General features: G+C 39.9%; 1 protein-coding gene across 6 annotated transcripts; it reads right to left on the reverse strand.

The window, feature by feature from the left end:
- Nucleotides 1-9,989: 9,989 nt before the first annotated feature.
- LOC130550008 (ephrin type-B receptor 3-like) lies at nucleotides 9,990-57,565 on the reverse strand. Of its 6 annotated transcripts, none has more exons than XM_057327339.1 (16): nucleotides 56,981-57,565; nucleotides 32,314-32,378; nucleotides 28,276-28,948; nucleotides 24,857-25,012; nucleotides 24,315-24,650; nucleotides 21,622-21,746; nucleotides 21,089-21,251; nucleotides 20,658-20,766; nucleotides 19,813-19,865; nucleotides 19,493-19,702; nucleotides 18,337-18,584; nucleotides 17,738-17,953; nucleotides 17,496-17,645; nucleotides 17,075-17,268; nucleotides 14,370-14,525; nucleotides 9,990-13,114 (listed from the first exon to the last, which is right to left on the reverse strand). In XM_057327339.1, exons 1-16 carry the CDS (start codon nucleotides 57,042-57,044, stop codon nucleotides 13,006-13,008), a joined length of 3,027 nt encoding a protein of 1,008 aa, XP_057183322.1. In that variant the 5' UTR covers nucleotides 57,045-57,565; the 3' UTR covers nucleotides 9,990-13,005. The 6 variants fall into 6 exon arrangements, with proteins under 6 accessions (XP_057183322.1, XP_057183325.1, XP_057183324.1 ...); XM_057327342.1 differs by having other exon boundaries at nucleotides 19,580-19,702; nucleotides 56,981-57,564; XM_057327341.1 differs by having other exon boundaries at nucleotides 19,580-19,714; nucleotides 56,981-57,564.
- Nucleotides 57,566-72,089: the final 14,524 nt, after the last annotated feature.

Below are 72,089 nucleotides of genomic sequence, written 5' to 3' on the forward strand. Positions count from 1 at the left end.
GACACTACCCTGTTTGAAAAACACAAACATAAATTATTTTACAAAAATGAATTGCAAATCTCTGATGTGAGCATTATAGGCCTGGAGAGATGGAAAGGAGAAGATATAAGGCCACTTAACGTAGCTGTAACAGCCACACATTTATAATAAAGTAAAACTGAACTATATGCATTTGATGTATACTTTTTTTAAATTATATTCTGCAATGATCAATACATTTATTTAATACAATAAAAATGTTTGATGTTTACCTTATAGCCTAATAAATAGGGTCATCCCTCCCTACCCCTTTGCTGCACCGTGATCAGATCTGAACGTTTCGTTCATTTTCACATTTCATTCTAATCATGAGTGACAGTTGTAATACATTTAGTTTAGTTGGTAGGGGAAATGAGGCAGTGTGTTTGAGGACAAATACGCTATTCACACGTGCTTAGGCTTGGATATAAAATGCTTTTTATCTTTAAGTGAATATTTCATCTGTTTAGTATATTTACCACCGATTACCCAAAGAGCGCCGATGATTACGTGAAGAGACCACTGTAACATTCTTGGCTTCTCTATGTTGTTTTACTCAACTCAACTCAACTTTATTTATATAGCGCTTTTACAATTTTCATTGTTACAAAGCAGCTGCACATGAGACACATTGACTACAAGCAAAACAATCAAAGTTGTACCTGCAAAAACAAGAAAAGGTTGAAACACAGAAGACAGACACACCCACACACAAAACACTCCACACACACAACACGCACACGCACCAACACACACAGACACAGAGACACACACACACACACACACACGTACGTACACAGACAAGTACGCACACACACACACGCTCAGTGAGAGCACACATTTAGGATAAAGGAGAGAGAAGCACAGGTCAAATATAACAGATAATAAATTCCTATATGCAATATTAATTAAGTAAAACTTTAAGATTCTAAAGCAGCCCCCCCGGTCAGGCAGATAGTGCAAAAACAGTATGCAAACGGTGGCGAGGAACCCAAAACTCTAATCGAGAAAAAAAACCTCAGGAGAACCCAGGCCCAACCAGGGGATTCCAGTTCCCCTCTGGCAAAAGCTGCTGCCTCTGCACAAGCTCCAGAGAACTTGCACAACAAGGCTAAATAAAATAAATAAACTTAATAATAAAATAAATTATAGTTTAAGATTATCATTAATAATCTAATAGCATTTGAAATTTTGTGGTGAAGACATGTCAAGAGACCGCGTCCTTCTTTATCCAGCTCTATCATCTCAGCTCTTGTCAGGTCCCCACTTCCCATTCTCCGCTCTACCATCAGGTCAGGCCATGAACTGCATCCTGCTCGCTGTGGTAACCTTGGAACAATGAGACAAGACTGGCTGAGAGTAGAGTACTGTTCTGTACTCTTTGATGCAACAAGTACATCAGTTGTGTTTTTGGTTCCGGTTGATCTAACTAATGCAGCCTAAACCCTCTGAAGATTTATATTATGGAAGAGTAGTGTATGCAAGATTAAAAAGATGCGTCTTTAGTCTAGATTTAAACTGACAGAGTGTGTCTGCCTCCCGGACAGTGCAGGGAAGACTATTCCAAAGTTTAGGCGCTAGATAGGAAAAGGATCTACCACCTGCACTTGATTTTGAAATTCTAGGTATTACCAACTGACAGGACGCCTGAGAGCGTAATGCACGTGAAGGACTGTAATACAAAAGGAGTTCATTCAAGTACTGAGGAGCTAAACCATGTAAGGCTTTATAGGTAATAAGCAAGATTTTAAAGTTAACGCGATGCTTTATAGGTAACCAGTGCAAGGTTGACAGAACCGGGCTAATATGTTCATACTTTTTTGTACGTGTAAGAACTCGAGCTGCCGCGTTTTGGACCAATTGGAGTTTTTGTAATAAGCCTGCAGGGCAACCACCTAACAGTGCATTACAGTAATCTAGTCTTGATGTCATGAATGCATGAATTAACTTCTCTGCATCTGAGATTGACAGCATATGACGTAGTTTAGATATATTCTTAAGATGGAAAAACGCAATTTTACAGGTGTTGGCGACGTGGCTCTCAAATGACAGATTACTATCGAATAGAACGCCAAGATTCTTTGCTGACGACGAGGGTTTTATGGAACATCCGTCAATAGTTAAACAGTATTCTTGGTTGTTACTTATAGCAGTTTTCGGTCCAATAAGTAACACTTCCGTTTTGTCCGAGTTCAGTAATAAAAAGTTGTTACTCATCCAGTTTTTTATATCGACTATGCATTCCATTATTCGATGGAACTGCTGTGTTTCATGAGGCTTCGAGGAAATATAAAGTTGAGTATCATCAGCATAACAGTGAAAGCTAACTCCGTGTCGCTTTATTATATCTCCTAGAGGTAGCATGTATAATGCGAAGAGCAGAGGCCCTAAGACTGAGCCCTGTGGTACACCGTACTGGACTTGCGATTTGCGTGACACCTCATTGTTTATTGCTACAAATTGAAAACGGTCGGATAAATAAGATTTAAACCATTTCAAAGCTATTCCCTTAATGCCGACATAATTTTCGAGTCTATGTAGGAGTGTGCTGTGGTCAATGGTATCGAATGCAGCACTAAGGTCTAGCAGCACCAATAACGAGATACAACCTCGGTCAGACGCCAATAGCAGATCATTTGTAACTCTGATCAAAGCAGTCTCTGTACTGTGACATGCTCTAAATCCAGACTGGAATTCTTCATTGATGTCATTCCTTTGGAGGAAGGAGCATAATTGAGTTGAAACTACTTTTTCCAGAACTTTAGATATGAAAGGTAGATTCGATATAGGCCTGTAGTTCCTTAGTTCTCTAGGGTCGAGTTGGGGTTTTTTGACAAGGGGCCTTATAACAGCCACCTTATATGCTTTAGGCACATGTCCTAATGTCAGAGATGAGTTAATAATACCAAGAAGAGGATCTATAATTTCTGGGAGCATCTCTTTCAGTAGATTTGTAGGTATAGGGTCTAGTATGCATGTTGTTGATTTAGATGATCTAATAATTTTAGACAGCTCATCTTGATCTACGGTATAAAATAATTGCATTTTCTCCTTAAGGGCGCTGTAGTTAGTTTGTTCAGCGGGTTTCACTTCTGATTGCATTGTTATAATTTTTTCTCTAATATCTTGGATTTTATATGTGAAGTAGTTCATAAATTCATCACTGCTATGCTGATATACAGGATCAGAAGTCACTGACGATTTATTTTTTGTTAATTTAGCCACCGTGTTAAATAAAAACCTAGGGTTGTGCTGGTTTTCTTCTATTAGTGATGAAAAGTAGGCGGATCTAGAAGTTATTAGGGCTTTCCTGTATTTTCGAATACTATCCTTCCATGCTGTACGAAATACCTCTAATTTAGTTTTCTTAAAGTTGCGCTCCATTTTTCGGGCCGCTTTCTTTAGAGCCTGAGTGTGTTCATTATACCACGGTGTGGGGCTGCCATTTTTAATCTTCTTTAAACGTAGTGGAGCAACTTTGTCTAGCGTTACCGAGAAGGTGGAATTAAAATTTTCAGTGGTAATGTCAAGATCTTCAACGTTATTTCTCATGATTTGAGACAATTCGGGCAGATTATCGAGAAACGCATCTTTGGTAGTTGAAGTTATTGTTCTACCATATTTGTAACAATGAGTTTTATTTGCAGCCGTAGGCCAGTGAAGCAAACATAATACCAGATAATGATCCGAAATGTCTTCACTCTGCTGAAGGATTTTAACGTCGTCCACATTTATACCGTAAGACAGTATTAAATCTAAAGTATGATTACGAAGGTGAGTGGGTCCTGACACATGTTGACTAATGCCCATGGAGTTAAGAGTGTCTTTGAAAGCCATTCCTAAGGCATCTGTAACGTTATCTACGTGGATGTTAAAGTCACCAACGACAAGGAGTCTATCTGCGGCCAGTACTAGTTCTGATAAGAACCCACCAAATTCTTTAATAAAATCTGTGTGGTGCCCTGGAGGCCTATATACAATAGCTAGAATCAATTTAAAAAGTGTTTTATCTTTAGTATTAGGTGTTGAAACATGAAGAACCATGACTTCAAAAGAATTATATTTAGAGTTCGACTTCTGGGAAATGCTAAGAGAGTTATTGTAAAGTGCTGCGACACCTCCCCCTCTGCCTTTTAGACGAGGCTCGTGTTTATAATAATAATCTTGGGGGACAGATTCATTTAAAGCAATATAATCATCTGGTTTTAGCCATGTTTCTGTCAAACAGAGCATGTCTATTTTATGATCTGTTATCATATCGTTAACAAAAAGTGCTTTATTAGAGAGAGATCTAATATTTAGCAATCCGAGTCGTAACAGTTGATTATCTGTATTTTGTTCATGTTTAGTTTGTTTAACGTTTATTAAATTACTTTCAAGAGGTTTACGCATTATTTTATGTTTGCTAATCCGGGGGACAGACACAGTCTCTATTTTGTGATGTTTGGGAGAACGGATTACTACATGTTGTACATTTTGTGTATTCTGCGACGTGAGACGGCAAGCAGACAGTTGGTTAAGCCATACTGTCTGCTCCCTGACCTGGGCCCCAGCGAGTCAAGTTTTAGCATTAGCATTAAGACTTTTTGCCATATTTCTAGACAGGATGGAAGTCCCAGCCCAGGAGGGATGGAGACCATCTCGTTTCAACAGGTCAGGTCTGCCCTCAAAACTCTTCCAGTTATTTATAAAAACTATATCATTCTGCAGGCACCACTCAGACAACCAGCCATTTAGTGATGATAATCTGCTATAAATCTCATCACCACGATAAGCATTGAGGGGGCCAGAGAATATTACAGTGTCTGACATCATGCTTGCGAGCTCACACACCTCTTTAATGTTATCTTTTGTGATCTCCGATTGACGGAGTCGAACATCATTTGTGCCGACGTGAATGACAATCTTACTGAATTTACGATTAGCCTTAGCCAGCACATTTAAATTTGACTTGATGTCAGGCGCTCTGGCTCCCGGTAAACATTGGACTATGGTGGCTGGTGCCTCTATGTTAACGTTCCGAACAATAGAATCACCGATAACTAGGGCACTTTCAGCAGGTTTCTCAGTCGGTGCGTCACTGAGCGGGGCAAACCTGTTCGAGACTGTAATCGGAACGGTCGAGTGATGTTTTGTCCTGCGACTACGCCGTCTCACAGTCACGAAGTTTCCCAGCTGCGGGGGATTTTCAACCGGAACCGAGCTGTGTGCGCTAATGTTGCTCGCATCCAAAGTGTTTTCTATCGTCGTTAAACTCTTACTATCCTCAGATAAAGATTGGATGCGAGACTCTAATTCTAAGATCTTCTCTGTCAGCCTAACTATTTCCCTGCATTTATCGCATATAAAGCCCTCGCAGCTGACAGAGAAGGCTAAGCTAAACATATGACATGAGGTGCAAGTAACAATAATAGGAATAGAAGCCATAACTCACCGGATTTGAAGTGCAATTCCAACTTACCAAGGTTGCTCGATGGATCGTAGTATACTCGCTTAAAAAGAGAAACAGTTAGCACACAAGACAAACCAGAGGCAAGATGATATTCCACAGTGTGAACAGAAAGCAAGCTAACACGCTATTGCTATGCTAACGGCGTTAAGTTAACTATCACATTTGGTTTAGACTCTTCCAAGTAAATAACAGGAACAGGGTTATTGAGATATCAGGATAAGTTAGCAACGACAATAATAATTAACGATAATAAAATACACTAATATTAGAACGAAGTGGGAAGCGCACTGATACAAACAAGCTGCCGGCAGCTATGCAGGAAACAGGAAACAGGAAGCAGGCTCACAGGCCTGGCAGGCTCACAGGCTCACAGGCTTTACGTGCTTAGATATGTTGTGTGACCTCATGCGGCACCGCGCAGACCAATCGGCGCGTGACATCATAGTACCGCGAGAGTGATTCGACAGTAGACGTCTCTGTATGCTTTCAAATAGCTCTCGCAGTGCTGTGATATTATGCTCTGCCGCATGTAGTACAAAAAGCCTACCTTCGAGCAGACAGTGTTAATGGATTGAACAAAACAGCGACCATAGATGTAAAGAAACAAAGTTGCTTGTCAGGTTCAGAACAAGCAACCATAGCCTATTTTTTAAAATAAGCCCCAAAACCCACGACAAGTGATTTTTTAACGCGACTTGACAGAAAAAGAATCCCAAGGTCGCGTATTATAAGCGGACTTGGCAACTATGTTTCTATGGTAGTTTGAGAATGTACGGGCGTGGACACACCTCCGTGAAGTTGGGGGTGTGGTTATCAAGTGCCCATCATCATCATACGCTCAGAAGCGGCCATTCTTAAGAACGCGTTTTTTGCAAGGTAAAGATAGTGGCGTTGTGCTTCATCCTTTAAGTGTTTTGACCGAAAAATGTCACATCTCTTTTATAAAGACCTCAGAGAACTGTATCAACTTGGGCAAAGTAGGCAAAAAAACCTCCCCTTTAAGTAACCTTTCTTCACGGTTTCTTTTGCTTTCTTTTGTAGAAATAATCTACAGTCAAGCACTCTATTGTTTGTGAATGTGTACCGAAAGTTAAGGGCAGTCCACGAACGCGCGCATGCGCAGTAATGTTTGATTATGTTGTCGCTTTAAAACCATCTATAGGTGGGTGTTTTCTAGCTCTATAGCCAAAGAGCCCATCTAAGTTATCAGTAAACCCCACAATTTGAGATATCATTCATGTCAATAGCACAGACAATATATAATGCATATTAAAAACATAATTTTCTTTTTTTAATAGATTAATTTTTGTTATAGTTTGTATTTATTATTTTTGTATCTGTTATATTGTTTTATTTGTAATAAATTGATCTATTTTACTATTTATGGACACACTGTATATTGTTTGTTATTTTTATAGCTTGAAGCTAACGAAACCACAACAAATTATTTGTGTTTTGTTTTGAAACTATAAAGTAGAACTCTATGGCCCGGTTTCACAGACACGGTTTAGCTTAAGCCAGGACTATGCTTTAGTTGAATTAAGATATTTATGTCGCTTTTATAAAAATGCCTTAGAAGAATACATTACTGCTGGGCATCTCATGACAAAACAATGGCACTGATATATTTTAAGATATTTCAGGGCAAGTTATATTCAGTTAAGACAGGTCACGCATTCATTTTAGTCTGGGACTAGTCTTAAGGCTTAAGGCTGTGAAACCGGGCTATAAATTGTTCTCAAGGTCGGTGGAAACCATTTTTAAAATAAACAATTATTTACCTCTGCACTGAAGGTCTTTATCAGCCATAATTTCATACAGTATGTACTCACATACTTACGATTACCACAGACATTACAGCCTTTACAAATACCCTGCTTGACAAGTTTCAAACTTTAAGATAGATCATAATTAATATTTTGTTTGAGTTATGACAAAGGCAGTGTGTGGCAGACTAATCCGGCCTGAGACACGCAGCTGTGCCCAAAAACCTCAACAAAGGCCTCCTTGTTGCACCACTGTCAATGCAGGCTGCCATTTTGGATGGATAAGTCAAGGCAAACAGCCTTTCTTTTGGGTATTGGGGGTTGGAATGGGATAATACTTTTTGACGTTGTGGAGAAAGTACGGCAGGGCCTAGCACAAAGTCTGAATGGAAAAAAAGCCTACTATCTAGAAATCCATGCTTAGCTAAACCCTTTCGCCGTTTTTGTACTTTGTCAAAATTTATATATTTTTTATATTTTATAATGTCATAAAACAAGTGAACCTTCCGTAGTTTACCTGTGTAATACATTGCAATTACATAAAGTCAACAGAAGGCATGCAATGCTTTATGAATGTAAATATATAGAGCCAAATAAATGACTCAAATTAATAAGATTAATTTTAATAGTCCCCCAGTAAGACCGGTGTGGTTACAACAGGCCATAGTCAGCAATCTTGACACACTAATGTTATGTAGTGCATATAAAGCTTTTGATTTGTGACTAAGTTATTGAACAGATATCCACTCGAATAAAAACAGAATTTACAATGATAAAGATATCTTTTTTTTTTTTTACGGAGTCGTACACATTTTTCTCCCCGGTCTCACCATTGGCCTCAGCTGTGAACATAGACCGCTATCCATTCGTACACTACACACATGCACTCACAAACACTGGTGATCTTATGGGAACCTTCTTCCAATTAAACACTGCGGCGCTGGGCCTGTAATTAGCATTCACAGTCAGTTGCTGACTGCATGTTGCTTAGCCGCCGCAACAGGCCTGATGCTAAACGGCACACTATTTGTCCAACAATTATGTCAGGTCCCCGTGTCGCGGCACAGACATGACCAATTAGCCGAACCTCTGCACCAGGCGGAAAAGAAAAAGGGATTAGACCGAAGGAGATGGGTGAGGTTGAAAACAGGGTGAGGGGGGAAAGGAGTGGGTGGAGAACAAGGCGAGTTTGATGGAAATAAGAGGAAAGTACATATATAAAGGCTTTGCTGAGGTAGGTGGCTGCTCTGTCTCTCTTGTTTCTTAAGCTGTAAAGATCATTTCTTCAAGCAAAACAGTGCATTTATTTTTCTTTTCCTTATTTCCAAACTGTTTTTCTTGTCCTAGTGCTGAAATGTATTTTCTGTAAAGCTGCTTTGCAACTATGAAAAATGTGCTATAGAAAAAATGAATTAAATTAAAATGGTTTTGCTTTTTTCAATATTATTAGATGTGTGTTATAATCATTAACCGTAAGCATGAGCAACAGTAATACTTATGTGAGTAAACATCTCTAATAAGATAGATAAATATATTGTCAGTTTAAAAAGTATCTGTAAACACAGAAAACCTGTGCACCAGTTTCATCATTTTATGGCATCTCTCGTCTGCTGTTGTCAAAACATTTTGCCATATTGAGCGTGTGGTTATCCTGCTTGGAAACACCTTGGTTTACTTTTCCAATCTGACAACAGTTCTTGTGTGAGTGCCAGTCGCTTTAATGTCATGGTTTTCACCGCAGCCACTGACAGTGGCTGGTTGCCATTGCAAATTGAAGAGATAGCACACAATACAAGCACTGTGTCATCACATTCTTGCCTCATGAAATCTGTCAGGGCTTGCTTAACTGAATCTATTATCAAATAGGGCCCGAGGAACGGTTGCAGACTTGGGTTTGGTTTGGTAAGATTGACTTTTGTATGCCTCTCTCTCTCTTCCTCTCTACATTCAGTGCAGGCAACAATCCAGTAATCCCGCATTAAAGGACCTCTGAATGTATCTACTAGTACTGCTATCCACTGCACACAGAGCTTGAATTCATTTGACACATTCAGTGCCCCTTTAACATTTTATGGGATGGTACTTAAACCATAGGCTACTTAAAAATGTTAAATAATGCATAAAAAACAAAAGCAAAAAAGTATATATTTTTTCAAATTCAAAGGCATTTGACAACATTAGACATTTTTTAGGTTTCATGTGGTAAAACAATAAATGTACTGTTCACAATTTAAACAAACTAGTTTGGACACTTTGTGGATGTCAAATGTGATGAATTTGACCTATGTTTACTGTATGTTTCTCACTATGTTTGTTCATGTTACCTGAACCCAAGGGGAACCGAGTTCACTTATTAAATCACTTTCATCTGATGAATGTTTGCAAATTTTGAAAACAGGAAAACGAGACAAAAATACTTTTTTGTGTTAATAAGTCAGTGTTCGCAGTCTGAGGAGCACAAGAACTCTATATTCTCACAAAAGTCATATCTGCAAGGCAGGTGTTTGACCTGAAAAGATCTAAGCTTCCTCTCCAATACATAGCACAAAGTTTTATATACAAAGGACGGTCTTAAAAATCCTCAGGGATTTCAATTGGGTAGTAATCTGTGGCCTCAACATGTATGGAAAATGTAGCACTTAGCCAGAGAATGGCAGAACGACAACAACAGAAAAAAGACTGAAGCTGGGTATTAGACATGTCAAAACCCACTAAGGACACAAGAATTGACACAGCAAACACATGTATTTTCTTAAATAATTTAATTGCAAAAGGGTTTTTTAAAAATATTTCTACAAGAATGCATTATTTAATTGTTGTTTGTTTGTCTTTACCATTAAATACATCTCAATGCTTTTTGAAAAAAAAAAAAATCATGAAATGTGTTGCTTCTCTTAATACAAGTACAGCACTCAGAAGACACTTTGCTGATTTTGCGATGTAATGAGAAGTTTTATCTGCTTGAAAAAAACAACGTTTTTGCTTGATTTTATTATTAAATAGTAGCTCAGAAAAAGAAAAAAAAACATCTTAGATATTGTAGAGGGACATGAGAGGAGCGGAAGATAGAGATGATGTTAGGAGACCATTGGCACAAATATATTGAACCAAAATCATGCAAGTTCTGTTCCAAAATTACTTCAGTAAAAAAAAAAGACAGTAGCACCTTACCCAAACACTACCACACACAAACATTCACACATACATATCCGGTTATGAGAGAATACACTGTGAGATGTATTGAATGTGACAAAAGCAGCGGAGTTTACGGCACTGTAAGTTTGTAGCAGTGCAGACAGTAAATTTAAGGAAAGGGGTTACACGAGTATAAAGTCAAACATCCTTAAGATCCTAAACATCCTTATGGATGTTTTCTTTTATAAAATTTTGACCGAAGAAATCACTTTATAAGCTTATATTACAAGGATCTCTTGGAAAAAAAGAGGCACACAGGATCTCTTCGATGATTAAAATGACTAAAAAAAAACTAAAAAACAGGTTAGGCTACTGTGCAGACTATCTTTAGTATGATTCGGCCAACCACATGTTCTTACACAGTTTTTGTTAATTATATTCTTTCCTAACTTTGACACTTTAGTACTTAACTAATGAAACTTCTTGTTTTGCATTTCACATAACTAATCTCAGCAGACCAGAACATAAAACCATTAAAAAAAGTAATCCATCTCTGATAGGTTGGAAACACACTGGCCTCTATGATGAAACAAGACCTGACTATTTTTGATCGGTTTTAATCTACTAGACGCTGTCATTCTAGCATTTATAAATATAATGTATTATACAGTATACAGTATGTGCAAAACGAATAAACTGCATTAACTAGGGTAAGGAAACTGTGTGGAAACTGACAATAACTGCAAGAAATTGACTGTGTCAAGAAGTATAATGTATCCTGCTTGTCAGACAAACTCCAGCGAATCACCATTGTAGCGAAATATCTCATTGGAAAACGCCCTCGGATGTCCTGGACTTCCAAAAACATGAACAAAATGTTTGGTGAGTGGACTTTACAATAGGATATCTCTGAGAATCGGTACAATCTTGCTTTATGATGATGACAGAAAGGCTTACATTTAATATAGCAGAGATTTACTAGGGATCTGCCCCACATTGATTATATGTTCAACACCTATTCATTTCTCTCACAACAATTTCAATGAACTTCCTCTGCAATCGTTATTCCACCGCAGAAACACTGTTTCATGACACCATGCCAAATGTTTTAACAATGTGTCTATTGTTCTTTTATGTCTGTTTTATTTTCAGTTTGTTACAAAGTGTTGCATGAATGCCAACATACTGAATGCAGCGTCAACTTAATTCTAATCTTTTTAATTAAATTGTTTGTTTAAAAGGTGATTTAAATTAAAATCTTTTGACCTTGGGAAATTAAAATAAAATTCAATTTCTATTTTTTATATACTGAATATAAATATATACTATAGCTTTGTCACAATTCATGTTATGCCTTACTTTTCATGTCATATACAGAAATTGTGTGCATAATTCTTACACATACACACACAAACGTACACACATCCACATTCGAACACACAGATGCCAGTGATTTACAGTTTAAACACTGCAAAAATGTATTTTCCCAATCATCTTGTTTTCAAGTACAAAATCTAAACATCCTTAAAAGAGTAAATGTACTTACTCTACAGTGAAACCACTAACTTCTGTCTTCGATTTAAGGTTAAAAAACATGCCAGTGGGGTACGAATGTTTTCATGTATTGTATTTTTGTTTTCAAATATTGTAATGATGTTTTTTAATTTTGCTTTACATAAATCTTGCTATAAGGATGCTTAGATATTTGACTAGAAAAACACTGTAAAATACTAAAGAAGATACAGATTTTTAGCAGTGTAGTTATCAAAGACCCCCGTCCTAACTGCTAAGGAATCCTGATATAATAATTGATGACCTGCTAATGTCAACTCAACATGTAACATAAGCTAAACTGAGTAAAGGAAGAGAAATAAAATGGAAATCATCTAGTGATAAACGCAGCTGAGCATCCTGAGTTCACCAGGTGTATTCCAGGAAGTCCTTTTGTCAGTTTAAACCTAGTGGACAAATGCAACGTCCTCGTATTCCGGTCCTGTGGCATTTGAGATCGTCCTTCCCCTGCCTGTGGCTCTCCCTCTTATCGGTTTGAGGCATGTGCCTTTAAATAAAACATCTTCAATATGAAGATGGTGAATATGCACAAAATCACACACACAATAAAACATCTCCTAGCATTGGAGGGATTTCTGCGCAAACGTGTCCAGTGAACCTATATTCACACTATTCAGTTTATTGTCTTGTGTTTTCAAGTTATGCGTACTAATAGAGGAGTATCTCATCCATCTTCAGCGTTCATTCAGGAGAGTCTGCCCTCAGAGTCCTTTTTAGGGAGAAATGCATTATGGGAGGCTTTGGAGATAGAGTGTGTCCCAGCCAGCCTCACTGAAGAAAAGATCAAACGCACGCACGCATGCAAACGCCACCCCACACCGGAGCCTCGTGAGGCATGCATGGGATGTAGACTTTTCTCTCTGTTCTTAAAAACAAGTACAAAATAATCTTATCTACTCCTGTCGGGTGAAAAAAATGCAGTCGTAACAGGAAAACAGGATAATGGAAAAGAAAGTGTTGTCCGAGGCACTGCAAGCCAGTTTCATCCAATTAGCAGAGATGATCAGGCATCAGGGTTCGTCCGCTAGCTCTCTTTAGAACAGTTCTGCAGCCTGCCGTAACTCAGACCTGGACGGGCAACGTTTGGTTCATTTGAAGTCTCATGTCTTGAATGCTCCCGAGAATCTTCTTTTGGTGGCCGGCTAATGTCACACCTATCCGTAGTAGATCTCTGTAGAAAACAACAACAAAAAAATGATATTACAAAAATACATTCAAAAACAGAGTGGAGCTATGCAATAAACTCCCGTGGGAATGTAGACAGGTGAGCAAATTGTTGCTAGGTTGTTCAAATAGAGCTGCCCCACCCTTTGGTTAAACCCGAGACAAGTTTGTGGTAGAAAGCTAATTCTCAGACAGGAGGTCAAAAGTTGGTCAATTATTTGCTAGTTTTTGCACCTTAGGCAACCAGATGTCAAATTTCACACAGTACGGTTAGAAAGAGCTACTAGTTGAACCACAGAAACGTAATATTTCACCGCACAACAGACAAAAAATTACCACAGGCTTTATGATAAAGAGAAGAAAATCGTGTGTCCTTCATGGCTGAGGAAATCCAATCCATACACAGAGTTTTAGTTTACACCACAACATGCGAGGCTAGAAATCTTGCTATATCTTCTGATAAGCTGAGAAGACCGACTGCTTTTGGAGACCCCCCTATCAGTACGAGCACATGGCAAAAGCTTAGTAATGTCACACGACATAAATGTGTTTTCTCTCTTTTCCCTCTGTTGGCCCCATCAAGCCAACAACGGTGGATAAAATGATAATAAATGGAGCCCATTAGGAGAATTACTAGTCATTAAGAACAGAAGAAAACCACTGACTGGTCTTCCTGTCAAGTTGCCATATTGAAACAAATTACCCCTGCTTCTATCCTTTATTACACTTTAATGGGTATGATGAATTTATAATTTTTTCCCTTATTAGTTTATTTGATCCTAACTGCTCTCTTCACATCTACCTAGACATTTAACAGACTGCCAAATCCTAGATTTCCCTTTTGGACGATGACCTTTGTAAGGTTCTTTGTTCATAACATTTTCTGTGGATAAAATGTTACAGTGAATTAAAAGCGTGAGATGAAGAGAACGACCACGTGCTTAAACCCATCTAATAACTGATGGCATGTAATATTCTGTCCCAGACATGCATGTTGCCTTTCAGCTCCACTCATGGAATGCCACTGTCCTGAGATCTCAAAAACACTATTAAAAAACTTGCACAGGTGTATTAAGGAAGTTTTGGAACTACATTCAACAGGACAGTGGTCTTCCATGACCAAACTGAATGGCCCTGCCCTTGGGACTTATTAAGACTTAATGGGGGATGTACAGTATAGGTGACTTATCTGCAAAGACCCAATAATGAGCTTAAACACATAAAACAAAGAGAACAATTTAGACTAAGGACCGGCCACTCACTCGGAGGTCATCTGGGCTACCAGGTCGAAGGATGCGAAGCCTGCATTGAGGAAGTTGTCACTGTAGCGGCTCATCTTGATGGCGTCCAGCCAGTCACCCACAGTGGTGAACGTAGTGTAGTCAGGCATACAGCGATCTAGAAGTGGCTGGGAGGCCCTACAGAAAAAGAGAGGAGTGGAGATAAAAAGAGAGAGAGAGGGTTAGGTCACGCCAGGCCTCCACCACCGAAACCTCACCCCCAAACCCCCGACCACAACCTCTCGTGTACTGAAGGGCCTGAACGTGCCACTGTGGCTTACTGGCTGGAGACATGCAGAGGCCCATCTGAGAGAACTTCAAAGAAGCTGTGGGTGCTCCTCAGAGTGAGGCTCAGTGGGTGTGGATTAGTTTGACGCAGCAAACACATGGCTTGATATGTATCATGTTTGCTTAAACACAACATCATATATCCAAGTAGAATAAAAAGGTGGATCAACATCACTATTAAACAATAATAGATTTTTCCCCTGACCTGAAACCGAAAAGGAATAATTGGGTGAAAATGAATGTTATTTCAATATCAACAATGATGTTGATTCTGAAACATGTTCTAGTTGCACAACTACATTCAATGTAATGCACAAAAGCATCAATCTTCAAACAATTTGTAGATGGGTTAGACTAAAACCAACAGAGCCCAGATCTGAACTGTCCAAATTTGGGTCTTAATAACCAACGATAAAGTTTGTGCAGTGGGTACACTGAAGCAAAGTTTTGAGCGCAAAGACCCAGCTGCCTGCAAGCGCTCTGCTCTGCTGAACCTCGCTGTCTTTTGAAGGCATTAGATTAATTAACAATTAAAAGCAGAAGAAAGAAGTTAATAAGGACAGAACAGAGCCTCTATTGAGGAGAAGGTCTGTAGATGGATGGGAAGAGTGATTTTTAATAAGCTGCCTTTAGGGCTGAAGGGTTTGTGGTCATTAACCTGGAAGGCAACTTTCCTTAATAGAGCATTGTTAGAGCTGGCCAGGCTCTCATGTCTTAAATTGTAGTGCATCACGGGAAAACCGTACAGGGACACCAAATGACGAGGGTCTATATGCATAACTAAATTACCCTTAATACAAGATTTACAGAAACTGTTATTGTTTCTCTAATGTAAAATGTAGCAAAACCATCCCAGTTTAGTAGGAATGCATCACACAGCAGCAACTGTCAATCTTCTTTCATTGTGCCCGGCAGGGGGGTCACCTCTCCACTGGCCCTTTTAAAATCTTGTTACTTGCTAATTAAAACAATTCCTGCATTTGCATTACATTAACTAATTACTCTTCCTATATCCTCTGATCTTTGATGTAGTGGCTCCCTTAAGTTCCCAACTGTCAATGGCCCTTCCCCAAGATATGCAACCCTAGCTAATGCCCTGAGGTGGGTCAATTTCCCATTAAAACCACATATAACTTTTAACTGTTTCTTACACTTTTAACAATTACTGCCTGTAACACTGAAACAATCATTTCTGTGCAAAAAAAAGATCAATGACCAAATCCGGTTGTTAGTAGTAACAATCCATTTGTTACGTGGACAGTGGCTTATGTGGTCTTTTTAACAGAACAGACTATAGTAAGTGTAGACCAAAGCAAGCATCTCAGGCAAACAGATCGATAGCCTTGTGATTGTGCAATTATCCCAAATGTTTTATTGACTCAAGGTCATCTTAATTTCCATAACTCAATTTTTCTGATCGTATAATATTGTTTGTCAATTGAAAATTATCTAAAATCGATTGGCTCTTAATTCAAATGCCTCTGTGACTTTGGGCTAATTTATTGACTTTGAAACAGTGGAAACCAGACTCTGTGAGTCAACAGAGTATTTATAAAGCTTACTTTTTTTAGTTGAGAAGCTAATGTTAAAAGGCCAACAATTACATTTAGGCCAAATTTCTCCAAAGTGACTTGCAATGCAATCAAAGCTGCAATCCGTAAATTTTATGTGCTTAAAATGGACAAAAGTCAGTTATTAAGCAGGTACATTAACAATCTGTATATATAAGAGTAAAAGCTGTTTTACACCACACATAAAGATAAATACATAAAGTAACCTTTAATTTTACGTTTTCAAACACAGATTTTGATATAGAGGCAATAGTTATGGATTGCATCTTTTTGGTACATTTTATTAGTTCGTGTGTTCCCTAAATACCGAACCAACGACTTTGGCTATGCTGATCTGGAAAAGCAGATTTATTTGAAAATATACCTTAAATCAAGTGTATAGCGTTAGTTCGCATCAGTTCGAGTCAAGCTCGCATAAGCTGATCCTCATCATCCTATAGAAGTATGACGTAATCACAGCTTCCGTTTAAATTTCATTCAGCTAACAGCAACTTATCACTATGCTCAGGAGCAAATTACCCTCCTCCATCCCCAGCTCCACTTCACATTTTCAATTCTGACTCAACTGTTATTCCTTTTCACAGTCTCAATTACTTTACATTATGTGTTACACTTAAATGTCATTAAGAACTAATGACATCTGCTTGTTCTTTTCTGTTTACCCTAAGGGGGGTTATCGCTGTGCTCTCTGCTCTTATTCATGCTGGCTGCATGGATGGGCAGCGAGTTTTTTGCCCAGAACAGAACCATACCGCCAATCTAAAATGTATGCTAATTGTCAATCATTTTTGGCAGTAGTGAACCTGACAGAAATATGCGTGCCATTACCCAGAATGTGTGCTGGTGACCACCTTAAGGCTGGCGGCATTGCGAATAAGTTTGTCCAGGGTGTTGACAATCTGGGAGAACTTGGGTCTCAAGTTTCTTTCTTTAACCCAGCAGTCTAACATGAGTTGGTGCAAGGCAGTGGGGCAGTCCATGGGTGGAGGCAGCCGGTAGTCCTGCTCAACTGCATTTATCACCTATGGAAGGAAAAATGAATTAGTACTCAATAGGGTTTTACAGTGCAAACTGTCTAACAGCTACAGCACAGCACACTCATCACACTACTACAAACACAAAAAAGAAAAGTAAATCCCGATAAACCAGTTGCATAATTGAATAGGGAATTGTTGGGCACCAAGTCGACCATTGTGACCCATCCCTAATGGTTAGGTCACAATAAATAGTAGAGGCAATACAAACTCACATCTTGGTTGCTCATGTCCCAGTATGGACGCTCGCCGTATGACATCACCTCCCACATGACGATGCCATAACTCCACACGTCACTGGCTGAGGTGAACTTCCTGTAAGCAATGGCCTCAGGAGCTGTCCAGCGAATAGGGATCTTTCCTCCCTACAGATGTAAAGTATACAGATTTTTAACCTCAGTTATAGGCCAGTCATTTTAAACTGCTATACATATTAAGACATGAAATGATTGCTAACCAGTGAGCTGGTGTATGTGGGATCAGTGGGATCGTCCTCCAAAAAGCGAGAAAGGCCAAAATCGGACACCTTGCATACCAGGTTACTGTTGACTAGGATGTTACGGGCAGCCAGGTCACGGTGCACGTAGTTCATGTCGGACAGATATTTCATGCCAGCTGCAATGCCTCTCAACATGCCAACTAGCTGGATGACAGTGAACTGGCCGTCATTTAGCTGTTGGAAGAGCGGAGGAATCACCATCTCATTCATAACAAGTCATCCCTCAATACTGTCAGTGTGTTTTTAACGTTCCAGGATGTGACTCATGTATCAGCTGATTCATGTCTGAATGTCACAGCTAGCAGCACTATCTGTTATAGCCACTTAGATGATTTAGGAAGTTTGTTTCAAGTGGATATATAAGAACATCACTTTTTATTAGAAAGCTTATCCTTGTGTTGTATTATTGTGAGGATGAGAAATTAGATTATGCAGTTACATTTTATGAAGTACATCATTCCCTTTAAAAAATTACTTGCAATTCCACAATGTTCTGCTACAGAAACCCAAGCATGAAATATTACTGTAACATTATTATGACTGCTGGAATCTCTCACCCGGAGAAAAGAATCCAGCGCTCCATTCTCCATGAACTCGGTGACAATCATGACAGGCCGGCTTTTGGTAACCACCCCTTCTAAGCGGATAATATTGGGATGGTCAAATTGGCCCATGATGCTAGCCTCACTCAGAAAGTCTCTCCTCTGGCGCTCAGTGTACCCTGCCTTCAGAGTCTTGATGGCAACGATGATCTCACGACGTCCAGGGAGCTTGAGACGTCCGCGGCATACTTCTCCAAACTCTCCTACATGAGCAGTGGACAGACGAGAAAGAGGAAGAAAGGGTGGAGTGGAGAGAGGAAAGAGTGGAGGAGCGTGGAAGAGAAAGGGGAGAGGGAGAATTACTGGTTAAAATCAAGGAGCGGGGGGAAGCAGGGGGAGACAGCAAGAGAAGCCAGGGCTAAAGGTGGTGCTATTGGAGTGTATCCAGGGGGCGGGGGCAGGGGCAGGGGTGTCAAAAATGCTTTAGTGGCAAAAGCTCTTGGAAAGTTGCTGGGGGTTGTGGTACAAAAAAGGACATGGAAGAAGTAAGGCAAGAAAGGAAGGAGCAAAGGGCAGGGAGAGGGAATCTTAGCGTCTGGAGGGAGAAAGGATGGTAGGGGTGAAATTAGGTGGAGACAGAAGCTTGGGGGGGTTGGCCGGCTTGTGTCTGTGCTCTAGACAGATGTATCAGAGAGTGAACAGAAGACATAGGTGTAAGAGGGGTTGGGGAAGGACATGGTAGGGGTTTGTCACTTTAGCTGAAGCTAGGAAGCAATGGGTTCAGGTAGCAGTGCTAGATGTTAAAAGCCTTATTTGTTGTTTCTGGCTTCAATTTTGGCTGCTTTTGCTTTCAAAAATGCTTAGTATTCACTACATTCCTCTACTCTATAGCTAATATTACAATCAAGATAAAAAAAGGGAAGTGGTCTCAAGGGCAGGAAGGAGAACCATGGATGGAGAGGTTAAAAGGTCATCAGGTCAGGAGGACCATTAGTGTTCTGGCAGGTTTCCATCAGGTTTGGTGAGTTAACAGAGGGCAGTAGCAGGAACGGCAGCTCTATAGTTAGCTCTGAAGATAACCTCAGAAGCTACATCTTGTAAGTAAAGCCGTTAGAGACATAAGTAAAGTGCAAAGGTTGGGTTTTTGAGCGGGTTGAGGTGTTTGAAGTACCGCTTGGAGTGAAGTCCTCTAAAGGTATGGCCTGGGTGTGCCTAGCTGTCTTCCCCCTGTTGCTCAGGAGCTTGTGTTGTTGGTTACCTGCACCAATGACCTCCTCGATTTTCACACAGGAAACGTCAATCTCTTTGGCAAACTCGCGGATGGCCTCATTAGGGTCCTCATAGGTGAAAGGGTCAATGTAGACCTTCATTCCCGGAGTGACTATAGGGGATTCAATAGTTTGAATAGCCGTATGAATCACACTGCCACAATATATAATATAGAAATCACAGAAAGTCAGAACAGACCATGTAAAATATCTAGAGACTTACTGTATTGTTGCAGTTTTTCTGTGTATTCTGATTCGGAGCCATTGCGTTGCTTCCTGTGAACCAAAGAACATAAATTCAGTTATGATTTCTTCACAAACTGTTGCAAAATAAGCATTTTGATTGGACCTGTATTTCTTGGCAGCCAGCCCCTTTAGGGACATAAATTGAGGTCAATTAAAGAAGGGGGATGATATGAAAATTAAGAGAACAACATATTTAGCCTCAAGAGATGTGTCACTTCAGTTGACTAAGGCCTAAAATACAGTAGCAGTCTAAGCCCTCCTGTTCTTGTTTAATATGTTAAGGAATCGCTAATTCATCCTAGTCTTTTAATTTCTTCTTCCACACATTTTCCACTATCTGTCTATTGAATGCAATTCAATTGCAACAAACCCAACCCCCCTCCTTGTACATGTTAATGTGGTTCCTTTGTTGTCTAACTAGTAACCAGGCCAATAATACCCGCTGGTGATTTGTATCTCATTTCCAATTCAAATGTGGTTCCGGAATATGCCAAGGCCTAATTTTTTTTTAATCTCAGGCAAAATAAAATGCCGAGACACACTGTGCTGATTAGAAGTAAAGAGGGTGGAAATTGAGAATTTCTGCATGATAAGGGTTTAAATAAACAGCTGCCTTCCTCTGAACTGTGGCAATGGAAGGTGGCCACGAGATGGAGAATGCCAGTGCCAATGATCAGGAAGAGATATACTGCAGATATGTAATATAAAGCACGTGGACATCTGAGACTAATGGCTACAGTTTCCAAATTCATCCAAAACTGCAAATATTAATGAATATTAATAAACCTAATATATATTAAATATAAATGTTTAACTCCTTACCTGAGGCAAACTATTGCAATGACAACAACAACGATGATAAAAACCAGGCCAGCCGTCAGAGAGCCCACAATAAGCGGCAACTGTTCCTGTAGCGTCTTGTCTGAATCAGCTATGTGCATGTAAAGAAGCCCATAGACAAAATATTTAAATATGCCAAATGTTTAGTTTAGGGGTACAGTATTGGTCAAATCTGTTTATAACATTTCTCCTTGTGTGAAATATTTCTATAATAAAAAAACGTTTATTTGATTTGCATTGATGATTGATGTGCTTATAATTCTGCACACATGGTTTTACATTTTATCCTAAATTTAAGTCTGTGCCTAATGATGGCAGGTTTCACGTGAACACACAGGGTTGTTGAATGAACACCAATGTGGCAAATGAAAAAAAACTTTAGAAACATTTATTGGAATATATGGTTTACACACCTTGGTGGTTGGTGCTGAAGTCGGAGGGGCTACTGTATCGGCCATACCCTGCCACAGTTCGGGCCCGAACCTGCACCACATACGTCGTACCGGGCTTCAAACCCTCAATACGTGCCGAGCTGCGCTGGGCAGTCATCGTGTGGGCAATAGCTTCTCCCTGGTCCTGCGGGAACAGTGATAAAACAAGCCATATAAGACCAGCCAGTACCCAAAAGCGTCTGGCAGCTCTGGTTTAATCTGTCAGTACAACACATCAAACACGCTGCAGATATGCACAGCCCTTTCTTCTCCTCTATGCAAATCCTCCTGCCTCCATCCCTGCCAAGCACCGACTGCATCGCGGTATCAGCGCTCAAAGGAGGGAGTTGAATTGAAGAAGGATCATGGGAGGAGAGTGTTAGGGTACGAGAGAGAGAGAGAGAGGAAGGGTTGATGCTGGTGTCAGGATGAACGATTATGTATAGAGCAAAGGATGACAGTAGTGGAATTGTGATGAAATGCCCTTCGCTTCATTGACTTGCATTGGCTCTTACCTTCTCATGGTATTTAATCTCGTAATCCAAGATGATGCCATTTGGTTTTTCAGGAGGGAGCCAGGAGAGACTCATCGTGTTGGCTGAGGCCCCCATCAGGAGGACAGTAGGAATTGAAGAGGGAGCTATGTGGGGAAAATGGGAGAAATCCTATTTAAATGAAAGCTGAAATTCCTTCAGATTGTGATCAGATTCAGGATTACCAAAGAGCTGCTTTGGAGTGTAAGTATCAGACAGAGCCGGTTGTCCGTCTTGGGCCTTTTCAGGGCCCCTGCCTCTATACTACAGAATAGTCCTTTAAGTATCATGTGAACGGTGCCATGACAGACAAACCGGAAGGCTTAGGCCACATCCACACGAAGCCAGAGCTTTCCCTATCCAATCTTTTTTTTCCTTTTCATGGCGTCGTCTCAAGAAATATCTGCGTACACACAAAACCGCTATACCGTCTCGAAACGATGTAGTATACACGCCAAATCAGTATGTGGTGCTGTAATTCTGCCACAGAGATGCACTAAAAATGGAGAGGCAGATTTGGAGCATGCGCATCAACTTTGCGCGCTGGGGTGATGAGATCATAGTTTTAGAAAATATACGGATCAGCTGTACACACGAAAACGTAAGGGTGCCATTTTCAATTTTATTTTTTGGTATAAAGAAGTAGCGGCTTCAGGCTCCCAAAATGCCGGATCCGTGTGGATGAAACGCCGATACGATACAAAATCTTTACGTATACAGCTAAAAGCGTTTCCGTGTGGATGGCCTCTTAGTATCTAGCAGATCCAGTCCTCTCCACTTACTATACAACATAAACGCTCATGCCAACATGTTAAGTAATGCACACACCACTCTCCACAGTTTGTTTTGGTATTCTGTTTATATATGTCTTCCACATATGAGTGAATCTAACAAATCTTTTTTTACTTAGAGTATTAGCTTACTTAAATTCAATAAGAACAATTTTTTAGCAGAAATTTGACCTGAACTTGTTTCTTGTGTGTGCTTCTGTAGCACCTCATCTATCTTAACACCTAGCTTTACATAATCTGCACAGTCCTCATTTGTCCCCACGACTGATGTTGGCATCTCGGGTTTCTGATTTTATCAAGTCCTGTTCGCACACTACAGTAGCTCTCATTGCTTACTTTTCTGCCTCTGTCTCTCTTCCTCACTTGTTAAAAGCGTTTTAATCCCCATGTCTGGTTCTTTGATCCTTTGCTCGTGGTTCTTTATTATTCTATCTTCTTTTTGTCAGTCCTCCTCAGAAGCACCCTCTCTCCCCATCCCACCATCAACCTCCTAACCCAGGCTTTGCTCAGAAAATGAACACCCTGAAGACAATGCTCCCTGGGCAGCCCGCCTGCCTACTCTCACCCCGGGATTAAGGGGCCTCATCCTGCAGAGACAGTGGAAGTAACCATGACGCCCCTTGAGCTGGTCGCCCATATTTATTTTTTGTCTTAAATGGTAGATGAATATTTAGGCACAGCCCTGGGAGAATGTGTTGATAATCTGATCACAGACCCTCCTGAGTTCAGAAACCACAGGGATGGGATGCTATGTGGGTGAACGTGTCACCCCAAGGTTGACCCAGGCGAAATATCAGCTCAGGTTATATTACAATGCCCGTGGACAATCGCTGATAGCAAACATGCTTGTAGCTGGGTTCTAACATAGACTGCTAGCTAAAGAGAGGATTAAATGTATGCATAGCTAAGGGTGTGTGACCCTGAGAAGTCCAGTGTCCAATTCAAACCTAGCTAACACAATAAGAGGCTGTAGCCATGAAAGTTAATGCATCTCCACATCTCGCTATCCCAACACACTTTAGCATATCTTAGCTATTGAGCATTGTAGCATTGGCTCTCACTAAATCCTTGGTGTTTCGAGTCTGACGTCATCACGCAACAGTGCGCAACAGTGTTTTTTAGGCGATTTTAACAATCAAATGTAGTTTAGATGGTTAGAGTAAGGTTAGGGTTAGGGTGTGGGTTAGGGTAAAGGTTTTGTAAGACTTGAAACACCAAGGATTTAGTCAAAACCAATAAGCCACGCCCACGGATCTGATGACGTCAGACTCGAAACACCAAGGATTTAGTGAGAGCCTTGTAGCATTGCTCTCTAGTGTTGATGCGTTCTGTGGGCTGAGCTCTTTGGGTAGAGTGACGTGGGTTGGAAGTGTCCTCTTTGAACCCATTATGTTTGCTATTTCGAGCCAGAGAGGATGTAAAGAAAGAGTCTTTCAATATCCTTTTTTGAAAGCACATATGGAAGAGAAAATGTATAAAATGCTTCTGGAAAATCCATCTTAAACTGCTATCTTTTCTTTCCAACATGTAGTTGGTTAGCTAATTGACCATTCAACAAACAAGTTGCTATCTGGTCAAACCGGCTCAAGTTGCCCTTATGCACAAATATATATTTTTTGAAAATAAGCTTTCCGATTTATTACATGTCAATATATTATATAATTTTGATACATATTTGAAAATATTTAGGGAATAGTACATGGTTTATATATTACAACATTACAATATATTTCCATATATTTTTGTTTCGTAAGAGTGGTTTTTGGACAATGACAACCAATCAACCAAACCATGATTAACTTGGACCATTTGGAAACCAGGTACCACGTTTCAAAAGTACCATCTTAAACTGGATTTCCCAGCAAGTAAACCCATTATACTTACCAGCCTGGTTGGTGGTGATGTTAACAGATGCAAACTGGGGTGTGTACGGACTCTTGTTGGAGACTCCGTTGACAGCCTGAATCTCAAAGCTGTACTGGGTATGAGCCTGAAGGTTTCTGACGGTCACATGTCTCTCAGTCAGCCCAAGGTGCCGGGGAGCGATGTCCACATTGTCATCACACCGAGTGCAGGTCCCATACTCGGGCAGACACTTCTTACAGATAACATTGTAAAGAAGGTCATCTCTGCCACCTTGGTCACGCGGCTCGCTCCACTCAAGCACCAGCGATGTTTCGTTCACACTGGAGATGACGTTGCGTGGACCTGAGGGGACAGCTGCAAAAAAATGCACTGCTTATTTTAAGATCAAAACAAGCAAGATATACCAGTGCTGTTCACATGGGAAATGCATTTTTTGGTATGACAGAAAAAAGAGTGATATACAGCTGAAAAAAATAAATGTTTGCAAACTAATCCTAGAGTTTTGTCAAAAATGATGTCATGGAGAGTGAAGAGGAGGGTTTGAGTATAAAGTCACTCACTAGTGCATCCTGACTCAGGTGAGTCATTATCTGCTCGATAATAGCCGTTCCGGCAGGAACAAATGCTTGCGGCTCCAGAACTTGTCCGACTGTTGGGTGGACATGGCGAGCAGAATCCCTCACCTTGCTTGGACTTAAAAGTGCCTGGACTGCAAGCTGACAAGAAAAGAACAATTACATTTTTTTTTTAACTATCACAGATAAACACAACGGTAGCTTGAGAACTGTAAAATGATGACATTGTTTAGGTATCATGTATTTATTTAAAGCTTCAAATTTGCCATGTGTAAATTTGCAATGTTTTGTTACAATGCTGTCAGTAGAAATTAAGGGACTGTAAAAATGTGATCCTTAATTCAACCCTCTTGCCTGCTGTACATGGGCTAATACTTTCCATCTTGATTCCTACAATCTTGGCATTGTGAAGTATGAAGGCACACAGGTTCTTGCTTACGTATTTGTTTGGTAATGTTAATTTGCTGTTGCTTTCCCCTGGGGAAATAACCCCCTCATGACTAGACGAGTTCCAACAACATACTCAGGCCCATAAACCCCACATGCGTATGCTAACTGTCAACTTCAATTACAAACACATGGCTGTTAGTTCCAAACTCCAGCACTCTTTAAAATAAACTCCTTCAATCGATACTCACTCACGGCAAATGTCGATGCTGTACCACAGGAAATGTTTCTCCAAGCCAAACAAAGCATATCGAAGGGTACAAGGGAAAGTGTGATCGGTTATCTTAGAAATACAAAGATTAGCGTGTCATTCACAGGTCTTTGGCCTTTGTGGAGATCGGCCACCATTTACAGACTTGTGTACACATTATACCGCACCTCTGATAAACGTGGAGGGTTCACAATGGCATTGTGGTCTTTCTGCTCTGAATGTCAAACTCTCTTGTTAAGTGATAAAAGAGCCAATTTTATATTTATTATAAACTGGCATGTTGTGTGACGCAAGTTTCCAGCCATTTTATCAGTAGCCTCTGTGGGATGGCAAATAAAACCTGTTGTGTTTTTAAGGAGTCGGTTTGAACATCTGGTTTCATAACTGATTGCATGCAAAGCAGAACAAACCACCATGATGTTCCTGAGGTCACTTTCCAAGTTCTCGTTCTCAGAATGTGTAATATTGACACAAGGCTCCATTAGTGCGGGGAAACTGTGTTAACTTAGTTAACCAGGAGCTTGTTTGTTCAACCATTAATAAAAGGCGTCCAGAGGAGTAGCAGCTAGTGAGGAAGGAACTTCGTAAATGAATCATGCAGAGATAAAGATAAAGCCTCACAAATAAGTTTATCACACGTAACACGTCGCTTTGGAGATTAATGAGTCTCTGTGTTTTTCCTCGTATTTCAAATGTATGTAAATCAACTAAATCTTTGAGAGACAAATGAGACCATCTAGCTTGTAGTCTGCATGAAAAACGGCTCAAAATTCCCCCTTCAAAAAAAGTCGTGCCAATTTCTGAAGGGTTGAAAGTGCTGATTAATCGCTTCTGAGAAGGTAAGAAGTCAGCCCATCCTCACCTTCCTCCAGCAGCACTCCTGACAGAGCAGAGAGGTTAAAAAAACCAAAAGAAATGCAAATCTTTGTGCACTTTCTCTAGCACACTCTATTGCTCACACTCTATTGCCCAAACCTTCCCAGCTGCCTCCCTCATTGAGAGCATAACATAGAGCTTAAGGGAGTGATTAAAATTTCTGTGCAAATTGGAAGTCAGAAGCAAGAACTGGGAAATATGGAGCACTTTCCGATTAATATTCATGTGAATGTCCTAACTGTACTCTGGCAGGGTATTAATGAGACCAGTGGCCTTCAGATGAAGGCGAGAGAGGGAGGGAGAGAGAGAGAGAGAGAGCGAGAGAGAGACAGCAAGAGATGACAGAGATTTATCCCTCCTTTAGTTTCCGGTTGGCTTGATTAGAGAACGTTTTATCAGGACTCAGCCACCAGGGCTTTCACCTTGAGCCGCCACAAGCAAACAAATGGGTTTTTAACTGTACATCAGGCAGCACATTTCTAAGGCTCGCCCACTTTTCCCCACGAGTTGCATATGCTTAATATGTAATTGGCAGTGTTAGGAAAACATTTCATTATTTTGACAACTAGATATTTACATTTCTTAAGCAAACTGTAAATGGCGCTTGCCCTAGCAAAACTCGTTGCCACAATGCTGGGGTGTTGTTGTGGGTGGTTGCCATAGCAGTGCTGTTCGGTTGCTAAGTTCTGAGTTTTTTTTTTTTTTAGCTTTCTGTTATGTGGTTCCTAGGATGTTCTTAGTGGTTGCTTACTGGCTGAAGACAAAAGAGCACATCTGTATCAAAAATGGTGCTCATAAGTTACTCATTTAATACTTAGGTTTAGGGCTTTGTTCAAAAGCAAAGGTAATATCAATGTTTCCCTCAAGACCTGCCATTCATAATCATTCATTTTGTTTGCCACTTAATTTAGTTCTTTACCCCAGAGGTTTACTCTTCAGTCTTTGTAGTTCTTATAATGTGTTGGAACCAACTGTCTCTTTCTGCCCTTTAACTTCTGATGCCTTATCTGTTAGGGTTACTTTTCTCTCCATTTCACACTCTTCATTAATGTTTCACTGCAGCTCTTGCCCTTGGTCCGAAAATCGATTCCTGGTCTCCTCTCACTCACGGCTCTCCATTTGACCCTTGACCTCTCGCTGTCCGCTCTGCTCACTTTCACCGTGGCTATGTTACACGCAAGCTTAATTCCCCTCAGCCTGAACCTGATATGTTTTTCATTAAGACCCCTCCTTTTCTCTCAGCAAAATGTTTCACTCTGATAGACATACGGACTGTTTTACTTATTCATTGGCTTGCTCTGCTTAAATCAAGGTCGAATATCCAAATGTGGAGTTAGGCCAAACAACCTCCATAAAAATAGGATGATTTGTCCATGTGGCTTAATGTGATACTGGGACAACACTGCACAGTGAGAAATAAACACATATGTAACCCTGGATCACAAAACCAGTCTCAAGTAGCACAGAAACATTTTTTAGTAAAAGCCAAAAATACATTGTATGGGTCAAAATTATCTATTTTTCTTTTATGCCAACAATTATTAGGATTTTAAGTAAAGATCATGTTCCATGAAGATATTTAGCAAATTTCCTACCATAAATATATAAAAACTTTATTTTTGTGAGTGGATGGCCTGCTACAGTGCCTCCGATTAACAACTTCGAAGGCGATTTTCTCAATATTTTTGCACCCTCAGATTCTAGAGTTTTAAACTGTCGTATCTCCACCTGATATTGTCCTATCCTAACAACCCATACATCAATAGAAAGCTTAATTATTCAGCTTTCAGGTGATGTAAAAATCTCAATTTTGAAAAATTGACCGATAAGACTGGTTTTGTTGTCCAGGGTCACATATATCAGCACTCACCTTGACACTGTGAATCCTTAACTGCAGGTTCGAAACCAGCCATACATGTGCAGGCACCTACAGGAACCATCCATTCTCCATCTCCATTGCAGTAGAGTTTGAGAGGGACGGACACTTCCACAGCGTTATGCACGCAAGTGCCGGGGGCGATGACTAGCGAGGTGGCTTCAGCCCCTGTTGCTGTCTCGGGGAAGACTGCAAAATTAGCAATTGTTGTGGAACACTTTTTGTAGAACACGCGGACAGAGATTAAAGACATGCAAGCACCCAAGTCTTGGAAGGCCAGGTAGAAGCCAGCCTTGGAAAGTGGACCAAAGCTGCGAATCTTAGTATTGACCCGGCCGGATTCCAACATAGAAAAGCTCTCATCAGGAGCAATTGTGTCCACCTTAACGTAAGGGTTCTCCATCCAAAACGGACTGGTGGAGGTGGCCGAATCTGAGTCAGACTCGTAGTAAAACAGATTGAATGTCTCTTTACAGGATCCTGGAATGTTGGGAATACTGTTGCAGTCTCGTACAGTGAATTTCATCTCCACATACACACGGAGAACGTCCTTGCGAGGAATGAAGTCACTGCGAAGCCAGTTGTTCTGGTTGAGCTCACGAATGTTGCACACTTGGTATGTTCGAATGGGGTTCATGGCATCGTCGTAACCACTTACTTCCTCCCACTGTGAAAAAGGTAAAAGAGATAAACAGAAAAGAGATAACGCTTTAAGTCATAGATATACAACATATGAGGTCACCTTGTGACTTAATGTCTACAGAAGAGGTAGCATTTATAATATGCTGCAATAACAAGTTTTTTATCTATAGAGTAGCCTAAAGTACAATACGTTTTATTGCCAGTCGTATACATGAAACCATTCTCATTTTGATGTTATCTACAGCTTTAGAAGTTAACTTCTGAAGTGTTATACTGCACAGAGGTATGGCAGGGAATAAATCACTCTTTCGTAGCTACAGTTCCACACACTACAGGAACAGAGCTCAAGAAACAATATAACAGAGGGAACACGCCGAGAAAGAGTGAATGGGGTGGTTGAAATAGAGGGGAAATTAAAGTTTGGGGCTTTTTGGTTTGTGCCTTTTCAATTACACACATGCGTAGCGCCATTAAGCGGAGAGTAGCACATTGGTCTTTCATCTGCGTTCACCAGTTCAATGAGGAAAGCCGCCTGGCAAATTTATCAAAATTACCGTGGAGTGTCAGAACTCCATCGAACAAAACAACGAGTGGATGTTTACCTCCTACCTCGAGTGTCGTGTGCTCTCTGCATCACTTCACAATCAATTACCGTTCAATTACAACATCATGATTACATTGTATTCATGTGGAGCAATACGCTAAATACAATCCACTTACTAAACGGTTTCCACTTTATATACCGGATTTAAGAAAAACAAATATTATTATACATTAATACAATGTATATAAAAATGTATATCACAATCTCTATTTCTTTTTTCCATAAATGGTTTATTGCCATTGTGGTTTTAAAAATGCATTATTTAGTTGCACACTATCCTCGTGTCCTTAAAATAAGAGTCTTTCACACTGACAGTGATTCAGTTGCTGATATCATGAAAAATGAGCGGTGGCAACCATTGCAGATGCAAAGAGGTAGAATGAAATTGAACTTCATGCAAATAAACACTAATGCAATGTGGCTACCAATGGCAATGTAGGCAGTGGAACTAACATAGCCAATCATCTCTCTGTCAGTTTGAACACAGTTTTAAACAGCTTAGGCCTGCTTAAACAAACAGCAGAGTCAATGATAAATCAACAAAAAAGAGGCCAAAAACAAAACTAGCAAAGCATCTAGAGATTTGTTGATCAGACCATAACCGACTGTGTTTCGAGTTGAAGGCTTTAATTAACACAGCAAAATGGATGTGGTGCGGACAGGCCATTCATCCCTACAGGGCCCCAGGGGCCTGAGGCAGACAGAGCTTCCAGAAATCTCTGCTTTATCACAGTCTCTCCACACAGAGGTGCAGGGATCAATAACCTGCACCAGGTCAATGGCACACGAGAAAGAATGAGGTGTAAATGGGCATTTACTTCCATGGAATAAATTGCTGAAAAGGGGAAGCAGGGAGCTGAGGAAGCACACATTGGGCCAGCGTTGACTGAGTCTGGGGATTACAGAGCACCAATACCTGACAGCAAACTTTCCTCTTTCCATGATTAATGAATTAAATAGGATGCAGGAAAGAAGTTCAGTTCCCATTCACCATTCATCAATTTTACTTGATGAATAGTTAAACACACTCTGTTTTTTCCCCTTCCGTCAGAGAGAGCTAATGAATTTACTTTTAGATGGAGATGCTGTATGACTTTAAATGTGAATTATATAAATATATATATAGTGCATTAGTGCTCTCTGTCTTGGTTTGTTGATGTTTGAGTAATCAGCCGTTCAGTGCGTTTAAGCAATAGCGGGTCAGCATGTTTATTTTTCCTTTACAGTCTTAATGCAGACACTTTTTATCTGTGTTTATGGCTACCGTTATAGTTGCCTGACTGATGACTAATAGAGACAGATTAAATAGGAAAGAAAAAAGAAACGCTGAACCAGGCTGGGATTTATTCCAACTTTTGCCCCCACTTTTATTATTATCTGGGCGCAGTTCCCATTGCAGTTTTCTAGGCGCGACATACCATACAATTTTGTGTAACACGTACAGACGAGAGATATGGAGGATGTAGCTGTGCCAACTAAATCAGTAGGTGACTTTTGCAAAACCTGTCAAGAATATGACTGGGTCATAATTAACCCCAAAATAAAGAAAACAATTTTACAAAAATAAGAATAAATATGTCTTGAAACAATACAATACTATACATCTGCATATATATTTTTTTCATTTACCTATTTTCATATATTTTAGCAAACATAAATTGTCAGGTACGTGCTTTATGTAAAAAATCATAACATTCCTAAAATTACTGTATTTTCATTTTCTTTATGCAATGTATTACTTTGTTCTTATAATTTGGGTTGAAATGTAACCTGGGTGTTTTGTAAGATTTAGGGGTAGGGGAATGTTTCTTTTCGAGACTGCAAATAAAGCTGCCAGTGAGATGTAAGGAAATGCATCACTGGTGCCACATTTTCCTGTCTGTCCTAAAGTATAGCGGGGCGAAGTGGGTGAAACATATAGCCGCGTGCATGACGGGGTGCAGAAGGGAAAAGGCTGGGCTGAATGGAGGCATCTGTTGGGGTGTAAAGTGGGCTGTGCTGTGACCCATTGTGTTAGTGGGAGTTTTAGTGCTTTAATGGGAGTGGGGAGGGATATTTACAAGAATAATATATGGACGGGAAAAGTGAGATTGTGGCTGAGTTGTGTCACCAGGTCTGCTCCTGTGCCTCGGCACATTGGTGCTAAGTTACTCGGAAGTAAAGGTTATGGGGAGGGGTGTATGCAGCAGCTGGGACGGTATGACCGAGGGCAGAAAGGGGGCAGTGGACACATGCAAGACAGTTAAATTACAGGGTATTAGATGAATATAAGCAAACGAAGTAAAATAAGGTAACAGTGTATGGTTATTGTCAAAGATGAGCAAAAGATACTTTAGCTGTTATGGTCAAAGGCTTGTGGGCACAAATTTCACTTCCAGAGAATAATTGTGAGACGGGTGAAATCTGATCTAGGTTTTGCCTTTATCTGATTTAACTCAGAACTTCCTGTGTTTCACACAAAGTACCGTAACTCGGCCATTTCTAATAGCATTTGATTGAAAGATTTACACAAAATCACTAAGGAAATAGCTTTTTTATTATACATTATGTTATACATGGTATTTTAACTGTATTTTAAATTGATGACAAATTATAGTTTAAATTGTAGTACCAGTGAGAATCACTTTTTATAATAGTGGAAATCTGATCATTTCTTTTCAAAATTTCAGTTAGTTTCATTTTGGGGTGAAATGTGAACTGGACTGGTCTGTACTCTTTATTGTGAGTGCAGAAAGAGCTGTATATAAGTAATGGGCTCCAAAATAAACACAAAAATTAAAACTCACCCCAGTTTCAGGATGGGAAGTCCAGGCAAGTTCGGTCGTGGCCCATTTGGTGTCCATCAGTGTTTCTGCAGACAAACAATAAAGATTCACTGAATATTTCACAAAATAGGAAAAGTATCATGAATTTAAAGGCTAAGATTAAAGAATTGATTTCACGCTGTGCAGAAGGTGCAAAGCAACATAAACTGTCACTGTCCATATTGTTAATAGATATAAATGCATTGCGGTACATTCATGCGCGCAGGAACAGAGAAACACTATCATGCTAATCAGCAGTGAAAAGATGGTGGAAAGGGAAAACAGCTTTGTGGGTGATCCAGAAGGCATTGTCAAAGATTTATGACAGCCCTCCTCTAATTAGATTTAATTAACCGTGTATTTGCAGGGTGGGAAAGAAAAGCTAAGTGTTTTTGAAAGACAACCCGCTTCCCTTCCCGAACGTACACGCACACAAAAAACACTTGCACCCTTAAGCTAGCAGCTGTAAAACTCGAGAGGATATATAACAGAGCAAAGGAGTTCTGGAACGACACCATAAAACTCACAAAGGAAGATCTGCACAATTTCCTCAATACCCAATATGCTCTGTCTGTCTGTTTTGTACTGTTCTTCAATTTTCTTCCCACCAGCCATATGTGCAGTTCTCTGTCTTTATTATAATGAAAGCACACTCACTTGGCGTAGATGGCAAACACATTGAGACAACCATTTTACCTTCTGCCACCTGCTTTGACGGTTTATTTACAGCCAACTGTTACAATTGCGCATTGCAGCTACGTTATACCAAAATGCATGGATGGGATTGATTTAAATAGCAAAATCATATATGTGACGAGGGAGGCGGGACAAGAGTTGTGGGAGGAGGAAGAGAGTCCGGTGGTGCGAGCGATAATGAGGATCAGCTGGGTGTCACACCGGCCTCGTGTCGCCAACGGAGGAGATCGGAAGCATAAAAGGATGAGCGACAGGAGGATACGGCGAGAGAGGACCGGGCCCGGACATATTAAGTTGTATTTATGTTCGTGTGGCCTTTTTACTGCTGGATTTTTGTTTGTTTATTTTTTTATTAAAGTTTATTGTTGAATGTTCACCGGTTCCCGCCTCCTTCCTTCCCTTTTATTGAGCTTTATTACAATATATTATGGTGCAAAAAAGCAAAATATGTTTTTTTGTATCCTAATGTCCTCTTGCACTCCAAAATGAGTGGTAGACTGAGCCCATTTCACATTTAACATCCGTCACAGGTAATCATATTACAAGTGGATGCTAAATACAAGTGTAAACACTTTGTGATTGGCTCACTCAAACCACATTGCATTTGTAGCGTAAACGCAAATCTGAGCCGATGTGTCCCAGACCACAATGGTCAATCAAGCATGCTAAAGCAAGACCTTTCTGGGTTACATGCAGCTTTTAAAGAAAATACGTAAGACTTAACATAAGACTTCACAGAACACGTGATGTGCCTGTCATCTTTTTTTCTTGAAAAAAAAGTGGCTGAATAAATGCATGTAAATTGCGTGAAGCATGTACCCACGCATGCAGCCGCTCAACCCTCAACCGATATCCAAGAAATAACCATGCTTACTGTTTTCTCAAACACATAAAACAGATCTCTCTATGTTTTGGCAACTTGGAATTCATCATTGATGTCCTGTTGGGATGTCACCATCCAATGACACGCATTGTGTTGGGACCGTCATATCCTGTCATTGATGGACAGGAACGCTGATATTTAAACACACTCTTCCAAAGCAAAGTCAGCTGCCAGGATCGACTTGAAAAATGACATGTAGGTACTGGTGAGAAAAAATGCAAAGCAAAACCAAAGAAAACAAGAGTAAAAATGAATGCGTGTGTTGCTAAGTCTCAGTTCTCACTCAAATAGGTGGAACATTTATAAGCGCGCGGCAACTGACTCAGAGTGTTCTGCGGGCTTCTGTTTTGTTTGCAATTTGTAAGCTGCACTGAAAAACAGCAAAGCCGAGCATTGTGTCAGCTGAGCGTGCTTTTAGATGAGGAAGCAGTCCTGACTCAATGCAAGAGAGAGAACGCAACAGAGGGCGACCCACCCCTCACCCCATGCTGCTGCAGTCAGGGGGCAAGGGGCAGTGCCCTCTATGCGACAATTCATTCACGCTCCAGCATGGAGCCGACAGCGATACGGAGCTTCCATTACGACCCACGGCCGATTTTTGGTACAGTTAAAATGGCTCCACACAGGGAAAGTTTTGTTCTAGCTACAGTGAGCCAATGGTTTATATCCTGTTTTTACTCTGTAGAAAAAAAAACTAAGAATTATGGGTCCTGCAGAAACCTGACAGACTTGTCTTTAAACACGCTCTGAGAAAATCTGTTCCTAGTACAACCAGCCATTTCTATACTACTAAACGGTGTTTGAGAGTGAAACAGTCCAACTTTAAACCATAAACCCAAGCACATGAAGCACACTATATAAACTTGAGTTAGTGAGGCAGAACATTTGTGAAACATAAGACTGATGCATAAATTAACAGCCATAAGCTTTTTCTTATTCACCCCTGTGTACTTAACCGTCATGAAAGTTTCAAATTACTTTTAAAACTATAAAACCCTGAAGTACATGTAAAAAGGTAAATGAATACCTCTTTTCCTGTCATGAATTACGCTAGAAGAACCCAATTGCAGGCAGCCGTGGTGAGGTTTTAACAAAAAAGGGTTTATTTACAGATAACAAAACAAAAACCCACAATGGGGAGACAAAACACTATAACAAAGAGAGATTTCAAACGATAAACAAAAAACTTCCCACAAGGGGCAAAACGAGAACTACAAATCATAAACAAAACCAAACTTACAAAACAGGCAAGGTAGGCCATGAAACCGAGAACTACACAAACAAACAGGAAACAATGAACCGACACAGGACTAGGAATACACAGGGTTTATAAAGGGGAAAACAAACGAGGGATGATAACACAGGGAGGGTGACGGGCAGGTGACAGGGATCAAACACTAAGGAGAAGCTAAAGAGGTAACTAGAGGGCGGGGCTAGAAGACGAGACACCGGAGAGAACGTATATTATTGTCAAAAGGACAATAATATGTTTCTCTCCACACATAACCAAAGGCTTTGTCATGACTCTGCTACAGGACCAAGGAAAACATGACTAAATGAAGCAGAGCCATGACATTTTCCTAAACATTGTGTTGTGTCTGCTTTAAAAAAATAACATACATAACTTACATAAAATCATTAAACGTTATAATACATAATGGTTAATAAATAAGTCAAATATTTACTCGGTGTGTAAAGCTTTGTATTACTGGGACTTATTTTGATTATTGCCTTGTATTCTGCTTGTTGTCATTGTAAGTAACTTTGATTAAAAGCATCTGCTTTATGAATAAATGTAAATGTATTTAAAATACACTCAGATATTAATGTTTGATTGTATTTTTATAGTTGTAGGAGATTTTAACAATTTATCTACAACTTATAATCAATAAGGCTTCTACTTCTGTGTTTTGCTTGTTATCATCTTAATAGTTATAGATATTAACTTTGTTAAAAATAAATATTTGACTGTAGAGGAAATTGATTGCCGGATGTTTAGAAGAATAAAACGGAAGTATCAAAACATGAGTAAATGATTAAACGATTATTCATTGTTGATACACTAAACACACGCGTGCAAAGACATAAACATATTCAATGGCAAATTCACATTCTCTGAGTTGCATGTTAAAACAGACTCGTGCACACACATATTTATGTAAGAAAGGTCAGGCCTTACATTCTAATCCACTAATGACAGAGCAGGCTTAATAACAGAGAAAGGCAGACAAACACTTGTTCTCTGGAGCAACACATACAAACACATGCATTCTGTGGATTTACAAGCACATTAAAATATGCCTTTGTTCCAGTAAGGAATCTTTTTTAAAAAGAAGGCTATGTGAACAAAACCACCTCTATAAATACAAAAAATGTTCACTGGATTTAGAAACTGACTCAGATTTGTGTGGGCACACAGGTGAGAGATTACCGCAGGATTTCAGGCCAACCGTTTTTTCGGCTTTAGCTATTACTCTTTGTTTAAGTTGTTTATTGCTTGCAACCATAGACCCAAAAAACAACAAAATTTGTACGAAAAACATTATAATCTGTTCGATTTGCCAGACAAGAATTTTAAATCTTAAAGAAATTTTGATTTCTATTTTTCATGTATAAACAGCAGTCACGGTGAAATGCTAATAACATTCAATTTAATTAATGGCAAGTTTCTGCATTGCTTGGCACAACAGCACACAGTTTAGTAAATGTAGCATTGTTTAATCTGGTTATTTTATGTTTTTTGAACTCAATCCCACTTACATCTTGTGTAAATATTTATTTTTCATTGCTTTCTTATCTTATTATTGAAAAGATAAAAATCAAAGATTCTAAATTTAATGTTATATTGTCCCTTTATACTGAGCATTTCTAAAGTAGTTCCCTGTTTGCAAACTTTTAGCCTGGCATCTCAAGCTAGAAGTCCTTATTGTGTCCTTCTGCGAAAGGGAGGCCAAACATGGCACAACGTCATTCTCTGTGTCTCCAAACACTTGTGTCAACAGTATGGGGAAAACACTGCATTAAACTTATTAAAGCTATTAGACTGATTGCTCTGTATGCGCTTTTTTTACTGCTTTTACTAGCTCTTGGGGGGTTAGGTGAAGCCGGCATAAAGTGTGTGTGTGTGTATGGAGGGGGGTTTCAGGGAAAGAGGGAAGAAGGAGGGGGGAATCTATTTAGATTGAAATGTGGTGAGCGGCCTGGGCTTTTGTACTACGCTGGAGTGTGGTGATTAGAAGAGAGGGTCGCTTTTGGGGAGTTGGCATGCAATCACTAATTGGTTGACGGTTCTTGATGTAGGTGCCTGGATCTCCAACACCCTGAATCCTCCATGGGAATTCCATGAAAGGAGACGCCTCATCCCAATGCGTCCAGTTGCCGTCAGTCATAGCATAATGCCTGTCACTCTCTCTTTTGAACTTTTATGTACTAACAAGGTCCACTGTCAATGCTACCGAAGTAATGCTGCAGAATATCCGTAACTGTGAGTTTCCGATGACTTTAACAACATTTTCCAGCTTGTGACTTTATAAAAGTGTCATGTTACAGATATTTCTGTCATTTTATTTTGCCAGTGTTTTGTAATGATGTCACAGGACTGACGCTAGTAAAATGCTTACAACTGTGCAAGTTATCAAATAGCAATCATTTACATTTATGCATTTGGCAGATGTCTTTATCCAAGGCGACTTACATACTGTACACATTTTATCAGTATGTGTGTTCCCTGGGAATCGAACCCGTGACGTTAGCTTTATGTGAGCTGCAGGAGTTTTCTACAGGGGCATACATGGGCTTGGCCATCAAAAAAGCTGCATTTTTTTCTTTTACAGTAATTCAGACACAAGAAAGTAGAACAATCTCTGTTTCATTTAACATCTGAGAGCTGCTGAAATGTTGAAAGATTGTCAACATTTTTTAGTAGCAACTTTCTGATCATTTTCTTGAAAAAACACAATAGTGCAAATCACAGACTTGATACTCGTTATGATGACAGCACGTGACAGGACAGTGGCAAAGAGCACAAGCTCGCCAGCTTCATTTTTGTTTATTGTGTTAATCGGATCTTTGAAGCACTTTAGAAGACTGTGGGTTTCCAAGTCTTAGGGGGCTTAATTTGGAAGTCAACGTTTGGATAGTGAAAAATGAGCCCGTTTGCTTTGATCAAATGGAGTCCAGTGCAGTAGCCACACCCCAGACAGCACAAAGACATGCGTGTAGGGTTCATACTGAGGCTGAGAGATGAATATTAAAGGCCTGTCCGGTGACGTGCACGAGTGTAAATCTGTTCAGAAATGGGCATTCCACCTCCTACCTTTTCATTCTTTCTATTTTCTTTCTTTTTCCAAGGCCTTTAATTACAGAGCAGAGTCAATCTAATGAACAGGGAGCCCCTGAGGCAACTGTCTGCTAACCAGGTGTCCTAGCAAGTATGTGTTCTGAGTGTCTAAAATTGTGTCCTAGCTAGCATATCCGTGCCATTGTGACTGTAAGAGCTTAAATAGCTGGGGGATCATGTCATCCGTTTAACCCAGGGAGACCTTCTCAGCACCCCCTCTGCACCCGAACAACCCGGCAGTTGCAATGCATTGTGGTCAATCCCCATGAATTCAGTGCATGTCCCCCAAAGCACTTAGTCATAGAGTCACAATACCCCACATCAGTTACACTGTTGTGGCTAGACAGGACACAAGATGCTCTTAGACAGTGATAAAGCATGATCAGCTATTAATGAGCACTTAACACGTCGGCGTATTCTGATATCAAATGTTGATTCGATTACAGATTTCACTCCAAATGGGAGCTGTTCGTTCAACTCACATCACTACGGAAATGTAATCAATTAATACACTCTTTTACTTCTTTTCAGAGGCCACAACGCAAACATGCAGTTTTTTGTTCTCATTTTGTTCCTTCAAAACACTGAAAACTATGACGTATTCAGTAGCGTTGACGCTTTAGGTATCGTTACGCAACATTTAATGACAGTGTTTTGTTGATCAGAGAGAAAGAGAGATGGACTTTTATGCTGTGATGTTTGCGGTTTCCTGAGCCCAAAATGACAGCCAACATGATATACAGTATGAATCAGAACATGTGATTACAAAATACACCCCACCATCATGTTTAGGCATCACAGATGGTCGTAAGATTGTTCATGAGACCTAAGCATCTGACGTTTCTTTGTGTCTACGTTTTTTGTTTGACTTTGTATACAACAATCATAAAAAAGTTAGAAGCACATTAAACTACATCCTTAGTCATTACTCACTCAATATATGACTTCACTTCTTTTTAATCATTTTACAAAAATTCAAGCTATGAATTAATACAAATGGAAGAAATTATGTAGCAGCAAAACAGTTACTGTCAAATTGTAAATCAAATATATATTTTAGCTTATATTTAGTAGCCATTATTTGTTATTTAATAGCTTTTACACAATCAATTCCATTATGCATCATGGGATTCTTCATGATACAGGCACAAAGTGTATTACTAGAATTATTGTTAGAAGTGCACATCAAGTATAACAAATTCACATTCACAGCTTAATTCTGGGTTTGCAGCTTTTCCATCATATTAAGTAAATTCTAGGCTGCAGGCAACATTACTTGCTATCTCTCTTTGTTAAGATTTCTGAATCTCTGACTCCTATCCCCAGCGTCTGATGGTGAATCAGTCAACAGGAAGTATTTTGACAGGCCTTGCTGATCACAGCCTGTCCACTCACTCCATTCTCCATCATTCCCTTATAACTTTAAAACCTCCTTTTTCCCTTTTTCTGTTTGTTTGTATGTCTGTCTGTCTGTCTGTCTGTCTATCTTATAACGCCAAGGTCTCCATTACTGTCAGCGGAGAGCAGGACCAGCTACAATAAATACAAATGACTTGACTAGCCCATCTGAAAAATGCAAGCAGGCAAACAGGTAAACAGCTACAGTCAGGGGTGGGGGAAGTTTGAAAAGGGATGGTGGGACATATCGACCTTTTAAACATTTTAAGCAAGTGACTAAAGGTCTTGATTAGAAATTTTGTTTTGTAAGGAACAATTAAAATGACATTGCCAACAATAAGAAACCGTTTTTCGAAACCGTTTTTTGTGTTTCTTGAGTCAAACATTTGTTTTTTGTCATTGTCAATGTAAAACAAAGCCGTAATTTCATAGGAGTTGGTGTGGTGCTGATTTCGCAACATAATATAACAATACAATAATGTAATGTGATATAAGTGGTAAAGAGAACGAATAAATGAGTAATGTAATCAGAATAAACAATTATATTCAATTACACAAAAATACATATAATTTAATATTATATAGTTCATTATTCTAGCTGTAGGCTGTTTACAGTCACCTAACATCATGGTAGCTTGGCAATAACATTATTGTATAACGTAAAGTCACAGCTATGTGTACAACAGCATTTAACAATGGTGGCTCGTCCAATTACCACTTACAGTCTGAACTTTTAGAATCACTTTGAAAAGTGATGCTGCTTTTGTTTTTCCTAAAAATAAATCCAAAGCCCCGAAGTCATGTAAAAATTTACAGAGTCTGCATTCTTGAAATAAGTGAGGAAAATTGCAATCCAGCGAGCGTGACGAATCCTACCATTGGCTCAGCTTGGTATAAGCACGTTTTAACCAATTGTCAAACACATCTCCTTTCCTCAAGCGAAAGACATAAAAAGGCTATAATCATGATAACTGTGTTTTGATTGATTTTATCGTTCTGGTTGAAATTCTACTCTGACTGTAATAAACTGCCAGGAATTCAAGTCTGCCAATGCGACTGAAAAGGTCTTTTTGAAACTGCCTGATATATGCCTCCACGCTCAATAGAGCTCAATGTGTCGTTACCCACAACTCAGATCTCAGTCAAGCTACGTCGCAAAATCTGGCACCTGGTAGCAACGGTGTGTTATGAACTGTACTGAAGATGTTCTTTACATAAATCAAAAAGGACAGTAGGACATTGGCATAATTTATTAGATAGAACGAATGATGTTCTTTAGTTTATTTATTTTTGTGTATAGAGGAGAAGCTACTGTATGTGTTTTAGGTGCGCTGTGTGTTCATTAAGCAATAGGGTGGGGGGCATCTAAAACGTCCTAGTGATATAGTTGGCGGGGGTACACAAACACCTTCCAAACACTGCAAACAATGGCATGCTGGCGTTTGACCATTAGCATGAGCTATCATCATTATCTTCTTTCAAAACAATAATAATATGAAATAGAAAATACGAAATACATCCTCCCTCAATGTTCTCAATGTGCTGTTTTTGGAAATACCTCTGTATTTCCTCATAGCCCATTGTGTTTTGTAGTCAAAGCCAAGAACAGGCCAAGAACTACTCCTGACTTAACCATTCCAGGTTCATTATAAAGGTATTTTGGCACAGAGCTGCCCACTGGCCTTGCCTGTCAGCTGCAGAGAAGAACTGTCTGCTCTAGATGCTGTCCAGGGACTCGTCTCCATCTCTCCAACAGCCTGCTCCCTTTGACACATTCATTATACCTCTGCTGAGGCATCCAGCAGACATCCAGGCTAAATATATGGTAATAGCATTATCCCCGGGGACCACCCAGAGCTGTTTGCCATGGCATAACACTGAGGAGGTACTTCAGAGTTTGACGGTTTTTGAAAGTCCCCGAAACCCCTCAGTTTCTCTCTCTTTTAATCTTTAGATAAGATGTTTACAGGACATGTTGGGATGATGTCAAAAATGTGACATCACTCTTTCTGATCAATATATACAAAGCGAGTGAGTGAACAAGGATGGCAGCTGGAGGTGTTGCACATGTGCAATAAAGCACATCATGCTAATTAAATGACAAAAAAAATCAATATTAAAACATACAAAACTTGTTGACCTCAGTACTCATCTGTTGATCAACCCTGTCATAAACCTGAAAAATAATGGGTGCAGAAAAAATTAACAGAACTCTTAGGTAAAGGATATTAGGTAAAGTTTTCTTGATATAGTCATCAGTCAAACAACATTTTGCCAAAGAAATACAGTAACCTCTAATGACTGTTAAATATAATAAGATATTTCTGCTTCACATCATGGGACAGCTGCTACTGGACTGAATGTGGTCCACATTTCCGGCATTCCAGTGGCTTTCGATCGCTTTATAATGTTTCAACTATACTGTCTGTGGTTGCCAGTGAGGTTGAGATAGATTCCTTTTCATTTCTTACGTTGGAAACATTAACTGCTACAGCAGAACCATGCTAGCTTCCCGTTAGCCTTCCCCACCGCTGTCACATATTAGCATTGGCAACTACTGCAGAACAACTGACATGAGAACAAATCCATACCTCAGTTTTGGCTGCCGCGCTACATGCTAATTATTAGGATACATTGTGGTTTACCTGCTCGAACAAAGAAAACATGTCTAATGGCTCCAGCTCACCACAGCATAATAGACGTTCTTATCTGACGTTCTTGCTTTCTTTTACATTTCTCACCACATGTGACAGACTAGCCTGAGGTCTCTCTGACTAGCTCTTCTCACGTTAGCTCATTATGCCCAGAGCTGCTGGTTAATGTTTACCTGCCCAATCATTGTCTGATTCAGGTCAGGGCCGCAACAACAAAGAAAGGTTAGGCAGTAACCAGCAGGAATGCGGTTAGGTAGGGCCTTTGTGACTGTTGAGCCGACAAATACATGCACAAACACACGCCTACACAGGGGCGCTGAATGAGACCGATGACTTCAGTGTGGTTAGGTGGGTTTGGGAGCTCTCCTGAGTGAAAGGGACACTATCATTTTTAAGTTCATTCATTGTGGTTTCATATAGATCAAAGACTCCTTCTGGCTAACACACTCTGGCACTTTAGAAATACCTGAACAGCAACATATGGCCCATGCCAACATTTTCAATGCTCTCACAACCAATAATCACACAACATTGGACATTTAACATGTAGAACAACATTTAGCATGTATGAATTTGCTATTTTTTAGTTACCCCCAACCCCCCCCCCCCTATCTGTAGCCCTCTTTACAATTTTGCATTGTTGCAAAGCATAAAACATAAATTTAAAACAAACAGTGAAGACTTTTAATAGCATTTTTAATTAAAAGCTTTACTATTCACTGTAGAATTATTGTCTGTAGGATTATAATCACTATTGGGCCACTGTGTGTGTCTTAAACGGACAATTTACCCAAAAATGAAAATTCTGTCATGAATTACTAACTCTTAAGTTGTTCCAAACTTGTATACATTTCTTTGTTTGGTTGAACACAGAGAAAGATATTTGGACGCATGTTTGTAACCAAGCAGTTCTTGGACCCCACTGACTAGCCACCATAGTAGGAAAAATTACAATGGTAGTCAAAAGTGACCCAGAACTGTTTGCTGTCCTACATTCTTCAAAATATCTACTTTTGTGTTCAACAGAACAAAAACAAATATGAAGTAATTTTTCCTACTATGGCAGTCAATGGGGTCCAAGGACTGTTTGCTTATTATCATTCTTTCAAATATCTTTCTTTGCGTTCATCAGAACAAAGACATTTATACAGATTTGGAACAACACAAAGGTGAGTAAATGATGACAGAATTTTTATTTTTGGGTGAACTATCCCTTTATTAAACGATGCTAAACTCTAGTAAATGCTAAACTCGCATATAGATACATATCAAGTGCAGTGGTGTAAAGTATTGGAGTAAATGTAATTAGTTACTGTACTTAAGTATCTTTTTGGCTACTTTGTAGTTGTACTGAGTATTAAAGATATTAGCAATTTTTACTCTCTACTTGACTACATTTTTGAACAAGTATATGTACTCTTTACTCCACTACATTTGTAATGACTAATGCAATTACACATTACATTTTGCATGGCACCTATCTTTTTTTGCAGAAGTTTATTTTTGCTACAGAATAATTAATATTGCCATTTAAAGGGCATTGAAGGTACTTCTTCTGAATTTTGCCCTTACTTATTAATGTGAATACGAGTGCATTATCAGGTAGTTGACAATCGCTGGCTTTGACTTTTTAATTTTACCTAACATTATTTTATTTATCCGTTATATTGAAGAGACCTTTTTGAAGAATGTTAGCTTACTTATGAGCACTTGATCTTAAATGAGACTTGGGTTTTTGTAATAGATGTAGGTTATGGTGTCGACCATTATTTGTTGCAATTTTGAGGTGTTCAGTCTTATTATGATTTAAGAAAAGAAATGCGATTGCTCTCCTCACGAATCGACTGTTTCTTGTTTTTCACTGACATGTCTCTTAAGTGTTGAGGACTAGTGCTGCTTTGAGCCTACATTCAGTATTAGTAATATACTCAAGTACTGTTAAAATCAGATACTCAAAGACTTTTACTTAAGTCTTTTTGGAATTGGTGACTTGTAACTTGTAATGGAGTAATTTTCACTGCAAGGTATCTGTACTTTTACTTAAGTATGTTTTTCAGGTACTCTTTACACCTCTGACCAAGTGTAAAAAATAGTCAGATCCCAGGTGCTTGCTGATTCTGGCTAAAGCAAATACATTTAAGTTTGTTATGGTTCTCTGCACGTCGGTCTGCAATATCTCATCTGCCGGGTTCCTAATTCCCGTTCAGTTAATTAATCTCACACTAGGATGTGGTAATAACTTGACTCGTTAGACCTCTTTAAATGGACTCTTTAACACACAGACGCACAGACTGGCACACTGTATGCCATTTATTTGCTAGACGTGACCGTCTGATTCTAAGCAGGCTCCACCCCTGACTTCTGGATGTTGATTAAAAAAGCAACAACCGCCTGATTAGCACACGCGGACGTCTGGGTCATTGGCGGTGGCACGATCGTGCACTTAAGTGTTTCACTTACTGCAAATTGACTCACAGATTGTGAGAGAACGTATTAGTGATGGAAGTTCATTTCTGGGCAACTATGCTGGAGAAGGTTGATAGAACAGTTGACATCCAATTCTAGGGTTCCCCATATGGCCAGGGGTTTAAATGTCTCTGCAATTAAATAAAAGCCTTGATATATTTGGAGGGAGAGTGTGTATGTTTTTGTAATGGGGTGTGCTAGTCACATGAACGTCTCTGGATTTAAATCAGACTCTAGAGAAGTCTGCATCAAACTGGTAAATTAGACTTTATGGTGTCACTTGAAGCTCTAGACCTGGACAGTGTTTGCTGAAACCACTTTCCGCTACAGCTACGCTCATACTCCATCTTCTTTATAGACAATGTCTACTTAACCCCCCATAGCGAGCGTTAAAATATCATAATATTTGCATACACCGTAAGTGAATCAGGTGGGAGAGAGGTAGGCCAAGATGAGGTACATCTCCAGCGACTGATTATAGCACAGATGCGCTGATGAAGGGCCGGGGGAGACTCTGTCTGCCTGCCTGACAAGAGCTGTACTGTCAGGGGCTGACTAATGTATTATTCACCCTTCATTGATGTGTAACTAAAGCCAGTGGCTGGGGAGCCTGGGCCACCAATACCCCCTACAGACGGTAAACCCCCAACAGGCTACTGAGCTCCATTGATTTATGGTTCTCAGTAGAGGGCCTGGTGAGAAGGAGGGAGGGAGTTTGAGATGGAGGAGTCAATGGGGGCCAGTGCTGTTTGGTTACCAGCGTTCTTAAAAAAATCTTCTTTTGTGTTCTGCAGAAGAAAGTCATGCAGGTTTGGAACAAGATGAGGGTGAAGAAACAATAATATATATTAGGGCTGTCAACGTTAACGCATGCGATTAATTTTTTCAAATTAACGCGTGAAAAATATTTAACGCAATTAACGCAGCATCCGTTTGTTTTGACATTCTTTGTCTAGCGTTACATTATGTAATCACGCTCTTATTCGTGTACAGGCTTTTAAACCACTTAAGCGCGATTTTAAACAGTTGCTTTGACGCGTTCAATGAAGATAGAAAGCTTCTTAACTGTGGGACGCGGCAAAACGCAACGCGAGGTCCAGTCTGGTGTAAACAGTCATGGGCTGAATGCTGCGTCGGTGAATCTCTGTCAGACAGCGCATCCGTGTTAAGTTCTCTTTCGTGCTTGAATGGATAAAACCATACAAGATTATGTCAGAAAGCCCGTTTTGTCTAGAATTTTCTTAAGCAAAACTTCAAAGTGTAAAATAAAATCTTAAATGAATGCAAAGGGTTGTGAAAATGGGAGTGCGGTGACGGTCAGATCTGCGTACTGAGACAGCTATTAAAGGGGCCGCGTTCTTAAACGTGCTGCTGTGACTCCTGTCACTAATGTTAATCAAAGAACAAAATAAAAGAAGAAATCAATGTGATTTTGTAGCTTTAATGAGAATTCTTCTGCATTTAATTGATAATTTAGCATTAAAGACTTTAAAGTGTTTGAGAACTTCCTTCAATTTCTGTATATTTCATGATAGCTCTCAATTATATTGTTGAATGGCTATAATTAATGTTAAAATAATCAATTTAATAGAGACATCAGTTACAGTACTAATATCAAAATGTTTTCTTTCATTCATAAAATGACGCTGTTAAAGAAATATGTTGTTTCTACATCAATTTGAAGATTAAATGTGAAATTATTAAAATGTAAAAGTATATTTTAAAATATTATTGTTATGTGTGATTAATCGTGATTAATCACAGAAAATGTGTGATTAATCATTTTTCGATTGACAGCATAATAATATATATATATAATTATATATAGTATAATTATATATTATATATATATATATATATATATATATATTTGAGTGAACTATCCCTTTAACTGTGAAGATGTATCATATCATTCAGATTTATAATGTATAATTGCTTACATTTTTTTACCTTAAATCTAACAACATGAAGCAGTTGTTTTATTTATCCAATTTTACAAAAAAATCTGTAATTTGTTATGTTAAATGTAAAAAAAAACATACATCTACAGAAAAGACAGCAAATTTACAAGAAAAACGGGGAAACCATTTAATTTTACAGGAAAACATTATTTTAAAGTTTATTTCTGGCACCCAGCTGACAGAAAATTTCTGTTTTATTTTAACAAGATTAGATTTTTTTACAGTTTATTTTTGTACACAGTTAATTGTACAAAAACTTCCACTAATTTTACAGGAAAAAAATATTATTTTACGCTATATTTGTCAATCCAGCTGAAAAAAAATCAGGTTTTTTTACAGATTTTTTTTACAGTGGAATAATCGTATCTTTTTATTTACATCATCAAACAAAACCAAATAAATGTCAAATCAAACATAAAGTAAAGATGTCAAATATTATGAACTACATTTCATTTGTAAAATATAAATAGCAATATGATCATCAAAAATATTTTGTTTATGTGATATTTAAATCAAGTTTGGACATGTGGCATTTCCACCAGAAATAACTATATAATGATACAGGAACAGTGCGTGTGTCGCTGGAAACATGGCACTAAAACACAGCACAACTCTTATTTAAAGACAGTAGTACCCATTTGGGGAATCAAGGTGAATGGTCTCACTAGATAATAGAGTTGAGTCAACAGGGGTGGCATATGAGAGAAATGGGAAATACAGGAGTCTGAAGTGCAGGTGACTTGGAGGGTTAGCACAATCTTGAGTCAATCATTGACTGATAAGTCAAACACATTGCTTTGACAGCGTCTACACCGAACAAACAATGAACCAATAAATGGCATCAATAAGATGTGGTATATATGTACTGTAAGTACATACTGTATATGTATAATGTGAAAGGCCTGCGAAACAAACGTACACATAGCAAAGGTGGCACAAAGACAAGAGCTGCGGAACACACTATTTCTGAGAACGGCCTTCAATTAAGAAACTACAGGTGCTGAAAGATGCAATTGACAGGTAGAAAGATAATGAGACGTTTGGGATTGTTCGCACACTGGAACTCATACACATATATCCACTAAAGCAACTACACACACAAAGATAGACGTTTCGTCATGAAAACTTGGTGGCCTCGGCTCTGATTACAGACCTTGTAACCACACCTTGACTGCCTGGAACCTTTATGTAACCTTCTGCGTTTCAGGTATGTTACAACTCTTGGTGGTCTCCAAGCACGATGAGTTCAACATGAAAGTGCTCATCAAAAGAACCATTGGGTGTGGACTGAACCTCAGCATATATTAATCATAGAAACAAGTCAGCTGTCCCATCACTGATGGGATGACCATACAGTGTATATTTGTAAAAACCCTGTATTTACGTCTTCCTCATAAGACGGATGTGTGAGTCTATGAATCTGTCCCTCATAACTTCAAAACAGGCTGGTGGAGATGGATGACACTACATTTTTTAAAGGTAGATAAGAAAACATACAGCGAATGATAGGAAAAATGAATTTCAGTAGTTGGCATGTTAAAGGGATAATTCGCCAAAAATAAAACTTCTGAAATAATTTATTCACTCTTGTGTTATTCAAAACCTGTACATGACCCTTTCTTATGCAGAACAGATATTTAGCAGATATTTTGACAAACGTCTCCATGGTTTTAGTGTCCATACAATGGAGGTCAACACTGATGGTTTCCAAAGTTCTTGGAAAATAGTATTGCCTTGGAACACCCAAATAACTTTTATACTGTAGTAGTAAGAGGTTATATGTGCTTACTTAGACTAAATAAACTAACTATTTTTTAGAAACCCACATGTATGGAAACCAAAAGAATTTCTGGAATGTGGTCTGTTTTTCTATGCAAACAAGCAAACAAAATTTGAATTTTGGTACTATACGTCGCTAACTCACTCTAAACGCTTAACTATGGCCCTTCAATTGTACTGTATTTATAAAAGTGGCATAAAGCTCATAATAAAAAAAATCTGTAAACATTGCACCTTGATGTTCTTTAATAAATAAGTACATTCTGCTGCAGCATCTTGATTCATTAAGCAGACACAAAGCTGAACTATAGATCGCCCTTAAGTGCTCCCCTACTTAGACCAAGCCGTCTCAAATTGAAAGGAAGATTTATGAATAAGTAAGAACAGTGACAAATTGCTGGCTTAATTAACCAAGGGAGAGAAACCTTGTCCATGGAGATTTCGATCACCAACCTGTTTTGATGGAAAGGGAGCAACCATCTCCTCCTGGCCTGCTGCATTGACCGACGCCTGGCTAAATTGAATCGCTAATCATCACCATCCTTTTAGGCTATTTCCCTGAGGATACAACTGGGCAAAAGTGGCAATGAAGCTGTTTCCCTTTGGTGTTTCTCACACCATGATATAAATAGGGCCCCTTAGTCCACCATCCCCATCTGGCTATGGGATATTTTAATTTGTTTCTAGTGCTGGCTCCATTTCACATCAATATGCTTGCTTTCACACCCCAGGAGAGTTTGCGTCACTTCGGCATGCCCATGTTGCTCTAGTTCTTAGTTAGAGACCCCAGTTTGACTCGCCTTCAAACAATGTATGGGATTACGACAGTATGGTGTTAATTTTTTTACTCTGATGTCATGGAAAGGAACCTGCTCTCAGATTTTCTTAAATGCCATGAGCAACAAGGTATCAAGAGATGTCAAATCTTTCATGCAGGAGCTTGACTTACATTGCATATAGACGTACAACTTGATCCCAAAGGATACCGTGACAGAATAGAGTTGTGAAGAAAGAACACACACATCTTACACACAAATCTTATCAATGGTTGTATAGAACAGAGGTCTTGTGGGTAAACAGGGTCTGTCCCCATTGTCTGGAGTTCTGATATCACGGGTAAGATAACACATAGAAGAATAACACTACAATTAGGAGCTCTCCCTGATAAGAGATGGACACATAAGGTGCCCAGAGAAAACTGAGAAACAGGGAAGGGATGGTGGGAAAGTATACCTAAGATGTGACGGGGAGGCGATGAGAAAGATGGTAAACAGAGTACAGAAAGAAGGGCATTGTCTTTAGCCTCCCTGTCTGGACATAACCCACCTGTTGGGGGTAGGAGCTGTGAACTTCCCGCTCTTGTTCTCTCAGTTTTTGCCAGGTTGTCATCCTTTTCACTGCCTCTTTGCATCTAAATGCTACTGTACCTTTAGATACGAGTTTACAGATGAAAACAATGACAGTTTCAAACTACCAACTGTTGCAACATACGAGATACCATCGGTCTATACATTTTTTTGCTGTGAGTTTCTGTATGCAGACTGTAACCTTCCTCTCCACTTTCCCACTGTCAGGAGGGCCTTATCTCAAGTGCAGGTTGAAGGCTCGCTGGCTTTTCAGATTCATTAAAAACCCTTGCATATTCCTTATAGGACACTTCAAGACTTTTCTTCAGCTACCGCGGAAGAAAGAATGATAGGTAGAAAGACAGACAGAGGAAGGAAAAAACAGAAACAATGATCTCCTCTCAGGCAGAGCGAGTCAAATTTAAGATGCAGAGAGAGATCCGTGGCAGCTGTCCAAGACAAAAGATGAAAACTCTCTGCTCTCACTGTCCTGCGCCCTGCCTCAATTTTACTGCATTCATAACCCCATCTGACCAGCCTCGGTCTGTTACCATTGTATCTCCACTCAGCACCTTTTCACACAAACTGCTCAACCAATACTGTACCAAGTGCCTTTTGGATGGCGGACAATTCTCAGAGTCTTTCTCGGTCCCTTTGTTTGCCTATGTCCTGATCTCTCCAGTTCAGGTTGAGGGCACTTTAATAACAGATAAGCCACTGGCTGTGGCTCGTAGTTACTTGAGGTTGCACAGAATACCTCATATTTATCACCTCTGCCCTTCTCTGGTGCTCTGACATTGGATTTCTGTGCTGGAAAATGGCAGTTATGAGGTCACTGCTGAAATATGTCATTTCATCTGTGCGTGAGAGGTGATGAGCACCTTTTCTTCAAGGCAGTTCAGATACAATCTAATAACTTTCAGAAACCTGACAGGAAATAGGAAGCAATAAGTCATAAAAACAGCTGCTAATGAAGCTTTAGAAGGCTTGGCACATTTTGAAAGGTTAGTTGCCAGAAAAGCTAAGTGACATGGAAGTGTGATCGATCAAGCCTGACAACGAGCCATAAATGGATCAGTCACACTAATTCATTGGGAAACTCTGATTGGATGTGGGTGGTGACCCTGCAGAAATTGGATGCAGTGTTTGGAAAGGGCTGAGAGAAAGATGGATAGTGCGTACAGATTGCTGGTAAGGAATGATGGAGGAAATTAAGTGTCCATTGGAAGGGCAAATCATGCAATACTGTTTGATCTTATGTTTTGTTTGTTTTTCGTAATAAAGAGATACTGGTGTCTTCTTGGGTCTGACTTGTTTTAATGTATTTTTGGTAAATCCATGCAGCAGTGGATACTTGCAGAAATAGTGATAAAGTGATCATTGTTGTATTGTACAGTAAAGTATACAGTGCCTTAATTCCTAGCACTAGACAGTTTTATTAAATGTAAATTGTTACTTCAGATGTTATGAGTGGTAGATAAAGATTAAATTGAAAGAAAAATTACTAAATAAATGTTCTCCACATCCATATACTGCACTTGATTTGGATTTACATGAGTCAGCTTATCTATAAATAAGATTTAGCCTAAATTTAAAATACTCACACAGACACAACAGACAGACATAAACCACCCTCAGATGCTTTTAAAACATGAACCAAATTTCTCATGTATCTGCATTCACACCTTGCCAAAGCTCTGTCACTCTTATTCCAGACACCAAATGGAAAGGTGGCAGACCAAGCAAGGAACAAAAGCATTCCTGTTTAACACCAGTTCATAATGCAATAAATTCATCCATAAGGCATTTTTAGCATCTGCTCATTTTGCATTTGCCGTCTGCCAAATGTATGCAGTTCTGATGTTTACTTTAACATAGTTAAAGTTGCAAACATTGTTAGCCTACTGTATGTTTTGTTTTATACATTTGTTATATTGTTTAACATATTCAATGTGAATAAGGAAATAACATATTTTAACTAATTCATAAAATGTTTTAACATATTAATAAATATATTTAAATATATTTACCGTCTTGAGAGATTGTATTAACATTGCTAGATGCTAAAAAAATGGCACAGTCAAAATATATCTGGGTAGAAATACACATTCATGGTATGATTCGTATAAAGTGAACAGATGTGTAATTGAACAGCATGACGCAAAAGTGCAAATTTGGCTAACAGAAAGGGTAAAGGGCTGGTGTGCTTTTGGGCCCCTGCCTCGGGCTCTCTGCGTTTGATGTTGAGATTAAGAGCATGTTTCAACAATCCATAGGCCTGGTTTTATTTATACCAAAGAGTTTAGTAGCTATCATTAGTCCTAAACCCCCCAACACGTTGACACATGCCCATATTGATCATCAAAGCAGACATTTGCACCTAATGTTTCCTGCAGGGCTTCTGACATCACACATTGCCTCATTTAAATTAGATTTGTAAACTATATAGTTTTGCTTTTATTTAAAAAGTTGTGGATTATAGATATTTATTGATTTTAAGAATTATATAGGGTTCGGTTTTAAATTGACAGATACGATCATGAGTAACAAAACTGCTTCTTCTTCATGAACTGTAAGACCCTTTAGATAAAAGCATCAGCTAAATTAATAAATGTAAATGTAACTAAATCTGCTACATTACCCTAAATCTCATAAAACATAGTCCAGCAAAATATCAGAACTAACCAAATTTTGGAGGATTTTCCTCACTCTGACTTTCCTCACTCTGAATGAGTTAATCAATTCTCATGAAGCACATGCGACGATCACTCATCTCCGTTCTGTCTTCTGGGCTCGTTACGTATGTGTGGAACTTGTGTTTATTCATATTTTGACACATGTGTGCACTACGTGCTCATAGAATGATTAAAGGTTTCACATTCAGTGTTCTAGTATAAAACTGCCTCTGTTTTATCTTGTGTCTTCGGGTGCAAATTGTTTCATTGCATAAACAAATGAATAACATGTCAGAATTGGGGTTACACAGTGGCCAATTTACAAGACTTTCAGCAATGAAAGCGAAATGCTGGTAGCACCAGTTTTCACTGTGCTACTTGTTTTAGAGTTTATGGCAGTACAATCTTTAAATAATCATAAAACGCTAAATAACCCATGACAGTCATAAAAGTAGCATGAATATTGCGACTTTCATAGTTATTCCTAAGCAAGGAGAAAGTCCTCCTGTACTGTGTAAATTTCATCGAACGTTTGTGTGCCTGCAGTCCAAGAGCAATTTTAAAACTTAAAAAAAAATCTTCTGCCTAGGCCTGAGAAGGAAAGCCATTCAAATGAAAAGTAAAATTTATCGGGCTTGTCATCATGTGACTTTGTTTGCGTATTCTGCGACGCCACCCCGCTTTTCAAAAGGCGTTTTGGAAGCAGATATATCTCTTGCCAACGCCACCCATCTTGCTCCTAACCAACTGAAGACAGAAATCGAGGTCCGATGTCTCTCTTTCTCTCAATTCCTCCTCTCTCTGCATCTCTTTTGCTCTCAATTTCCCTCTCTCATTCCGCTTCAGTAGCTGCAGACAGCACCAGGGGGATTTTGGCACTATTCAGGCCTAGACACATTCTCTCCTCACACTGTCGCGAGTGTCAAAGACCTAGTTTTCTGTAAAGGCCTTTTCCGTCAGCTGCCAGGATGGCCCTTTTGAGTGGACTCTCGAAAAAAGAGTGAATTCTACATTCCAGTCTGCATCCCGTCCCCTTCTTCATCAATTAACAGACCTCTTGGTTAAAAATTGGCTTCTGTATGGGTTATTATTCGTTGCCAGGCTGAGAATGCCATCAGGTTTTACTGCCAGAAGAGTCCTGAGCTCAAAATGTTATAAATGCTGATGTAGGTTAGTAATGTCAACTAGTTCACGTTGATGGAGCATTTGTTATGTTGAGCAACACAGTCTGGATTTCATAGCATCTTTAAGATTATGTCAAAGATCCCTGTGAGCTCCTTACAAGGGTCTGAAACAAACCCAGTGGAAATCTGCTCAGCGTGACCTGTGTTTAACATATGACCTTTCAATACCTCTTACTCAAAACTCTTATAATAAGAATATGTATTTTTTTTAAACGAGTAACAAAAAACTTAAACTGATCAAGCCAAACCTAAAATAGACTGTGATACATATAGTACATTATAAAAATGGTTTGTCATGGGGTGATATCTGAATTAAATTACTTGTTTGTATCTTCACTGTAAAGTTGCACTGTAACAATGCAAAATTATAATAAGTGGTATAGCATTACATTTAATTTGAATTATCCAAGCAAAAATATTATTTGACAGGACCAAATAAACATGACTCGGGAATGAAAGTAATGGGGTCAGGTAAAACTAACAACTGCACAGTTTTATTATAAACATGTTATGATAAAGATAAATAATTACTGTTTAGATCTATATACATATCCTTATAAATATGTATATGTTGTTTCATATTTATTTGTTTAGATCACCTATAAGGACATTCACATTACAAATCACATTACAAATCAAACCTAATATGGCATTGGGCGGACCAGTTAAGCCTACTAGTTTCGTCTTTTTTAGCCTTTTTAATTTTAAAGTATTAAAAGAAATAATATATATGGCATGAAATATAAAACGCAACATAAATTGTGAAAAAAATGTATACTATAGAGGGGTGCGCTTTTCTTTGACTGAATACATTAAGAGTGTAGGCGTGACTACAAAATGTGTGAACAGCAGACAATTTAACAAAAGGATGAAATCGCATACATTTCAAATCTCAGCCTATACATTTCAACCATAATAATAATACTTTTGCTAATAACAAATTAATGTTTTTTTTCCAATAATAATAATTACCAATATCATTTTAATTGTAATCTATAATAATAAAATATCGTAATTAAAATATATATATATTGTATTTGTCAATATTGCATTTTCATAAATATAATTGTGGGTTTAATCTTATGACTAGGCTAGAGTATCTACACATTATTTATTATCAATATTATTTTTATTATAGTAGTTGATTTAATGTTAATGGACAGTAATATTAATAATTTAAGCGACATATATATATATATATATATATATATATATATATGTGTGTGTGTGTGTGTGTGTGTACAACTAAACATAGCTAAATGTTTTTTGCTTGATCTTCTCCCAAGGCCTTGTGTTTAGAATCAAAGTACAGCTCTTCAACGATGGGTGTTTCCTGTTATTATTTTCCTGTTTCTCAAGTTAATGGAGTTTACCCCCAAAATGGCATATAGGCCTAAATAAGATGTATATTCTGCTTTAACTGGGTTTACCTTTGCATTATCACTACAAAAGCACAGAGGATGGCTGATGCGCTCAATACCAGGATGTTTTTTTTTATTAAATTTGATTTAATTAAAATATTACATTTAAGGCATTGAACGGAAAAGACAAACAAGTGTTGTGTTAGTATTTTAACACTGTGATTTGAGAGCTCAGGTGGCCCATATTCGTTTTTGAGCCCGTAAACTGGAAATGGCTCTATACGCCCACAGACAAAGTTAGGCTACTCAAAGTAACACGCTAACGAGAATATTTACCCCACATCTAAAATGTAATGGCTTAATTCATAAAATTAGTCATTAAAATCCATATGACACATGCAGTTTTTATTTGTTTGAGATTCAAATGGGTCTTAAAAGGAGATAAATCACCAGGCCCAAAATTCACACAAAACTACAAGAATTAAGAACAAAAGTAATTCCGAGTAAATACAAAATAATAACAATATACATTTTTTTGGTAGGCTAATAACAACACGTAGTCACATATTAGGCTAGCTATCTTAGATCTGAGTAATTCTCAATGAAACACGCACGACAAACTGTCAGACAATAAACCAATGTTTTTACAAGTTCCTGGACAAAATCCTAAATGATTGTGAAGTTTAATGAGAGTAAGACTTTTACCATGTTAGAACAGGAATATGTATACTGCCTACCATTCATTTGGCCAACGTCATTTAAACTTTAAGCGTATAGAACGTCCCACGTCCATCTATCCACTTAACATATTAAAAACAATACAATTAAACTGAAAGGAAGATAAAGCAGTAATCTGTTATAAGAAAGCAAAATTAATGCTAAAGTAACCCGGTCTTTGAAAGGACATTTTAAAGTAAGCCTTTTTAGGTTTATGATACAATTCTAAACGCCTAAAATAGCTGTATGTACAGTATATAATAGTGCATATCAAAAATAAATTTAAAGTAAGAATTTGTATTAAATAGCTCAGTTGTTGTTTTGAGTCTCAGACAAAAAGCCAGAGTAGCACTACAACATCATGAATTTATGCTTATCGAAAAAAAATATTTAAAAAAATAATAAAGGCAAAAAAATCGAGACTATTTTTCTACCTTAAAATCTATTACAATCGTTTTCATTTGTATTGGTGTCAACAGGTTTGGAGGACTAATGGGGTCCAGATTCAGAATTAATTTAATCAAAAGCCAACTTCATTACTGATTTTAATTATTACTAAACAAATAAATCATGTTTCTGATTAAGACGCACGAAAATAAATTGTTTTGAGACCACTGAAGTACCATGATTGGCCAACACATGCCCGAAATGAAAGCCGACCGGCATTTAATACAGACACAATCAAATGTTTTTCTTAATCACGTTATTGCTTAAATGTATTTGCCAAACTTCATTAAATTAGTTCTGAAAATAAATCACGCACAACTGCGTTACAACGACACGCCACAGATGGAGTTGGGCTTGTGGATAGCCTGACACAGAAGCTGCTGAAGTGAGACTCCCTGTAGAGACATTTCCCTTTGGAAGAACGGAAACTATTGTCTTGGTGAAAGAAAATAAACAACAATTAGAAGGGAGACGTTCTGCAGTATTGTTGCATGTGTATTGGTGTCATTTGATGGTCAGATCAAATCCCCAGCGCTTTTGGAAAGTATGAGACAATGCGCATGTTGCTGCATTTATTATAACTGAATGCTTTAAAAACCTCCTTATTATTATTCACTGCGACCAAAGCGCAAATTCTAAATACGCGCATCAATAAGAATCGACCCGTAATATGCCACATAGATTGTCCATCGATCAGATGCGTAAAACCATTACGAGAAATAGCAGAGCGTTTAATATCTTACCTTCAACAGCCGATGACAGAGGCAGCAAAAAACTGCATAAAAACAGCAAATAATCCATTGTCATAAACCAGAGAGTTTGGACATGAAAGTGGAGCTCCAAGAGGAGATTGTTAAATCCCCCAGACCCTCAGTCCAGTTTCGGAGACCTTCTTCTACAACTTCAGATCTGTTCTTCTCAGCTATATTTCCACAAAACACAACGCTCTCAACATATAGACACTTTTGAGTCCGTGTAATCCGACAGCCGATGTGCAAAATATCTAAAACTGCGCTGATGGAGGTTTAAAATTTATCCAATGAATGAACGCTCCTTATTTTTCATTAGTGCAAAACATGCGTGTCCGTTTATAGATGTTTCACTATGAAATCCTTATTCGGACAACAGTTGTTTAAATGCCAAGTGCTCCTCAAACAACATTTTGTTGTAGTCCGATAACAAAGCGGTCCCAGTGTAAGTCCCGTAAAATCACCTTATTGTGGCTTTACGCGTAAAATCCCTGAGCGAGTTTCACCATCTGAGCCCGGACCGCTGCGGCTCCTCTGCCTTTCCATGTGCGTTGGAATGAAGATCGGCTGCTCTGAAACCAAGAAAAGAGTGAAAGACTGAGAGAGAAAGCCTATGGTAGGAGGAGTTATGCTTAAAACCAGCTGTCAGTCATTCTTGTGGATCTTCCCCCGAAATCATCTGGCGAGCTCGAAAGGGTGAGAGCGCCCCTCTGCGGCTCTTAAAGCTCGAGATTATGTCAGTACACATTTATTTTTTAACACGTTAAAACAGTTCAGTTTTTGCAATTACTAATAGGCTACCTGTCTTTATTAATTACCATTATAAAAATTAACATGCTACATATTCGCAGTGATGCCATAAGACTAACATTTTTGGTCCTCAAAAAACATTTAAGTCAAAACTTTTAGAAGGAGACATTTCTTTATGATGAACCTTTTCCGTACTAAACGTTTGTGTAACAGAAACGTATGGAAATATGCAGTTCGAAAAAGAACCTTTTAGGAACCTTTTTATTTTTATGAGTGTTTTGTTCTTGCAGTAAATTTGTTGTTCATTCAGTTTCCCTATTTATGTTATTATCCCATTATTATTATTATATTATGTTATTATATTATAAATGTCACTGAATTCTGAAATCCAATTCTAAAAATTATGTGTTAAATGTTAACATCTTTTGTCATGGTATAGTATGTGATGTTACACTAAATATACCGAAACAACTGTAAGGCATATTTTGTTGAACTTGGTAGCAGTAATGTTTAGGTCAAGTCTATGATCTTTTGCTTGTGAATGTATAAGAATGTTGTCAGCTTCGCATTTGCAAATATACTTTATCAGTCAAAGGAATGGACACACTTGGCTAAATTAATCCCAAACCTTTAAACAGTTTGCTTCATAATAAAAAAGACAAATTTGAAACAGAAATGATGCGCATTTGCTAAATAATTCTTCATAAAAAGTAATACATTCAAATGTATTGATTTAATGTTTATTTAGGCTAAGCTTTAAACAGTCACAAAGTAAATGTTGTATAAAAATATGCCAAAGATACTGTCAGGAAGGCTGCATATGTGTGTATGTAAAACAGTTGAGGGATTGCATAAATTATCCAAAATCACTGTAGAAAGTAGATTGCAGTCCAGTCATTATCCATGTCTCATTTGAAAGAGAAACTATTATATTTCTATATTTAAATAACAAGATTTTTTGTGATGAGCTGGGTTCAGCAGTACTGTTTTAAATGTGTGTGCCACAAAGTTTTGATCAGTTACTCTTTATGGATTTCATTTGTCCCCATTTAAGAAGTAGAAAGTTGTGTGACATTTTTTTTAGATGTACATTAAACAATGTAATCTAGAAATGTATATAGCTGTTTTTCTTAAGTGTGACTTGGTGTTATTCTGATTGTATATACAGTAAGAGATAAATATAATGTTACTCAATGTGGCTCAGTGATTTACCCCAAATGTCCTTAAATCAATTTTAGATGAGCTCTTATAGCCAATAAAATAAATAATGTTTAGCTCTGGTATTTTGATTTGTTTTAAACTGTGCTTCTTCTGTGCTTTTGTAATGAGGCCAGCAGCTTCGGTAGATTATCAATGACACAACTATGTTTACCAGTGTCATAGGCAACTATATGCCATACGTTCTGTCCACCGTATTCAAGCCAAGTTCATTACTTTTCTTTAGAGCTGCATCAGTGATATGTGTTCAACAATACCGCTCTACTTTATTCAGACTAAAATGTCTTTGTTTGTATTTTCTTAAGAAATTTGTTGTGATTTGTATTTCTTTAAAATTGTTTTGGGCTTTGGTCTATAAACAAGGTTACATTGACAAAAAAATGTTTAGGTCACTTTAAACTGTGTTTAACGTGTTAAATAACCTGTTAAATAACCAATTAAATATACTGCAGAATGTTACATCTGAAATTCTTTTTTTAATGCTAATGTAGGTAATGTTATGAGTGAAAGTCTAACTGAAAAAGTACAAGACTGCTTCAGTACTTATGAGGTCCACAAACCAGAAAAAATAAACAATTCCACTTTGTAATTGTCATATCTGTTATTTTTAAGTCTGACTTTGCTCCACTGTTTAAAGATCGGAGTGAAATTTGATGTACTTTGTATGCATGAAACAATAAATAGAGGGTCAATCTTAAACCATAAACAAAACTCCAAGGGACTTATTTTGCATGAATGGAAATTAATAGACTGGTTGTCTCATTGCATTTAGATTTAGCAAGTACTTTATTACTGGGTTATTTGTCCTTAACTGTTTTTAGTGTTAACTGATGTTATTTTTTTAAAAGAGAATGTTCGTTCGATTTAATTGTCCTTGAACGGTAATAGTTGTGCTCTATATTTTATAATAGTTTCTTGAAAAGTCTGTTTTTGGTCAAACGGCAGGATTTTTTACCCTTTTGTTGAATGTCCATGAAGTGCCTCGAAAAAAACAGACTACACACCTGGCGTTCATTACAAACTCAATAAGTAAAGTGGCAGACATTTTATTGCTATGCGGACATGTGGAAATTTCTCAAACTTTCACCCGATCCCCTTCCACTGTTGGCCTGCCTGCTAGCCCCCCGCATTCCCCTCCCACTCGGCTTACCCCCAGCTTTCGTGCTGGACCAACAAACAGCAGTGCTAATGCGATATCGACACTCAGTCGATACAGACACTCAGAATATTGTTTTCCTCTGGGTGTATGCCATCTTTGAAGATTTTGAGATCAACTGCAGTCTGGGAAACAGATACTTGTTTTCCACCAAAAGGGCATTGGGGCTGGAGGCTGTAACCAACCTGAGCCTGTTCTGCGTTCTTTAACATAAGAAAATGCTGTTCTAGGCCAGAAAATTGTGCTCATACACCCCTTTAATATTCTGGAATCTGTGTTTTCTCAGAACTTGTCTCCTTACAGCAAGAGGGTTTGGGCTTGAGCACCGGCTGACCCGAGGGCACCATTTTGGGTGAAGTTTGCATGTCCTCCCTGTGCCAGCGTGGGTTTCCTCTGGGTTACTCCAGTTTTCCCCACAGTTCTGTTAAACTGGAGACTCTAAATTGCCCGTAGGTGTGAGTGAGAGCGTGAATGTTTCACTGTCAATGTGTGTTAGGCCAATGATGGCCTGACCACCTGCTTAGGGCGTTTCCCTCCCTTTGCCTGAGATATACTGGGATAGGCTCCAGGACTCCCTGCAACCCTACATAGGAAAGGCAGTATAGAAAATTGATTTTCAGTGTATAATCAACAGTGGAAGCATTCGATGTGGCACAATCCATTGCCAGGTCAGCTGATGGACACCCCATTCCTACTTTTGACACACTGCACCGTTATTATACTTACTTCAATTCCCTGCCTCTTACCTCAGATGCTAAACCTGTAGACTTGGAGATGTGTGCCATATTTTTTTGTTGGCAAGCTATGTATTTAGCCTTATTCCCCTGGAATAATATAATATATTCTATCGCCTAAACCTACCCCTAAACTTCACCATCACACAAACTTATGCAAGACATTACATCTAAAGAAAATCTTGACTTGACCAATATATACGCCTTTAATTTAGTGAGGACCACTGATCTATATAAATGACTGGATTGCGCCTAGAACGCTAAACCGGCAGGAGGTGAAGCCACCGGAAGCGATTGCGCTATCATTTTGGTATGCCCAACTGACAGAGAGCGCCATTGACTTACAGTCAAAATGATGATCTAAACAACTTGTTTTTCAGCTTATTAGGCGCGGCAATAAGTGTTTAGTTCACGTGTGTTTAAATTAATTGTTACTTCTGTTATTTTTTCCAATGTTTATGTTATTTTGGGCAGAATAGCGACGTAGAAATCAATGTATAGAAGGTGAGTGTGTATTGCACACTGTTGTAATGGCACATGGCACAAAAGCATACAGCCTGTATTTATCTGTATTTAGATTTCAGAATAAGCACATTTGTCATATGTTGAGGTGTCTCGTTAGTCTGCTGATCTGATATGTATGCTACTGTAATGAAAATTAACGTAACTCACTCTATATCTAATAAGACTGGAAAATCCACGACTTTAAATAATTAACCATTTACATGCAACATAAGACATTTGCGTTGTCAACATCTACTGTGAGACTTTAGATATAAAAACAGGGACTGGTAAGTTACTGTTTTATCATTAATATGTAATAACTCCCTATTAATTTAATAGAACGTTTGGGCATACCAACATGGCGGGGCAGTAGCTTCAGTGTAATGAAATCATGAGCAATCCAGTCATTTATAGATCAGTGATGAAGACCAGTAAAATATCCTCAAAAGTGGGTTGTAACAATGTTCACTGTTACTGAGGACATTTGAGCCCTCTCAACTATAGCTAAAGAAGGAACACACACACACTCATGCCTGGCATGAATGGACTCGTGTAAATAAGGGCATAAGCGTGAAATATTGGTTGACAGGTTTCACCCACTTTAAGTATAGGGCTTGAGAAAGTTTCTGGCTTTAGAAATACATTGTCTCAAAGAACAAAATGTAATTGCACCCTTGCGCATTATGAGCTGCCCTGAGCATTCTGACCATGCCAAAGACAACAGTGTAATAATAAACATAAATGAACATTTCCTAAATACTGTTTTGTTGGTAGGTAGCACAAAAAAGGTCTTACAAGAAAAATAAAATGAACGAATAATTAACTAAATAAATAATTACTGAAATTTGTTATTTTTAAAGGGGACCAAAACATGCAGATTTTTATAAACATACATATTTATAATCATTAAATACTTGTATATTTAAGTGTGATTTACATTAAAAGCCATATATTTGCCATTTGCTCAATAACTAGCATTAAAAAAATGTGTAGTGTCATTTGAATGATGCTGGGGTAGTCTGGGTGGTCATGAGGGCATTTCTATGCTGTTACCAAGGAATTCCTGATGGTTGCTAGGGCATTGCTATGTGGCTGCCTATACCTTCATGTGATATTCTCTGGATGTCTCTGGTTCTTTCGCTACACAGCAAAATCGCCTGTGTTAAAAATGTCAAATTATATACATGTATATATAATCCACACTCTTTAAGTTGTGTCCTTTTTAACACTGGCGATTTTGGTGTGTGGTGATATATACAGTATATATACTGTATATAGATAGATAGATTTGTCATTGCTAAAGTAAAATTCAATAAAGTGTTAGGGGTGTATACTATGAGCAATAGTTATAATGGTGCTTGCCTTAGCAAAAAGCAAAATGATCAAAAATAGCAAAATGATTGTAAAATCATCTCGTAACCTAATAACACAATAACAAATAACCACTATCATCTAGACGGCAAACAATTTTGTTTAGCGAATCTGAACACAATGTCAATACAAAGAACAGTCTACCCAATCTCATTCTGTCTCCTCTTTTGACCTTTCACCCTGTCTACATATCCAGCTGCACCACACCGGTACTGTGCAAATGACTATTAATAGTCAATCACCGTAGGTCAATGTCAACACTGCTTTTAAGCCCCAGAGGAAGCAGGCCATTAGGGGTCAGGGGGAATTCACTTTCATTTTCAAATGCATTGCGGATATGATCACTCTGTTATTATGGGATTGAGGTGATCCAAAGTTCAGTGAGCTTGATAAGTTTTTCATCCTGAAAAGTACATTACATATATGTGACCCTGGATCACAAAACCAGTCTTAAGTAGCACGGGAACATTTGTAGTAAAAGACAAAAATACATTGTGTGGGTCAAAATTATCGATTTTTCTTTTATGCCAAAAATCATTAGGATATTAAGTAAAGATCATGTTCCATGAAGATATTTTGTAAATTTCCTACCTTAAATATATAAAAACTTTATTTTTGTGAGTGGATGGTCTGCCACAGTGCCCCTGATTAACAACTTCAAAGGCAATTTTCTCAATATTTTGATTTTTTTGCACTCTCAGATTCCTGAGTTTTAAACGGTTGTATCTCAGCCAGATATTGTCCTATTCTAACAACTCATATATCTATAGAAAGTTTATTTATTCAGCTTTCAGATTATGTAAAAATCTAAATTTCAAAAAATGGACCCATAGGACTGGTTTTGTTGTCCAGGGTCACATATGAGTATTAAAAGCCCATCTGTCTCAAGCCCCTTGCGATTCTGCAGATCCGATTTAATTAGCTTTTTTTTACATTTTCAGTGCTATGGCAGGCTAGTGGCAGAGAATGATACTAGAAGTACATTGGTGAAAAGCTCTCTTTAGTATTTATTGCAATGCACCTCGCCACAAATGTGTCTGGTTTGAATTAGGGGCAAGCTACTTCTAACATGGGTCCCCTACTGTTGTGCATTGTGTGATGAAACCACCCATATTTCTCAGCTCAAGAACTTATGGGTAATGGGAACCAGAGTGCTCTGTGATGTTTGGTCAGACTGGGAATGCACAAAAGCCCTCAATGCGACTGATGTTCGGAATCTTCTGAGCAGGGGGGGCTGTTGACTGATGCATGTGCTTAGGAAGGAGTTATTTTGACATGACAAAACATCTACACACTTCGTCGTTGTTCTTTTTCTGGAAGTGTCACATTGGTTTTGGGACCACATGAATCTTTATAAAGTTCACTTCATAGCAAACACCTGGAGATGTTGAGCAATGGTTAAAGCAACCCAAATGCAGAAAGTGTACCACATGCTTTACCCTTTCCTACCTGAATTACAGCTCCAATATGAAAGAATGAGATATATCATATGAATCTTCACACTGACAGTGCTACAGAGTACTCTTTAGAAAAAATAGCACAGTTGTTGGAAAATAACTGTCCAAATAGTTCAGCACATATTGGTAAATAACAAGGTTTAACCATCACTAACAACAGGCATGTGCAGAGGGGGATGCATTGGGGGCTTGAGCCCAAGCCCTTTTTCTTCCTCGAGAGAAAGTGCCCTTTTTCTGGGATTTTTTTATTAATGGATATATGTATGTGCGTATGTGTTTCTATTTGCGCACGGCTAGTTAGTTAAACAAGTCTGGAGACACGTGCAAATGCAAATGTTCCTTTGTCAGTAAAGTGAGCAATTTCTCTCATCAGTATTTCTCCATGTCAATAATGGATGAACGGTGTTGGATGAAGATTTCCCTATTATATTGGACACAACTATTTGTACAGCTACATGATTTGTCTGAAAAATGGTATGCCACTCCCTCTTAAATATATATTAATTTAGCCACGTTTCGTCCTTCATTAGAATCTTTTGCAGTCAATGAAAACTTGAATAGCAACTTTGGTTCATCTCAGCTATAGAACTTGTAGCCTTTAAATCTCACTGGAGCATGTTGTGACACAGAGCTCCAACCAAAGAAAGGGTAAAATTCTTGTAAGAGAAGGTAATTCACATACTCACACCCATATAGCACAAACACCAGCCAAGCCAGCAATCAGAGTACAAGTTCTGTTTTGTACATCTTACAGGTGATGGAAATGAGACTGACATTGACAATTCATCAAATACAAAAAACAAACTAAACCGTACTTTCACCTCCCAAGCTGAGATCAAGTGGGTGACAATTGCAACCTTAGCCTCAGCTGTGTGGGGTCATTTGCATTGCTTTCTGGCAGCGTGTTGGAAAAGATCAGCATCACTTTCATGTTATTGTGGCCTTTTTGTCTTCAGACATCCCCTCTGTGGTACCTTAGGGAAGGTGTAGCATTGCTGCAGGTCTCACAAACGGCATGACAAGGGTGTCTGGAGTTTCTCTTGGCCCCTATGCTGAAATGTAAACACTCAGGATGCCTGGCGTCAACAAGCGAGCACCTGGTATTTCAAAGTGAACCCCGGCTGTGACGGTCAACAGGCAGACTGGACTGCATTATATGTGCTTTTTCCCTCCCTGGCATTTTTAGAACTCACCTGATCCCTTGTTTAGTCTAAATTCTCTGTAATATACACAACTAGATTACCACAGACCGAGACTTCCTGCATTTGGTCTCAGGACAGATTCTGTCGTCATCATACGTGGAAAGACAGGCTTGTAATTATGTAAAAACTGCCAGTTAATATTCAAGATTTACCCCTTCAAGATTTACACAAGAGGCTTACCAGTCTAAGGAAATGTGCGATAAAGAAAGCCAAATAAAAACTAATCACAAACACACACATTATTATAATGTGCCAGCCTGAAAGACAAAATAGACGTCTTTAAATATAGTTTTATTGGTCAGAATTTACATAATTCTCCCGGTAGATTGTGTGTATTTGCTGAGCAGTGGTACATGGTATATTTTTGGCCCAGTTCACATGTATGATGTCACATGACAGATTGAATGGTTCTGTGCTTGGCATTCCTCACTGTTGACATGCAGTGAGTAAAGACGGGGTTGCTACCAGCTCTACCACTTTCCACGCCCACCCACAGTTAAGTAAGCTAAGTGGAGACTAACTTCTTTAACATTACACAAATCCTGCTATCGTTCTCAGCACACAACTCTGGAAGGCTTACTTACACATTTTCTTCCAAGTTAGTTATTCATCAATTTGTGTAAGTGCTTCCAAGATAGCAGTCACAACTTCAGATCTTTTTCACTTAATTGTAAATAACTCATTGGTCAGTGGAGGTCACTAACACTAAGCCAAGCGATGGCTACTCAACTGTCTTGAACACAAAGAAAAGGTAACACTTTACTTAAGGCAAATTTGTATAATGCATTATAAAGGTAGTTCCCTTTCTGTCGGTCTCTCGACGTTGTGTCGAACCGACAGAATGGGTTTGTCTTGAGAACCTATCATCTTCTGAGTATTTAGAAAAGGCCAATGAAAATTGGCGAATGAAATTTGCATGCCGGGCTCCTCCCCGGATGTCCGGGTATAAGAGGGAAGCCAGCGTGCTCATTCATTCACCTTTTGTTCTTCAGAGCCTACGCATCTGGTGAGCTTCTCTACGATCTGGGTGATCATTCTTTCTGCTGGAATCTACGACGTGGACAGCGGCGGTCCCTTCCTGCAGTGACTCTCCCCTGGGCGTCTCGGCAGTTCCGGAGGTGTTCGAGCAAAAATTTCCTTTTCTAAAAGAGCAAATTTCTCCAGTGTGGCTTGTCCCGCTGTTCTCATGGGTGCAACACACTCATCGAGGAGGGGGACGGACACAATGCCTGCTTCCAGTACGCTGGGGCAGACGTTGTGGATACGTCCTGCCCGCACTGCGGGCGGTGACGGTTCAGACGTTGCGTCACAGGTGGCTGTGTTCCCACGGGACTCAGCCACCATCTCGTTTACTCCCCGTTCCGTGGCGGCAGGACTACGGCCCTGCCGTCCGCTATGGCAAGCATCGAGGGTGATATGAGGATTACTGTGAGCGATAATCCGCCAGCCACGGCTCACGGACCGTTCACACCTCATTTCGCTCGTCTGACCGTTCCCCAAAAAAGACGGTCTGCCGTCTTATTCCTCAATCACATATTCGGACACGATGCGTGATGATGAGATTCTCTTGCAGCATCGGGGGGTGACGTACTGCCATCCGACTCCGACGATTCCTCGGGCTCCCTCCCTCGGGGGGTCGAGCAAAGGAAAAGCGGATGTCGAGATGTCGGCCATGCTTTCCCAGGCCGCCGTGAGTGTTGGGTTGCAGTGCCCGCACTGCCTCTCCCGGTGCTCGCGGCTGGCTACATGGCGCCTCGGGTTTGAGCGCGGCTCCAAGTCGCGCCCGCCCCCAGTGCCGTGTTTACCGGAAGTGCATGAGGAACTTTGTAAGACCTGGAACGCCCCTTCCCGGCACGTTTCACGTCAAACAAAGTTCTGTCTCCCTCTCTTCCCTCGAGGTTGAGACAGCTGGAGGATGCGTCGGTGTCCCCCAGGTGGAGGATGCCGCCGCGGTGCACTCGTGCCCGTAGGTGGCGGCCACTTGGGAGGGCTCGACCTAGACTCCCGTCCAAAGCATGTGGTGTCTCGGCATCTCTGGTGTCGAGAGCTTACATTGCGGCGGACCAAGCTGCCTCCTCTCTCCACGCTATGGCTCCTGCCAGGCCAGGGCGTTGAGAGAGCGCCACGAGGGTAAGACCGACCCAGCGCTTATGCAGGAACTCCGCGCCGCCACCGACCTCGCTCTACTGGCGACCAAGGTTACCACGCGGGCCCTGGGTCGGACGATGTCCACACTTGTGGTCCATGAGAAACTCCTCTGGCCAATACTTGCGCAGATGAGTAACGCTGAGAAGGTCCGCTTTCTCGACGTACCCGTCTCGCAAGGGGGGGCTGGTTATTGTTACTGTCGAGCTGCAGCGCCCCCGCTCACCCCCCGCCCATCGGGGGGCGCGAGACCCGCACGCGGCCTCCCCGGATGGTTCTCGACAGTAAGAAGCAGTCCTCCGTGCCGCAACTCGGCCGCCTCGGCCGTCTATTCACGTGCACTGTCTGCTTCCCAGCAGCCCTGGTCCTCTTCAACGCCCTCCAGCTCTGGCGCCCCCCACTCAGGCGGCCCCCCCTGGAGGAGACAGCGAAGAGGAGACCATCGCCCCATCAGCAGCCGCGGGGCAGCGGCCGTCATGGGAACACCTTAGGGGGATCGAGGCTACCATTGGGCCCGACCCCAGCCTCATCGCTGGGAAGTCGGATTGGGACGGATCCTGCCCCGTCCCTCCATCTGCTGGCCCCCTCCGGGGGGCTGGCGCCCACTTACTCTCAAAAAGGAGAGTTTCCTCTCTCTCTGGGTTACCTCAGCCGCTCTCACCCTCTGCACGACGGTGAACGGCAAACTCGACGTTGCGTCATGGCAAAGCGCAATGTCGAGTATAAACACCAGCCCTCAGCACTCTCAGTCAGACTGCGCAGTCGCCAGGCAGGAAAAACGGCAGAGCCGATCTCCTCCCCGGGGGACCTCCCCCGGCAAGGAATCCGTACTGCTAGCCATCAAACCACCCTCCGCGGGGGCGATGAAGCAGATCAGACCTCTAGTCCCCCTGTCACAGTTCTGGGAGCCTGGTCTCAGCTTCCCAGACTGTCAGGCTGGCTGAGGAAGACGATCCGTCTGGGCTACGCGATTCAGTCGCTACACGTCTGCCCAAGTTCCGTGGCGTCCTTTTTACCTCAGTCAGAGGCAGGGATGCCCCCGTACTTTGGGTGGAGGTTGCCTCCCTTCTGGTGAAGGGAGCGATCGAGCCCGCCCACCTTACCCATGCTACGTACCCTCTTGCGACCTAGGTGGCGAGCCTCAAGAGGCCCCGCCCCCTTCGAGCCTCTCGGGGTTGCCGCTCTTTCTCAGTCTTGAAAAAGACGGCTTTCCGCATGGCGCTCACCTCCAAGAGGGTAGGGGATCTATAAGCACCCTCCGTGTCCACAGATTGCCTAGAACTCGGGGCCGGGATTCTCAGGTTATCTTGAGACCCCGCCCCGGCTACGTGCCCAAGGTTCCCACCACTCTCCCGAGAGACCAGGTGGTGAACCTGCAGGCGCTCCCCACCGGGGAGGAAGACCCAACCTATCCGAGTTCTGTCCAGTACGCGCACGGCGCCTCTACTTGGACCGGACGCAGAGCCCAGAAGCTCTGAGCAGCTCTTTGTCTGTTTCGGAGGTCAGCAGGAGGGCTGTCTCCAAACAGAGGTTGGCGCACTGGATCGTGGATGCCCTCGTTAGGGCATACCGATCTCTTTCGCCCCTGCCCGTTGGGGGTGAGGCACACCCCTCGTGGCTGGCTCAGGGCGCCTCTCTGCCAGACATCTGCAGAGCTGCGGGTTGGGCTATGCCTAACAACTCCGTGAGGTTCTAATACCTACGCGCGGAACCGGTGTCAGCCCGCATCCTGGCAAGGTGTGGGACCGGCAGCCGGTAGGGCATACGCCTGCGGAAGCCCTTCCCCCTCCGGGGGGAGCAGTGGCGATCCCGCCTCACTTCTTTCCCCTCGGGTAAAGAACAGGCATTCCATCCATCACTAAGCACCCTTCCAGGGGACAGGCTGGGCAGAGCAGCCCTGCCCCCTTAGGCCGGGGAACAGTTGAGTTATCTCCCACATAGCTCTAACCGGACCTAGTGCTCCAGACGTGGTAACCCCCCCTCCGTGGGCTGTTCCGTCTGATGTATCCTCATGAATGGTTCCCACCTTGGCAACCCATGACCTCCCCAGGTGGACTCCCACCTTGCGGTTAACTCCTGCAGTCCGCACATTCTTCCCATGAGTTCTCCCCTGATGGTGAGACCATGTGGTGTCTCCACTAATTCCTCCCTACGGTAGGTAGTGGCCTCTGCAGCGTTTTTCCCCCCCAGGGGGGAATAATGCTTACCCAGTGGCCCGTACGGTGCCGGGCGGCTTCTCGCCATTTAGAGAATCAGGCCTCCGCCCGTGACGGCCGGCGTTAGGGGGCTTCCCAACTTTTTGTGGAAAGCTCTGGGTCCCCCTTCCTCTCCACTGGAAGGTCATAATTTCGCGTTAGCGTGTTCGTCTGACTCGCCCAGGCCAGTCAACGTCGCTCCGCAGAGATTGTGACGCGGCTCAGTGCTGTGGCGTTTTCCATAGGAACCCCATTCTGTCGGTTCGACACAACGTCGAGAGACCGACAGAAAGGGAACGTCTTGGTTACGGATGTAACCTCGGTTCCCTGATGGAGGGAACGAGACGTTGTGTCCCTCATGCCACAACACTGGCCGCCCACCCCAGCGGTCGGGGAGGATGCTTTAGGCTCCTCAGACCAAAGGTGAATGAATGAGCACGCCGGCTTCCCTCTTATACCCGGACATCCGGGGAGGAGCCCGGCATGCAAATTTCATTCTCCAATTTTCATTGGCCTTTTCTAAATACTCAGAAGATGATAGGTTCTCAAGACAAACCCATTCTTTCGGTTCGACACAACGTCTCGTTCCCTCCATCAGGGAACCGAGGTTACATCCGTAACCAAGACGTTTTAATGTATTAATTATGCCTTGTAATGCACCTTATAATGCATTGTAATGTCTTATGAATAATTGTAACTGCAGATAATACATTATAACAATGATCAATTAATTGTTACACTTTGCATTTTTATTTAATTGTAATTCTTTACAACAACATTTACAACACACATTATGAACAATTATAATGCATCATACTCTTCAATAACCCTTTATAATGCATTATACATGAAGGCTTTAAGTAAAATATTAACAAAAAGAAGATGCTGGAAGCATTGTCTGTCTCAGATAAAATGTTTGACATATTGCCAACATACAAACTATAGAGCCAAATGAAATGCAGAAGTGCCAACAGCAATGTTTGCATTAAAAACAAAAAATATTAAACAACTGCAAATTGGCAAATGCAGTGTGATAGTTGTATAAACCTGTTGAAATAATGTTTTCTAATAGTCTTTGTAAGGGTGGGAATTGTGGGGGTGGGGTGTTGGTGTGGTCTGACCCCCTAAGACCTTATCCACACTAATACGTTTTCGTTTGAAAACAGAGATTTTGCTCCTCGGGCAACTAGACAATCCTATAAAGTTGCAAACGTAATTAAAAATGTTTGCTATGTAAAACTGAGACAGACCAAACAACTGGAGAGCAGCCAAAACAACTAGGCCTACATAACATGACAAAAAAATATTTCATCATTTTTAAAAGTGTATGTTTTCATAGTCCAAACTATCATGTCCTAGAGGTCCTAATTCTTCATTTTACTTAAGGAACAGTTAAGTGTGAACTTTTCAGAGTTGTTTTGCATTGTTCAGATTGGAATTTTGTTTCATGCCATTAGTGAAGTTGAAAGGGTGAAGTTTACACAGTAATGTTGAATTCAATATAAAAAGTTCAAACAAATTCAAAATGACCTATATAGAAACTTGTGATGTTAGATTTATATCTAAATCCAACACTGGGACAAATTTCCAAAGATTACCGCTAGAACAGTACCTTTTAGAAAGTGTGTGACATGTTTGTAAAAATTCAGAATAGTGCAAGCTTGATCTGTTATCAAGGTCACTATCTCTCACCTGCTCTTTCTCTCTCTTTTCATTTAATCAAATTAGAATAGGACAAACCCTTCCTCGGTGCTGGGGGCAAAGGTGTATCTGTATTAAAACACACTGCAAATTGAATTCACAGTTGATGAAACAAATAGATTTCTTTCATATTGAGTGAACTCAAATGAAACGAGATGGCCAGCTTGGGGCAAGAATCTGTCCCATCTTTTAACACCATGTTCAGCGAGATAATTAATGAATGTTTAGATCACAATCTTTGAAAGTGAAATGGTTTAACATCTTCAGCCTGGAGGGCCAGATCCTGCTATTACACGGCAGAAAGAAGATATTTTACGTCAGAATGAATCACTCAACTCTCAACTCTCAACTCAACTTTATTTATATAGCGCTTTTACAATTTTCATTGTTACAAAGCAGCTGCACATGAGACACATTGACTACAAGCAAAACAATCAAAGTTGTACCTGCAAAAACAAGAAAAGGTTGAAAACACAGAAGACAGACATACCCACACACAAAACACTGCACGCACACAACACGCACACGCACCAACACACGCAGACACAGAGACACACACACACACACACGGATGCGCACGCACACACACACAACACACACACACGTACGTACACAGACAAGTATGCACACAAACACACACACACACGCTCAGTGAGAGCACACATTTAGG

Source organism: Triplophysa rosa, unplaced genomic scaffold (genome assembly GCF_024868665.1).
Source record: "Triplophysa rosa unplaced genomic scaffold, Trosa_1v2 scaffold214_ERROPOS343816, whole genome shotgun sequence".
NCBI lineage: Eukaryota > Metazoa > Chordata > Actinopteri > Cypriniformes > Nemacheilidae > Triplophysa > Triplophysa rosa.

Excerpts from the sequence above, each read along its gene's own strand:
- LOC130550008 (XM_057327338.1), bottom strand. The coding sequence starts at position 57,044 with ATGACAATGGATTATTTGCTGTTTTTATGCAGTTTTTTGCTGCCTCTG. Across the intron at positions 24,651-24,856 it reads ACCTGAGTCAGGATGCACTA|CTGTCCCCTCAGGTCCACGC; the intron begins GTGAGTGACTTT and ends ATTTTTTTGCAG. Across the intron at positions 18,585-19,492 it reads AGAGGACTTCACTCCAAGCG|GAGAGTTTGGAGAAGTATGC; the intron begins GTACTTCAAACA and ends CTGCTCATGTAG.